Below are 72089 nucleotides of genomic sequence, written 5' to 3'. Positions count from 1 at the left end.
TAGGTAAGACTGTGCATTGATGGACACTTCATGATCATAGATATCTGCCGCTCCCTTTGTCCAAGCATGCAAAAACACAAACAGATAGAGATGATTTTTCACCCTCCCATCTTTGTTGTTTGCAATGAATAATAGATATTCACTACCATGGTTCATCCACCCACCCATCCATCCATCCATCCATCCATCCATCCATCTTTTCATTCAATTCTATTAAATTTTATTTACATAGCGTCAATTCACAACACACGTAATCTCCAGGCACTTTACAAAGTCAAATTAAATCAAATCATCCAGACAGACTGGTCAAAAGTTTTCTTTTCTAAGGAAACCCAGCAGGTTGCATCAAGTCTCTTCAAGCAGCATTCACTCCTCCAGAAAGAGCGTAGAGCCACAGTGGACAGTCGTCTGCATTGTTCATGGCTTTGCAGCAATCCCTCATGCTGAGCATGCATGGAGCAAAAGTGGAGAGGAAATCTCCCTTTTAACAGGGAGGAAAACCTCCAGCAGAAAAAGAACCAGGCTAAGTGTGAACGGTCATCTGCCTCGACCCACTGGGGGTTAAAATCCATCCATCCATCCCTCCCTCCATTAAATGTGTTAGTATTTTCAAACTGTGTGCCAGATACTAACACTATGCATCACCCTGAAATCACCATCCACATGGGGGATGCTTTTTCTCACCAGGTACAGTGAAGCTAGTCAGAGTTAATGTATAGACTCTACATATACAGCCAGACCTATGATGGATTGGATTAGATCAATGTAAATTCATGCTGTAAATTGAAAAAAAAAAAAAAAAAAAAAACATTTTGCCTCTGGGTGTGCAAAGCTATCTTTTCTTTCAACCTCACAATTATCTTCAACTTTATGATGGTCTGTCACAAAAAACCCTAATAAAATACACATAAGACACATACATATATATCACAGTGTGAAAGGGAAAGGATGAAGGGATGCGAATACTTTTGAAAATAGCTGTGTCTTTTGCCAGATCATGAGCTCTTACCTGGCCAGCTAAGTTGAAATATGAGTGGTTGGTGAGGTTGATGGGGGTGGTTTTGGTAGACCGGGCTCTGTAGTCCGCAGTTAGAGTTTCCCCCTGACCAAAAAATGCAAATATGTTTACACATGCAAGTCATTTGTTCAGATGCTAAGCTCAATTAAATAAAAAATTGTGACAGCCTGAATGTAATGTTTTGAAAGGGAGACTATCATAAATTCAGGATGGGACACAATCCATTTTACCCAATAGCTATCGATTCTGGAACACCCCCATCTCAATCTGTCTGCTTTCTGTCAAACACATTTTAGAGCCTTCTCTTCTCAAGGAACAAAGATTTGGAACAAAATGTATGTTGATCAGTCCAACAACAAACTCCCACAGAGGTCTATTTTTCAGTTATCTGCTTTTCATAAAGGGCTTTCATCTTTATTTATTCATTTGAACTAACCTTGGTGTTTTCTATTATTACATTGTTTTTATGGTTTTTAATCCTTTCTGTTTCTAAAAGTATTTCTTCCTCTTCTAAAATTGTTTCTGCAAATTCCATGATACTTGTAATGGAAAGCTCATCTTGTCTATGCATTTCATCTGTCCCTATTAAATAAAAAAAAAATCAGACATGAAACAAGGCAAAGGTTAGGATACGTAATATGATTACCTGTAGAGTGTAGGAGACAGAGACCTGAACCTCACCAGGATAGCCCTGGTCTCCGTCTGGACTCGTCAGACTGAGGATCACACCACCATCCACTTCTGTAGCAAGCCAGATTGCCTGAACATAAAAACCTGTATGAGAACTTAATTGAAGAAGCCTTTCAGGTGACAGGTAAAATGCCTTCACAACACAGTTGCCTCGGGTCTAGCTCTTAAGATCTCCATTGCCTGGATGAATGAGGATCTTCCGGTCCTTCCTCCCTGACGAAGGGATCAGAAAACATTTCTGACATGCTGTTGCTTCACTAATTTGTCCATCCAGTAAGGGTCTTAAGATTTCAAAGTCACTAGTTTATACAGAACGGTAATCAGAGAATCAGAGAATAACATCCAATATTAATCAAACAATAAAAACTTAAATTGAACTAAGTGATTCTTGGATAAAAATGATAAGTATTTTGGTTGTTTTATTAACTACATTCCTATCCTTATCCCACTGTCCCGTTTAAAATCTTGTGCAAACTTTGGGAATCATTTCTCTTTGCTGTTAGTTTCTCTGCTGCTGTTGTAATGGAGAGCAAGGATGTCGGATCCCTATGAAATACTGGAAAACAATGAAGAAACATGTTCTAACCAGCTCTTTGTCACCAGTAATAACATGACTATCAATATTTCTAAGACTCAAGATTCAAGGAGATTTATTTCATTATGTGTTCCCCTAATGTAATCTTTGGTGAGGCAGGCGCCAGCTGAGGATGCACATAATCACACATAACACGCAAACAAGACATAATCTTACAAAGTCAAATGTCACACAGCAGACTTAGGCTGTGGGCCAGAATCTGTAGGGGGGCTTTTCGTATGAACTGTCAGGGGGCAACTTTCTTCCACCGGGATAAGTTGCTACACATAGTAGTGATCTCAAAACACCAATGTTCCCACGTTTTCACTTGCACATTAATAAGTTATTGGTGATAAAAAATCTAAACTGTTGTGCTCCGGTCCAAGAGGTCACGTGATTCGATTTTTGCTGCTCAGCCAATCAGATCGCTGTATTGTCAGCTGAGCACGTTCAACCACTTCATCATGACTGCACCCGTAAAGGGTTGTAAACATTTGTTTCCAGACGAAGAAAGCCCAATAATAGCATTTTCTGGCGGCAGTTGGCAGAGATCTTGATGGCAAGGGAAAAGAAATAGCCCAGACCATCCATTATCTATTTTCTAACACGATTATCCCTGCTGGGTTCGTGAGAGGTGCCGGTGCCATCACAGTAAAGGACCTTTACTGTCCTTGCCACATGCTGTAGATTCAAAACACATGAAGATGGAGTGTTGTTTGAAAGGGGCTAAGGATTCCTGTCCAGATGTGGTTAACATATAGAGAAAGAAGTCATGTATATAAGAAAAACACAAATATTTACTTATTCTTACCTTATTGAAGCCACGCAGGCCTCCATGCAGTGCATTGGGTCCATTGTTGGTATCTAGTTGGTATTCTTTTCCTTCCACCACAAAGCGTCCTTTTGCAACCCTGTTAGCCACGCGACCCACCAAGGCACCCAGGTAACGTTTATCTGATACATAACCTGGCAAAACACAACAAAAAAATACTATTATACCCCTTTATCAAAGCAAAGTATACAGTGACTTTACTTTCTGTAGCTCTTTCAGACAGCTTTATTTCTACCAAATGACACGCATCAAGTCAATAAATGGAGTTGGACCAGAACTTATTATATGGGATGCAAAATTAGTCACAACTGACTATTCTGTTCAGGGCTTAAAGAAAGTGTTGTTGGGGCAGGAGAATATCTGAAAATTTAATAGGCACAAACTAATGCGATGTACCACTTTTAATGCAACATTTAAGAGTTACTGAGCGCCTAGTCAGACAAATTCCTTTGGAATGTCTCTCAAAGTCAGAATTCTGACTTGGAAATTTCTAGTTTCGTCACTAACCCTAGCACTAAACTCCAACATGGCTGCTGCACATACAAAACGGCTGCAGCAGTCATTTTCTGAGCCACTGAACTTTGGCTTTTCATTATTTTAAAGCCATAGGCATTAATGTAACGAGAAAGAAAAGTTTTTAATATTTCACTTTGTGGATTACTTTTTTCTTTTAATCCGAACATATTCCAATGCGAGCAAGGAATTTTGTGTATGTAAACATAGTTACTGCCCCTGACTTCCTGCATGATTAAATGGGACTCAACAGAGCAACATGTCCATGTTTGCATTCCCACAGAGAAATGTTTACCTGACTCTCGCCAGATGGATGTTGTTCCGCCGAGCTCCACAAGGCGTCAACAAATGTGTGGAGCCGTGTGGAGCTCGGCGGATCTACATCCATCTGGTGAGAGTCAGGTTAAGAAACGTTCGCTCCAGTTCAAAAGCAAAAACAGATCACTGGGCTTGTCTATAAAGCACACAGATTTCTTGAAGCTGCCTCACCTTATTAGTTCTGAGAACACAGAGTAAGCTGATATCTCAAGATACAAATCAGTGTTTTATAGACCAATAGCAGAATTTGTATAACGATATATGATCCATTGCATGCTCTGCTCTCTTTCTCTCTCTCGCTCTCTGACTGATTGTACTGTTTAACATTTATAACAACTGACACTTTTGAATGATTTTTCTGAACAAGGACTGGATTGTCCACTACTTGTAGGTTGTGCCCTAATTAAGGAAGCGATCAATCATATTTGTTGCTCTCAACTATAAAGAGTTATGCGCTCTAAGAAAATGTTGCTGCAGTATCGGAAATTGTGACGATATTGAGCATTTTCCTAGAGGAAACACTGGGCTGGCATCACCAACAGAATTTGTTTCCCCTGCATCGGAAGCACACATTCAGCCAAAGGAGCAAATTTTTTAAATTCCTTTCACATTGTTATAAACTTAGAATTTCAGCTCAATGAAGCACTTTAAGCACCAACAGGAAAAGGTAATGGTGCATCAGTGCACCCAGAGCAAAAAGTTTGTTTAGAGCCCTCCATTTTAGTTCCAACATCAACAACATTGCTCATTTTTAGCACTGACTTGTACAACATCTCCTGGTGAATGATAAAATGCAAAAACATCAGTTTCTGTTCTGGCTTAATTTCAGCCACTTTATATTGCAACTGCTGCAAAAGTCCAACACCTTTCCCCGTCAGGTTTGGACAGCCGTTGGTTGCAACACCTACCAGTTTGTCCCATTTTAGTCCCCAACGTGTCCATGGAAGCGTTTATCTCCCCGTTATAGTCCCTGTCACTGACCGCATAGCTGGTGGATCCTCTGTCATCTGAAAGTCTTTTGTTTATCATGTATAAAGATAAGTAACTGGCCTGTAAAACCAACCTCATAGCTCTCCTTCAAAGACAAGGTAAAAATTGTCAGCAGAAGTACCAAATTCCCCGCAAATGTTCGACCCGCCTTGTTATGATGCGTCTTGAGAGACACATTTACAAACGCCTCTTTCTTCTCAGGATAAAGTATCCCTGCAGACTCCACCAGTCTTTGATGAACTTCCTGTCAGAGAAGAACGCAACGTATCTTACAATTTGAATCACTGATCAGAGCTGGTCCTGACTGCTGCATCCCTAGAAGAGTGGAGGGTTGGAAAACAACCCTTGTTGCTTTCAGAGTTTAGTTTATAAATCTTCTGATGGTCGTGGCTTTTACATCAGTCAAGTTCTTGTATTTCTCTCCATGTTTTACTACCATGATGGAGGTTCAAATTGTAATCCATACTCAGCTTTATGTTCTCCACAAACTAAGCACAGCATGAGGATTGATTTCAGGAAAGAGATATTCAAAGAGATGTTGGTGAAATGTCCGGGTCTGCCCCCCCAGAGGTTGAGGTTTTGTTTTGGTCTATTGAGTTTATATTAGCTTTCTCAAAACAGGTTCACTCCACATACATGTCCTCAGAAAACTAAAATTGTCACATCGAGAAAAATATAGGACACAAAATATATATAATGTAATATAACATCTTACATTTTCAATTTATCCTAAACTAATCTGTTCAAATCAAAAACATTTCTGAAAAAAGGTTCTGTATATTTAAATTCATTTTAAATACTGAATATTTTCTGTCTTACCGTCCAGGTCATCGTAGCCTAGGACTACATCCTCCATCTGCCCATGTTTCCCTCTGCAGCACACAGACCTTATAATGGCACCGAGGGTCAGAACCTCGACCCGAAGCTGGGAGGACTGGAGGATCCACATGTCAACGCTGCCAAGGCCAGGAGCCTGTCCCCACTGCTGACAGCTTACCTGAGTCATCCTAAGTCTTACAGTCAATATGGGGGGAAGAAGAAAAAAAAGTGCCTCTCTTTAGAAAAAAATCTGTTTACTTTGAAAATCTCTTGGTTTGACTGGAAAAAAAACCACAAAAAAAAAACATGCAGTTCAAAGGTGTTTGTCCACTCTCAGGTGTCTTATTTCACACACCTTATAACATTTTATTGGAAAGTTGAGTTTAATTACATACACCACAACCAGGTCTGATTACTGCCAGACCTGTAGAATACAGAAACTCCTCAAATGGAACCTGTCTGACAACTCAAAAGTATTTTATATATTTATCTTTTTAATTAGAAATGTTATCTCACTGAGGTACAGGAAGTCATTTACAAGACAAACCTGTGTTGATAAAACAAAAAACAACAAAAAAGTTACAAACACCACAACGAACCATGGCTAAAAGATCTCAAAAAGCAACACATCATCCCCCGACCAAAAGAAATTCAGGAACAAATGAGGAGCAAAGCTGATATCTATCAGCATGGAATGGCTTTCAGACTCCAGAGAACCATGATGAAAACCGTTATCCATCAACGGAGAAAACATAGAACAGTAGGGTACCTTCTCAGGAGTGGCTTTCCTACCAGAATTCCTCCAAGAGGTCATAGACAAACTCATCCAGGAGATCCCAGAAGAACCCAGAACAACATCTAAAGCTCTGCAGGCCTGACCAGATAAGGTCAGAGGTCATGATTTGAGAGTTAGAAAAATAGTCTGGGAAAATGGCCTCCATGGGAGAGTTTAGAAGGCCAGAATCACTGCTGACCCAAAAGTACATAAAGGGCCATCTCATATTTATCAAACCATCGTGATGACTGGGAAAATATTCTGCGGAGCGAGGAGACAAAAGGGGATATTTTTTGGAAAGTGTGCATCTTATTATGCACAACAGTCAGGTGTCAAAGTAACACAGCAGTGCAGAAAGACAGCCTCTTAGCTACAGTCAATCACAGTAGAGGTGCTGTGATGGGCTTGGAGTGATTTTCTGCTTTAGGAGCTGAATAACTTGCTCTTACTGATGGCAGTGGCGGATACAGGCGGGGGCGCAGGGGGCACGCACACCCCCTTTTGGAGACCAAAATTATTTTTTTAGACCCCGAAATTTTAAACATTCTTGATAGAATATCCGAGCATTAATTTGAATTGCTCACAGGTCAGGTCTCGCGTTATTACAACGTGACGTGATTAGTCAGTGATACCACAATATGGCGTCAAAGCGATCACGAGGAGACGGTGAAACAGGAGACGATTTAAAGGGAAAATCCAGTCAACAAAGAAAAATCAGTGGATCATTACCTATACCTAAAACTAATACGTTCGTGGTGATTTAATGAATTTAGCGTTAATCAGTAAAGAAATAAAAACATAAATTGTCGTTGCGATCACTGATACTGGGGGCGGCCCTTATTGCCCAAATAATTGATGAACAATGCCTTTTCCAGCATGATGGAGCACCTTGCCATAAAGCAAAGGTGATTTCTAACTGGCTCAGGGAACAAAACATAGACATTTTGGGTCCATGGCCTGGAAACTCCCCTGATCTTAATCCTAATGAAAACTTGTAGTCAATCATCAAGAGACGGGTGGAAAAACGGAAACCTAGGAATTCTGACAAAATGCAAGCAAAAATGGACTGCTATCAGTCAGGATTTGGTCCAGAAGTTGATTAAGAGCATACCAGGGAGAATTGCAGAGGTCCTGAAGAAGAGGGGTCAACACTGCAAATATTGACTTCCTGCATTAACTCATTCTAACTGTCATTAAAAGCTTTTGTTACTCATAATATGATTGCAATTGTATGTCTGTACGTATGTGATGACATCTGACATACACACATGAAAACCAGAGGGCAGCAGATCATGTGAAAATATAATATTTGTGTCATTCTTAATACTTTTGGCCATGACTGTATAGGCCATAACTGAGTTTATGAATTTCAGAAAAAAACTTTTTTTTGTTGATTTTATGAAATATTAAAATTTTCTGAGACAGAATTTTTTCATTATTATTATTATTATTATTATTATTATTATTATTATCTGAACCATAAACATCAAAATTAAAAGAAAGAAAGTCTTGAAATATTTGCCTCTATATGTATCTATCTAAAATATGAGGTTCCCTTTGTGAAGCAAGGGGAAAAATACCTTTTTCGAGACCCATTTTCTGAGTGGTGATGGCACAGGGGTAGAACGCGCAGCCCATATACAGAGGCCTCAGTCCTTGATGTGACCTGCTGGGACATTCCAAATAACTACAAAATCACTCTCTCTACACACTGATAAGGAGCGGGGTGTGACTTGGCTGTTCTTTCCTGAAGTCCATGACGATATCTTTTGTTGATATATGTGGGATCAGATTGTTTCTGTACTGTCCATTGCTGCTTCCAGAGGAAAATTAATCTGAAAGAATTGCTCTTTTAAGTATGCATGGTAGATGTTTCAGCCAATACGGCAGATGTCAGAAATGAAACATTTTCCCGTAAACTGCAGGTTTGACCAAAAAGAAAAGCCAGGAAGCATTGCCCCCCGTGGTGTTCAGAAATAACCCCTTTGCATGTTTGGATGTGAACCTTCGGTCTAGATTGGATAATAGAAAATCAGCAATGACATCAAGCTCTATGAGCATATTTTCTGGTAATGTCTGCCGACGTCAATCAAGATAGCTGCAGATTTATTTTGGCATAAAACAACCTTATTTTTATATCTGTTGCAGTATTTTTTCAATATTTCTTCATATGAAATATTTGTATAAATCTAACCATTCCCTTTTGTCAAGTATAAACTATTTTAGGAACCAGTATGAAAACGGAATTTAAATAATAACTGAATACTTAAGTTATGAAAACATACTTTATAGTGTTCCTTCATATTTATAGGCTGTTTATATAAACTACCCATCTACTGGTTGTCTCCAGATCTGGTCTTGGTGTTCTGGGCAGAGCATCCATGTAGCTGTATGAGCGCCCAAGCGGGTCGCTTTGTTTCCCATTAAAACCGCAGTGGTTTCTGAACTTGAAGAAAAAAGGCCCGCATCGGCGTGGTGTCAGTGAACGCAGCAAAGCTGCGCGGACCGGGGGCGGGGGAACAAAGTTCGGGAGAACGCCTCACTGAACGCTTTCCTCATCGGAACCCAGAGCTGAAATAAAGCTAAGAGCTGACAGGCTGTCAGTGAAACATCGGTTCTCCCTTCGCTCTCTGGGAACAAACATTGTTGCATTTCTTTTCTCTGCAGCCATTCCTAGTCTCTTACCTACAAACACGTCACCAGGTCCAGGCGAGAAGAAAGTGCGTGAGACGTTCGCTAAATGCGGAAGTCATATGACTTAAGGGGCGTGGTCGAACCAAAGCACGCACTCTGTTCTTCAGTTGGACAAGACAAAAGCATAAAACCAAGAAAATAGCAAATAATCAGTGTAACCAAGTATCTATCGAGGGACAAAGCACCGCACTCAATAAATAACTAAATTGTTGAAAGAATATTTTAGTTTGTCGTTATTTAATAAAACTGGATACAGGACGTTGACTAACTAAATGTTTCTGTAATAATTTCAAAGTGCCACTAATTTCGCAAAAAAGTCAATAATTAAAAATTAAATCATTGTCAAAAGTATATACCACTGTTTTAGTGTTTACACTGCTATAAACATACATGTCAGTATGTTTGACAAGCCACATTGAAAGTCTCAAGATGTATTGCAGCACAGAATATGAAATACTGCAATAAATACTAAACAGTACGTAGTCTTGGAAAATAAATTAATTGCTATAGAATATTTATTTGCATTTCTTTAATCAGTTCATGTATAAATATTAATGTAACAAAATGCATTACCTGAATGCACAATGCCAACTGTCATCTTACAGCTAGATAAAAAAAATTCAAGTGTAATATACAGATGATGAAATCTGACTAAAGGCAATATAAATTTCCTTCATCTATGGATCCAGTTTGCAAAGGAAATGTAGGGTGCAACAACATTTTCTATTTGCATCTGACTCTGACTAAATATTCCCAAATCTGTCTAAAACAGCTGCTATTTTACAGAAAAACAATATGTATTTCCCACAAGTTCCAAAGGAACTAACAGCAAAACCAAAAACATTGACTTCTGTTGTCTCGGATCTAAAATATTTTTCTTACTTTTGTGAGAGAAAAAAATCAAGCCTGCAGGTGTGCAACTTTTTGCACAATCCTTTTAGTTTTGGAATATATTTAACTGGCATTGCTGCCAGTGCCTTACAAGGACATTTCTCAATAAACCTTTAAATATTTCAGAAACTTCACATATGCAGGAACTGCACAAGGAACAGAGGAAGTGAAAGTAAAAGGCTTGTTTCCTGAGTCCAAGGAACCACAGAAGATCATGAGCTCATGCACCAAAAATCCAAGTGGAAAGGATCAAACAGTTTCAAACAGAACCTGAGCCATGTCTCCACCATACTGATGTTCTAAAAATAAAAATGTGTCAAAAAACCTAAACTAAAACTAAATTTAATTCCAGTTTCAGCATAAATTCTTCTTGAGTTCATGACCATGAAGCAGAAATAAACGTTTGCTCTCCTGGCAGGATGTTTCTGACATTTTCATCTTTGAGCTAAAGACACCAGTCTGTTGAGAGATTACAAATGTTCAGAGGGACCAGAGGGAGAACATTGCAGTAATTTTCATTAAATTATAATTAATAATTAGAATATGCGCTTCAATGAGGCTTGTTTGTCAGATTAGAAGTACCTTTTGTAAATAAAATTAGACAAATCTTTAATCACACTTTTCATTAAGATCACATTTCTTAAGTAAAATGTTTTTAGTAGTATGATGTAAAATTCTAATCTTCATTACTGTGTTTACATTAGATGTAAGCGGAAAATCATAATAATTAATAGAAATGGTCTGTGTGAAATTAATTATTTAATGTGCCAATAGCGTACTACTACCATAAACAGGCCACAACATTTACATAGAAATGCTGAATACATAATCTGAACACAACAGAAGGCAATACTTCTCCTTCAGACAGGGCTTAAAGGACAGAGCAAACTACAGCAATTTTGGGATAAGGTGCAAAGCACCTAGCATTTGCTTTTCAGTGGTTTAAGAGCTGATTTATACAATATGTGCAGACAGCTATAAAATGAAATGGATATCTCTCAATTGTTGGGTTTCCATACAAGGACACAATTAACAATCTGATCTTTAACTGATTCCAAAGTTATTTACATTTAACCTTGGATGTCAGTTTCATGCAAAAAAAAAGAAAAAAAAGTTGAAGCCAAACTGGAAAAGCTGCTCACTCTCTGCCACAGTGCTGCACTGTGGGTACGAGACGTTTGTGCTGATGTGGTCGAACAGATCCAACTTTGCAAACCTTGTTATTCTGCTGTGTTGGTTTCAGAGAGAAGACACTTTATCTGAGCCTAGCAACCTTACCTAACAAGACATTCAATCCTTTTCTGACACTCCAGTCATGACTTCAACATGTGACCAAGACCTGTTCAGTAGAGGTTTGGGGCTTTCCCACCCAATCTATCTTGAATGTTTCTCCTTTGTAAAAATCCATCTGTCTGTAGAATGATGGACTTTATATTGAAAATGGGTTAATTGAACATCTTAAATGTATGGGCCGCAACAGCTGCTTCTCTAAGATCATTGCTGATGTCCTTCCTCATTGGCATTGTGATGACACAAACCTGTACCTTCCGGACTAGCAAACTGTAAAATGTCCTCCGGCAGTAGAGTTTTTTATTTTTTTACCATGAATAAAGCTTTCTAGGTATTTTGAACTACACTGGGGTTCAAAGTACCATCTGTGTCCCGACAGTTTCTGTGCTGAAAATAAAACCATACTCTTTGACTGCGTCTCTTTATCTTGACATGTGTCACTTCCTGGTGCTGTCATTGTACACAGCTGTCAAGTTCCTCCCATTATGTCGGGCCACAGGCTCCAGTGTTGTTAAAATAGCAGGATTTTTTCAAGCAGGGGGACTGAGCAGATAATCTTACATATATGCTAACAAGTTTAATATCTGCATGGAGATTTACTTTACACATCACAGGCATACTTTTTCAGCAAGACCTCACATGAACAAAGCACACTCAATTTTTATCTCCATAGCACTTTTCAAGCTTAAGGCAACCCAAAGTGCTTTACAAACACACCGTGTCTTATCTGAGGGACTAATTGCAGAATGTGTGCATGTGTTTCCATGTGCAATCCTGTGAAGTCCGTCCATTAGAGGCACGGCCGACTGGCTCAACCACCCACAGCTGAGGCTCGTCTGGAGGCAGCCTAAACGAGTGACTAAGCCAGAGAGAAGTCACTAGTAAACTAGCTGCAGAGGATTCCTCTTCACCACTAGTTCCAACCTGTTGCTTTCTCCTTAATTCTTTGCACTTCCGAATGCTTGCTCCAAGTTAGCCCTCCAATCCATGCTGATCCCCAGATTCTCTTGTTCCCCTCGCCACTTCTCAGATCGCCTCCTTGGATAAGGTCTGCTGGAGCACTCAGTCCTCCTGGGAAACATTCACCTACCCGTCTGCCCTCTGTGTGCATCTTCACCACTTCAAAGGAACAAATTGGGGGCGCCATCTTGGGGCCGCCCCAAGATGGCGTGGTCGACAGCTCAGATCAGTGTAATGTGTTGACCAGGCGCAGAATCAATTTTAATTTTTTTCCATGAAGCAGCAAGACCCTGAAAGGTGAACCGCGGTATAATGAGGGTTCACTGTATATATGGAGAGTTCATTTGCAAAAACAGATAACTCCGTTTTTAGCCAAATAAACTAAAATGTAAGTGTGTGTGTGTGTGTGTGTGTGTGTGTGTGTGTGTGTGTGTGTGTGTGTGTGGGGGGGGGTATTTTTGAGATGCCATTATTTTGTTATGTCACTCTTCCATCCATCCATCCATCCATCCATCCATCCATCCATCCATCCATCCATCCATCCATCCATCCATCCATCCATCCATCCATCTTCTTCAGCTTATCCGGGGTCGGGTCGCGGGGATAGCAGCTTCAGTAGGGAGGCCCAGATGTCCCTCTCCCCAGCCACTTGGGCCAGCTCCTCCGGGGGAATCCCAAGGCGTTCCCAGGCCAGCCAGGAGACATAGTCCCTCCAGCGTGTCCTGGGTCTTCCCCTGGGCCTCGTCCCGGTGGGACGTGCCCAGAACACCTCACCAGGGAGGAGTCCGGAAGGTATCCTAACCAGATGCCCGAGCCACTTCAACTGGCTCCTCTCAACGTGGAGAGCCCAGACACACTACGGAGAAAACTCATTTGGCCACTTGTATCCGGGATCTCCTTCTTTCGGTCACGACCCAAAGCTCGGGACCATAGATGAGGGTAGGAACGTAGATCGACCGGTAAATCGAGAGCTTTGCCTTGTGGCTCAGCTCTCTCTTCACCACTACGGATCGGTACAGCGCCTGCTTCACAGCAGACGCCGCACCAATCCGCCTGTCGATCTCCCGTTCCAGAGGAGGCACTCTACCCTTTTCCGGTTCAAGACCATGGTCTCGGATTTGGAGGCACTGATTTTCATCCCAGCTGCTTCGCACTCGGCTGCGAACCGCTCCAGTGAGAGCTGTAGATCACGCCCTGATGAAGCCAATAGGACCACATCATCCGTGAATAGCAGAGATGCAATCCTAAGGCCACCAAAACGGATCCCCTCAACACCTTGGCTGCACCTAGAAATTCTGTCCATAAAAGTTATGAACAGAATCGGTGACAAAGGGCAAGCTTGGCGGAGTTCAACTCTCACCGGAAACGAGTCCGACTTACTGCCGGCAATGCGGACCAGACTCTGACACCAGTCATACAGAGACCTGACAGCCCTTAATAAAAGGCCCGGTATTCCATACTCCCGGAGTACCCCCCATAGGATCCCTCAAGGGACACGGTCAAATGCCTTCTCCAGATCCACAAAGCACATGTAGACTGGTTGGGCAAACTCCCATGCCCCTTCCAGGATCCTGCTGAGGGTGTAGAGCTGATCCAGTGTTCCACGGCCAGGACGAAAACCACACTGCTCTTCCTAAATCCGAGATTCGACTATCCGATGGACCCTCCTTTCCAGAACCCCTGAATAGACCTTACCAGGGAGGCTTAAGAGAGTGAATCCTCTGTAGTTGGAACACACCCTCCGGTCCTATGCATATGCAGCCGGCGCTCACTAAGGCGGTGAACGGACAGATCTGGAAGGTGAAGGAGCAGAGCCGAAAAGCTGGATGTGCTGGTACGCAGACTGGCTTTGATGGTTGAACTCAAAGGGGTGATGGGATAAAATCTGGAAGTGAAGCGCGGAAAAGCCCAACAATTTGGAAAATTGGATTTCACCATTTGGAGCCAGCAAAAGACTTAAAGCTGACAGGAAAGTCAGTGCAGCTTGTCTCATAACAAATAACATATTTGGATTATGCCTTCCCTATCTAATCACTCCTGATTTGTTATGTCGACAGAGCTCAGAACTATTCCCTGCTCCCTCCTCCCCCGCTGACACCTGTGGATGCTTTCTGAACTGTTGGCCAGTGATAACATCAAGGACAATGGCCTATGGAGAACGTTCACGGCAATATAAACACTTTCACCCAAACAAACACACATAACTGATGCTCATATAAACTGATGAACTTACACGCGACCAGTCTCAAATGTTTACCTTCTGCTATATGTGTCTCGTCTTATTTGTGCTTTTTGTGCAAGAGGTTTTTGATATCTCAAACTGTATCCTGTTATAGGATAAAGTATGAGTTATGTTATTTCCCTCCCTCCTTTTTGTTGCATCTATCTTTTCACAGAGTAATGGCAGCGCCATGTGGGCACCATGTAAGGTGGTTCCTTGGCAGCAAGGCCTCAGTAAATCGTCTCCCCCTAAATGTTTGTGATGTTTGTTATGTTGTTTGTTATGTTTGCAATTGTACTGAAACAGCAATTTCCCCCTGGGATCATTAAAGTATTTCTGATTCTGATGTTGTTTGTAAATCATGTACTAAAATGCCAATTTTTTTTATTTATTTTTTTTAAGATAACCTTTGGGAACATTTCAATATCGAAGTGGGGAGGCAGACCAAAAGTGCCACACCTGATGCCATCCATGAGGTGCATAGATGCATGGCAGAGGCTAGGAATGCTGGAAGGTCTACTCACATGGTGATTTTCAAGAATCTGGCACCAGCACTCAGGAGAAGGTAGGTTTAAATAGTGCCACATACAGGTGCCAGTAATCATGGCAGTAATAGGTGCTTGTATATAGGGGATTGGGTGGAACCATCCAGAATGCTGAGAATGACTACAGCAGTCAGCAACTGGAAAATGACCACAGATGTAGCTGTGAACATGACAAAGCACTCATTGCCAGAACGTCTAGTCTTGTCCCCTTGCCTGCATGTGGTTTTCCCCAGTGTTTTTCTCATCACTTTGTCTGCTGATCTTGTGGATCTGGTCTTGCACTGCCCTCTCCAGTTTGCTTAACTTGATACATTGGCTGTATCTGGTCAGGTCAGTCTCTGCCTACAGCATCTGGCAGTGTTGTAGTACTCGAGTCAGAGACTCGAACTCGAGTCCGAGTGATTAGCTAAATTTAGAGACTCGTGACTTGACTTGGACTTGAGCACTGATGACTCGAACTTGGACTCGGACTCCTACATTCAGATCATTCTGACTCGGAAATTGAGAAAAAGACTCAACTTTTTTTATATCACTAGGCTATAATTTTAATATGTCATTAGAATATTATTTGGTGTATGATTTTAATATCTAAATGGCGTACTGCGCACGTGACGTCATCATCTTATGAGCAACGCCCCTTGCCGCTAAGGTTGGGCAAACAGTGTGAGAGCGCACGTAGCAACCAGCCATTACACATGCAACAGATACAACGATATGACCGACTTTTCCGCTGTTAAACTTTCACAAGAGGATGTCCAGGCGCACGTTTTACTGGTAGAACTGTGGAACAACGTACCAACTTTCAGCTCAAACAATGGCTTGAGTGTCGAGGGCTTAGAAAGACTGGAAAACGGGCCGAGTTGATAGAAAGGTAAGTCTATGTTTTTCTCCTGCTTGGCGTTCATGGTGTCATCGGCCGTTTTTTTTCTGTTTGTAGTCACCGTCCAGGAATCGGTATAAATTGTCTGGCCCGCCGAACGATTTAGTCCGGTCCGGTGGCCAAATGCATTATCATTATCCAACGGCTGTATCTCCTCGCTGCATCTACCGATCTGCACCAGATTTTTTGTGAGTCGGAGGGGCGGTGCGCGAACCCTGCCGGCCGGAGCCACGGCGGTGGCCAATAGGCCGGAGCGCGCTTGGCTGCGAGGGCCGATCGACGCCGCTTGCGGCTTTAACATCCTTCATATGCGGCCTATCAGCGTACCTCATGTCGCTGTTGCACGTTCCATAACAACAATGTTTAAAAACCATGGTTAGAAGACGTCTCAGACTCGGAAAAAGCAGTCGTTTTACCGAGTAAAACCAGGGTAACTACAGCGAAAGAGTGGAGGAAAACTATTTGCCCTGTACGTGATATGACGTCACGTTCTAAAAATAGCTCGCTTGCGGAACGCCATTATTAGTGCAATGGAATGTTACTGCTTCATGTCATACATCACACGTCACGGCATGTTCCTACAACGAACTTGGATCAATAGTGACTCAACTCGGACTTGACTCGGATGAGTAGTGGACTTGACTCGGACTCGACTCAGATTTCTTTTAATGACTTGGACTTGACTCGGACTTGAACACTGGAGACTCGAACCTGGACTCGGACTCGAGGCATAGTGACTTGACCACAACACTGGCATCTGGTCAGGTCTGTCTCTGTTCACATCATCTGGTCAGGTCTGTCTCTGCCTGCAGCATCTGGTCAGGTCTGTCTCAGTTCACATCATCTGGTCAGGTCTGTCTCTCCCTGCAGCATCTGGTCAGGTCTGTATCAGTTCACATCATCTGGTCACCTGCCTGTTCTTGTCAATATACATCTGCCCATCCCTGCCATCATCACCTGGTCAGCAGTCTTAGTCGTCTCATGTCATCTTCAGGCATCCCTGCCTGCCTGTCTCTTCTACCATCGCCTGTTATACAATAAAACTTTTAACACACTGCGCTATGTCGGCTTGAATATCGGGCTCTCAACACACAACCATTACAGTATCTATAGAAGAATGGCAGACACAATCTATTAATACCCAATTTAAATTAATCTAATTTAAATGGCTAATGAGAACTTAGTATGGAAGTACATTGCATTCACCAAACAAAACAATAGACACCTGATCTCAGTATTACGAGATCCTGATCTCGTTATGAGAAAAGATCTTGATTTTTTATAATTATGAATTCAGGATCTCATAGCTGTCTCATAACTGTAATTATAATCTCATAATTATGAGAAAATTGAGGAAAGTCATTGCTGACCTAGGCCTACACTACAGGAAAAGTAAATAATGACTACACTATTTGATTCAATACTCTTTTATTTCATCTTATATAAACGCAGGGTTCAGTTGAGCAAGGCAGAGCTGCTGTCTGAAACCCAACAACACTCCACACCGCAAATATTCAACATCCAACCTATAAAAATAATTTCACTGCGGTCAAATGTCCGCGGGACAAGACTGTCTGAGCAGATCAGACAATTTTAACTCCCCTCTCCACTGCAGGCAGAGAGAAGCTGTACCTAATTTTTGAAAGAAAATCTAGAATGACTGCATGTTGGAGTAGCTCTGTTGTTTTTATTCCACAATTCTTTTTTAAGAAACTTCAATTTCTCCTTTTTGTGACTTTTGGACAGTTTTCTTAACTGGTGTTGGATGCTCTGCTGCTTGACGTTTTTTTTTTTTTTTTTTTTTTCATTTTTGGGACATTTGTTGTTATGTGTAACCCTACCAACCAGTTAGTTTTGTACAACCGGGAGCAGCTGATTAAAATCTCAAAAGCTGAAATAATACTCCAACTATGTCCCCAAATCCCAGATGAGCTCAAAAGGAGGGGTCGAGGATGCAAAGCAGGAGCAAGGACAAAGAGAGAAATTTAAGCTATCTCTTCCATCGACCATTATGGTCTCTGGGAAGCAAGTTGGATGAACTCCAAGCCTTAACAAGGACCCAGACAGAATATCGGGATTGTGATATTATGTGTTTCACTGCAACATAGCTACAGGATCATATCCCCGATTCCAGCATCTTTCTGCTTGGCATCCTACAGAACATAATGACAAGAACTAGAGTTCCTTCAAATTGGAACTTTTAGCCCTTATATGGCCAATTACTGAAAACTTCAAAGATTACTTGATGGGGCCAAGTTTGTTGCAGTCAGATACAATAATCCAGAAACCCACTTACAAAGTGCCAAACTGGGGGCAACAGAGCAACGTTGGGTGGCACAGCTGGCTGCATTTGATTTTGAGGTAAAGTACAGGGATGGAAAAGAGAATGCTATTGCTGATGTTCTCTCCAGGTTTCCAGCAGACTGTCAAGAGGCCACTTAACCACCTGCTCCCCAAGGTGATCCAGGAGAGCCTTTGCCTCAGATGGACGTCTGAAAGGGGGCCCAATAACAGGATGTTGATCTCCAAATGCTGAGAAGCTTCATGGAACAAGGAACCATCCCTGATGTAGAAGCAAGCAAATCACTGCCTGGACCAGAACAGAAGTGGCCAAATCAGTGGATAAGGCTTCAACTCCACGTGGGGGTGCTGTGTAGAGAAGTAATGGACTCCAAGACACACAAAATCCACTTTAAAATCTTATGTCCTACAGAGAGATAAAAGGAGGGTTGGAAGCGGTACCACGAGGCAGCTGCTCATGCAGATGTGGGGAAGACTCTGTCCTGAATACGTCACTTCTTTTATTGGCCCAGTGTGGAGGGTGAAGTCCATGAATTCCAGCTGGGTTGCGCTGTTTGTAGTCTATGAAATAGGGATGGGCAGAGAGCCCCTTTGCGTGACCTTACAAAGTAATATCCCCTCGAGGTTGTAGCTTTGGATTAGGGAGGCCTACAAATAGATGTCAGCACATTCTGGTTATGATAGATCTTTTTACGCGTTATGCATGGATGGTTCCCACAAAAGATCAAACTGCTCAGACTGCAGTGCATGGCCTATGGGCTCACGTCATTCAGACATTTGCAATTTCTGCCCCGCTAGGCTACACTCACATAGGGGAGCTAGCTTTGAGTTAGCTTTGATTTAACGGTTATGCAGGTGTTATGGTATTACAAAAAGTAAAAACACTCCATATCATCTTACTGGAAATGGTGTTGTCATGGTGCAGCCTTGCCTGCTGCACCATGGACATTTCAGGGCACTCTCAGCCTCCCATACAGCTCCAGATCCCATGCTCCACTAATCACCTACACCTGTCAGCCACTAATCAGCCAGCTCTCAGCACACCTCTCAGCCTCCCCATTTAAGCTTCCTGCATTCAGTCCTCCCATGTCGGTTCGTTCTGTTTATCCTGTTCACTTCTGCCGCTCACCTCATCCAGTCTCGTCCAGCCCGAAGTCTCTTCATCTCTGCCTGCCTGCTGTGGTTCTGGTTCAGTTCTTCCTCCGGTCCTGCAAGTATTCACCAAGTCGTGCTGCTTTATGCTGCTGGTCAAGTCTGTTTCCAAGTCTCCACTCTGCCGTGCTGCTGGTCAAGCCTGGTTCCAAGTCTCCATTCTGCTGTGCTCTGGTTCTGTGCTGCTCGCCAGTTCCTGCCTTCACCATCCTCCTGCTTCAGCTCAGTACTGGCTCTTGGTTCCTGCCTCCACTATCCACAAGCTTCAATAAACTGTTCAAACCTACTCTGTTGTGGTTGTGTTCGGGTTCAGAAAACAAAACATGACAGAACGAACCGACCACATGAACCCGGCACCCACACAGAGCTCTCATCAGGAAACAAGCCCAGTGGACCCAGAACTGCACAATTTAAGCAGCTCCATGGATTCCTTATGCCAGGAACTGAGGAAGGGATTGGCCACGGTTGCTGCTGTCAGTCCACTGTCGCGTAGAATAGAGGCAGCTGTCTTGTTGCAAGACTTCTGGGAGGAGCGGGTCTCGGACTTGGCCCGGAGGCTTCCTGGACACTCCACTGTGGCTGGTCTCTTAAAGGACGTGGATTGGGACTATTGGGCGGGAGTCTCTCAACCCGGTCCACCGCTCAGAAGCCCCTCTACTTCGGCTGCCGCCGAGAGCCATCCTGCTGCTTCTTCTGTTGCTATTCCCCGTCGTCTCTGTCACCACCTCCACGACACTCAGCTGAATCCTCGGGTGAAGCCTTTAGCTGCTGCTCCCAGTGCTGCTGCCTCTGTCTCCTCCACATCAGTTGCTCCTGCTGCACCTGCATATCTGACCACTGCTGCTGCTAAGCCCGCCGTAACTTCAGCCTCAGCTCCTCTCGCTGTTGCGGCTTCTGCCCCTGCTGTCTCTGCCACAGCTCCCGTTGCCTCATCGTCGGCGGAAACATCAACCCCACCGCCCGGTCCCTCACGACGCAGAAGCCGAATCCGCCGGCACAAGACCTCCCTCCATGCCCAGCCAGACGCTGCCGCTGCTGCCGCACCAACTGGAGCTGATGTCACCTCTCTTCCCCTGGTGAGTCAGCCGGATACAGTTGCTGCTGCCACTCGGGAGAGTCCAGCTAGAGCACCCCGGATCCAGGAGACCCAGTTATGGGATTTCTTTTACGGGGATAGGCTAGGCCCGCAGCCAAAGACTCTGAACCTGCTCAGCCCACAGCAAAGAACTCTGTTTCAGCTCAGCTCGCAGCAAAATACTCTGTTTCTGCTCGGTCTGCAGAGACCCAGATCTTGCTCAGTCTGCAGCCGAAGGCCCTGATCCTGCTTCACGGGCTGCATCAGAGGAGCCTGCTGACGTGGGCGCAGAGCACACCAGCCCGGCGTCCGACGTGGGTGTAGAGCACGCCAGCCCGGCGTCTGACGTGGGTGCAGAGCACGCCAGCCCGGCGTCCGACGTGGGTCCGCCGCCTTCCTGCGACGCGGTGACCCAGGAGGGACCGGCGCCTTGTGAAGCCTGTAGCCAGGCACCTTCTGAAGTCTATAGTTTAGCACCGCTAGTTTTCCGTATCCAGGCGCCTTCCGAAGCCTGTAGCCAGGTGTCTCCTGTAGCCTGTAGCCAGATGTTTCCTGTAGCCTGTAGCCAGGTGTTTCCTGTAGCCTGTAGCCAGGCGCCTTCTGAACCTTGTAGCCAGGCGCTTTCTGAACCTTGTAGCCAGGCGCTTTCTGAACCTTGTAGCCAGGCGCTTTCTGAACCATGTAGCCCGGCGTTTCCTGAACCATGTAGCCTGGCGTTTCCTGAACCATGTAGCCCGGCGTTTCCTGAACCATGTAGCCTGGCGTTTCCTGAACCATGTAGCCTGGCGTTTCCTGAACCATGTAGCCCGGCGTTTCCTGAACCATGTAGCCTGGCGTTTCCTGAACCATGTAGCCTGGCGTTTCCTGAACCATGTAGCCCGGCGTTTCCTGAACCATGTAGCCCGGAGCCTCCTGAAGCCTGTAGCCCGGGGCCTCCTGAAGCCTGTAGCCCGGGGCCTCCTGAAGCCTGGAGCCCGGGGCCTCCTGAAGCCTGGAGCCCGGGGCCTCCTGAAGCCCACGTTGGCGCCCAACGTGGGGCGGAACAAGGGAGAGGAAAGAAAGGCTTTCCACAGCATCTACCTCCAGTGGCAAAACGGGGCCCATTGAGAAACAGAAAAGAGAAGGTAAGTTAAGCATACCTCTCTCTCTCTTTATTTATTTATTTATTTTAACATAAGATTTGCCACACAGAGGTTCTGCTTTGGAAAGAATGTATTGATTTTAAAGGCGAGACAAGCGAGGCATTGCTGCTTCTTTTTGTGACCACCAGCTGTAATTTTCCGCGGAAAATGGATTGTCATAAAATACGAAAAGATGAGGAACGTGGATTCCAACACAATTGGCAAACCGACAATCTTAATGAAGTGACTTGTTACTCCCAGCCGCTTTAATCGTACGTCTCGTTAGAAAACGCTAGTATGACGACGAATAGAAAATGGATCGGTCCATGACGGTTTAAGCTGAAGTTTTCTAATATATATAACTTTTTAGAATCAAAAAATCATCGTGAGGGTGATTTTAGAAACATGGGCTGGTCGGAGTCTTAAGAGGTGAAGCCTCTGAGTAAGCCGTTCTCTCTAGCTCGCACCCGTTTGTACGTGCGAGTATTTGAAAGATCGGGCCGAACTGAAGTTGTTTTGTGAAGCTGAGATCTCCGGTTTAGGCTTTGAGGTGAGAAAAAACCTCCGATTAAATTTGAAATAGTAGGCCTGTTTTGAAATGCATGCAGATTTTGTTGGGCGGGGCCCAGAAGTTGTAAGCGCTTGGAAAAAGAGAAATGAGGTTTCTCTTGGATTATCCGTGTGGCCTTAAAGAAGTTAACTGCAGTCTGGTTTAGGTAACGAGGTGAAAACCTCCTATCAAATTTGACGTAGAAATGCATGCAGATTTTTGCTTGGAGAAAGAGAAATGAGGTTTCTCTCGGATCATCTGTGTGGCCTTAACTGCAGTCTGGTTTTGAGTACTCTGGTTTAGGTAACGAGGTGAAAACCTCCTATTAAATTTGACATAGAAGGCCTGTTCTAAAGCACGTGCAGTATGAAACTTTTTTTTTTTTTACTCGTTTTTATCCTTGTATGATGGGTCCGTTAAAATTACAAGCAAAAATTCACTGTGCGCACACATATAAAATAAGAGAATTGGACATCTGGACCATCAGGAAAGCCACTAGTTTCCCAAACAAGTGAGATGAGAGAAATGATTCAGAAATGAGCGATCAGGAGAGAGTTTGAGATGGGTGTGCATGAGACGTCTATTTGTGAGCTGCTGTGTCATTTGGGTTCACTGGATTAATCATTGATTTTGAGTTTGAGTGGAAGGCTACTTAGAATGGATGTTTAATTGGACGTGTGATGTGATGTATGGGGTTATTTGAATGTGTGAAATGCATGTGATAAGGTATTAACATTGCATGTTTGGTTTTAAGCATTAACAGCTGCTTCAATCGTAATGCAGAGCGAACTCGCTGTGTGACAGCAGACACACACACACATGCATGCTTTTAGATAATCGCTGATAAGCAACTTTTAGAAACACAAAACTGTTTAACCTTAGTAATCAATAGAATAAATGCCGGCAAGATTATCTATAATATACAAAAGTTTGTGTACGTCTGTCTTAGTGTTGTCTAAATGTTGTGTACGTCTGTCTAAGTGTTGTTTAGGGGTATTTGGTGTAAATGTTTAATCTATGTTGTGAAGGTGGTTTACTGACAGTTGTCTGACGTTTGTCTGTGCTATCGCAGTATGTTTTAATAATAATGTTGATAAGCATTAGTAACGTAATAACATATTGGATCAACAAGAATTTATTAGTGTAAATAAGGGTCATAAGTTTTAGCTGTCCACAATGCCTGATGTCTCAGTATTCACAAAAGTCCGGACTGAAGTGAATGTTGGCGAATTGCCTTAAGATTATGCATTGGATTGTACAAAATTCTTAGGAATACTGGGGTGTCAGTCAGGCTGGAACTCAATTGTGAGGTTGATTAAAAGAAATCATCATCCATAAGCCTTCGTCAGTTTCAGGAGTATTAGTGGAGGAAACAAAAGAGGAAAACCATGAATGATGTTGTGTATTATGTGATAATGATGTCTTAAGATCTATGATCATTAGAATTTTGGTATACTTAAGGTAACATATTGAGTTAATGGTGTATTAAATGAAAGTGTGAATATTATTGAACTTTGTGGTTATGAAAAGACTTTGGAGTTGTGCCTCTCCACTCCTAAATACCAGGATTGACACAATGCCAGGAGCTGCAGAGCAGAGAGGAGAGGAGAGCAGCAGAAGGGGGGCTGAGACTCACAACTGCACATGGGCGACCCTAGAAAAAACAGGGCCCTAACATATTAGACGTCTATCGGATCCCAATGAGTAAATAAAACATAAAATTTACAGCATATGGGAAATCTGGATAATTAACAATAACTTAAACGGGGAAACTGAAAAGGACGCTTGTGATCAAAAGTTAGTTAGTTAAAAATAGTTCTCTTTTGGTTGGTTCACCATTGGGACTGATTATTAAAATACAAGTTTATTGTAAGCAACAGCTAAAAAAAATTGTAGCAATAACAGTGATTAATAAGGTCTAATTTGAATAGAATTAGAGTTGTCAAAGAATAGGTTGTGATAATTGTCATCCTTACTAAAAATAATAAAATAAAATAACTTAGAGTGAGAAGTAAGATGGTGATTTAATTACTTTGCCATTGGGAAACCTCTGTGAATTTATGTGATAACATCCAAAATTATAAAATGACTTCAGAAAATTGGTTAATTTCGGTACAGGGGAACTAATGAACAAAATAGAACATAAAAAAAAACTTATGGAATCAACTCATTAATCTCTAAATGGTGGATCTGATGAAAAGGGTTGCACAAACTGAGATGGCACTGAAGGAGGAATGCCTAATGAAGCAGCTGACTGGTGATGGTATAACCTGAGGCTTGTCAACACGGAGAACCAGAACAAAATCTTCCTCGGCAGGAATCCTGCATGGATTCCAGAGCACTGGCTCAGCGCCTGCTCAGACATGGAGCAGCGAAGGACGCTCAGGCCGTCAGGAAATACGGCTGAGCAAAGGAAGCGGTCTCCACATCCGTTGACAAAATGGTCATGGAAGAGAGCTGACAACACACTGATATTTGTGAAAACCCAGCGACTGAAGGTCCACCACAAGAATTAGCACAATGCAATCAATTCAATTAATTCTGAAAGTAAAGTAAAACAAATAAGGAGAATGGCAACTAGTTACTATAAAGTAACAAAATTACATAAGTGGCTAAAATTAAATTGTCCAGTGTAAATATTAACAGAAAATTCCCCTTCCTCAGTAAAGTTAACACTTTATTTTATTTCTTTGAAGGTAAACCAGCAGAGTGTTGAATAATAAAGACGATGGGTTCTCCTATGACAAAGTAATTAATTACCTCATGTACTGTTAATTCGGAAATAGGCACTTTTAAGAAGAGGATAGCAGGATTTGAGCATTACAGAACAAATTAAGTATTCAACACTAGAGTGTCACGTTATGATTAAATGACACGAGTTGATTGGAAAGGCAATAACGTATGTATTTGAAAACAGAATTATTCTGCAAGCATTGTTAAACACATAAACACTAGAAAAAGATTAGTCATAAAGTAAAAGAATTTGGTTTGAAGAAATTTCAGAAATAGTATTGAACCCTAAGAACTAAGTACTTTTATTTATTTCCTTTAAACTTTAGACAAAGGAAGGACATGTTATTATTACTAACTTCTCTTTGCCATTATACTAATATTCTTAAAGTGGTTTGGAACAAATTCTGCGAAGAAACACAAATCACAAGCCTCTGCTCAGTTCAGTGAGTATTTTATTTCAGTAATTAAAACCTTGGGTAAAAGTGAATCAATCTGTGACAGCAACCCGTTTTTTTGGTATAACTATAAAAATCCTAATGTAAAAAGATACATGGTGTATTTGTAAATGCTTCATTTGAAAATTGAGTTTCTCACCGGGTAAACAGACTCAGCCAAAATAAAAAAGAGTCAATGACCGGATTTAATAGAGTAATGACAGGACCAGGTTTTGATTGCATGCTTGGCACTAACAACTCAGTCCTGATTGAGAGCACTAACTGTTCTGTCTTCAGTCCTGTTTTTCAGAAATTGAGATTCTGTCCGGTTCTGGCCACTCTTTTTCTGATGGAAGACATCAAAAAAGACGAGAAGAACAGCTGTAAATTGAGCATGGAGAGACGGTATGATAAATTATAAAGTGAAAATCAGACTTATGTCAACCTCTGATTTAAGCAATCAAATTTTGAAGTAACTTATATAGATCTCTCTGGCAAAACGTTGTCAAAAGGTTAGTGTAATAGTTGTTCGCGTAAACATATTATTTAATGTCACATGGATGCTTGTGATCATACCGGTAGGACATAGAAAACTAATATTATAACTTAAATCTAGGTCTTACCTTTGAGGAAAGTAGGTTTCCAGGCAATAACTTAGGAAAAAAGGGAACTCAACTTTTATTAAAAAGAAATTGGAATAACTACTGTTATACGAACAACATGTGGAAGATTATTTAGCTATTTCTGGGAACAGTTCCGCAGACGTTGATCAACAGATAACTTTATCTTAACAGTTGACCTCTGTTGGTAAACACAGGGTGTCATGTTCTGGACTTTTGCTCCCTTTGCCTCGCTAGCGAGGACACACAGACCTTAGATGTTTTCCTAACTTCTGTACAGATATTTCCTAATCTCGGCAAAGAAAACTGAAAATAAGCTATGTTAAACTAGTCATTGAGTAGTAAATTGGGTTACATTGCTGAAACAAAATTTTAAGTATTTTAAATAAGGTTACTTTTTTTTCTCGAAACTGTAATATTATCATTATTAAAAGAGAAGCAAACATTAGCCTGAATTATCTTAAACTTGGAAGAGACCTGAAGTTTCAATGTGATGTTCCTATTAACTCTGCCATAATTCTACTTAAAAGGAAAATAAAAATGTAGGTACTTCTCTATAAAAAGGATGAGGAAGAAAAAGACGAGTTATACGCTATTTCATAAAGAATGTGTAAACAGGAAACGACAAGAGAGGGTAGAACATAACCTGAGTCCCGTCTGTCTCTGAGGAATTTTCCTTTCATTTTTTTTTCTTTTTCTTGCGCTCATGACTTTGGATCCAACTAACAACATTTGGCAATGGTATGCAACTCTTATTGCACAATTATCAAAATAGTTGGACGAGCGACAAACTACTATTTGAAAGTAATTAGTTTTACTAATTGCATGTATGCTGGCTTATAAAGTTTTTACGGTTGGAAAAGCAAATTATCTTACAAAGAATGTAAGTTCCACAGATTTACAACAGGCAAAATGAACAGGATAAGTATGCGCAGAACAAAACATATTTGATTAATCTTGGAATTGCAAAAAAGGATAATGACAAAAGGTTTATGTATAAGTTATATTTTAGTACTGTGAATGGAATTATAAACAATTCTAACTAAATTACCTGAGTTACTAAAATAGGAAAAACTGGTGATGAAGTTTCAAACCTTTTATGGAGAAATAGAGCATATATTACATATATGGAAAGTAATTGCACCCCACGGTCCTGCTGCAGTCTGTGTCTGCCCTGTCTCTGAATTTATTTCAATCTAGCATCCCTTCTAATTATCTCATAGCAGCCGACAGTTAGAGAAAACAGAGGCAGTTTATCCTACTATATGAGAAATGCTGCGTAAAACTATTCATTAAGTGACTATTTGATTAAGATTTATTTCTTGTTAGACCGGGCTGCCAACAGCTGGAGACATCTGGACGCTATCTGGCTGCTACTGTTACACAAAAACTTTAACACATACGAGGACCACTTAGGAATAAAGTGACAAAAAACATGAATTAAGCATTCAATGAAGCGGTTATTAGTGTCTAATTTAGGGTTGAGAAAAGAAGCGGCAGATGGAGAGGACGTGACCAATACAGACCATAAAAACTCAGACCTATGTAAAATCATGATAACTAAAACAGATTAGAATGAGAGGGTTTTTGAGAAAGCTGGAGTAAATGTACTAATTCTTGAATATTCTTGTCAACCACTCGCACATTAATGAGTCACTGGCTGAGAAGGACGGACTCACCAAGGAATGAAGGAGTTGATGTTTATAATCAAGCTTATCGCTCGGTTTAAATAGGGAATCGTTCTGTTCAGAATGTTCTAGGCTTTAAAGAGCCATTACGTGTTCACAATATCTGAAGTCCTACATCTGGAAACACTTTCATATTACAAATCCAGGAATGGTAATTTCTATGAGGGTTGTAGCCACATCAAATCTAGTCTGAATGATTAGCACAAAATCAGGTTCAAAGTAAAATTATTGTATTAAAGTCGAAGTAGGTTTAGAAGCTGATGATGCAGGATCAGTATAACAAACTATAAAAGGGAAAACCTTTTGTAAAGTGCAGGTAAGAATAGAGAGAAGACAGGGTCTTCTGTTGTCTTTCCATGACAGAAAACATGGAATTTTTAGATGTTTGGAGCACCGACAATAAATTACTACATACGGCATTTAAAAGGTAAATAGGCAACATGTATATTTTATTAGAGGAAAATAAAAATCAAGCGATTACAGTTACTCTGATGGACACCATGACCATAATATTGTGATTAAGGACATAAGGGGGGTGTTTAGAAGTTATTGGCATACTTGCTTAAGACTAGTGGGAGTACATTAATTAACACTAAATAAGAAGTTAAACTCAACGTGGAAGTAAATACTATTTAGTGGTTTAAACTAAACATTTTAAAGAATCTGAGCAGTCGGTTACATTTTGGGATTAGGATTGCAGTGCAGTACAGAGTAATGAATAATTGAAACTTTTTTTTCTAAATTCCTGAACAACAGAGAATAGAAACATATCACTTACTTTTACTTAGTTCTGGAAGGAAAAGGTGGCCTTACCTTCTAATACTTCTTCTTCTTTTCTTCTACTTTTGCTTCTTTATCTTGCATGAAAACCCTGGTCACTAAATTTTAATCGTAAAGATGGATATTTCTGTTAGAGATATCTTTCAGGAGCAGACGGAGAGCAGATTTGCACAGGAGAATGGCTGAATCTGGGTACTGGCGGAGTAAGCCCTGTGCACATATCCTTTCTAAATTGTGAATTTTGATGAATGATTTTGAGACAAATGAGGACATTGTTAAACCTTTTCTTTGATAAATATGTGTAAGGTCACTATTTTGCCGTTGATGTGGACTTTAAGTTCTAAATGTGCTCATGTATTTTTTATTTTTCTACTGTTCCTATGTCCTGGAGTGGAGCATGGTTCATGGAGGATGGGATGAATTGTCACCGAAGCGAACTTTCATGTATGGGCTGATAATATAATGAGAAAAGGTGATGTTATTAGAAAACAATTCGAACAATTTTTCAGTAAGACCATTGCTTTAGCTGCTACAGGTTGCATGTTCTGCTGTGGCTGAACATTCTACATTATTTTCAACCATTCTGTTCTCTATTTTCTCAATATTTTGTTTTTAATTGAGTCGGCACAGCTGTTGTTTTTGTTTTGATTTAGGCTTTCAGGTGAGCGATCTTGGAAGGTATTTAAGTTTGGAAGTTCAAGTCGAATACACACAAAAAGATCATGTTGCAGGATAAGTTAAGGTGCAATTACGTATACACAGAGTGTTGTAATGTTATTAGTGAATTCTTACAACTTATACTCAGTACGAGTTGAGATAAAACTGAAATGAAATCAAATGGACACTAAACATCAATGTTAAAGAAAATGTACATTAGCCCCATTGACATTTTAAGGATATCATCATGAGACTAGTGAAGACTGAGCTGGGAAATCATTGTGATATACGATACTGGTTGGTTTTTCCTGTCTCCTTAGGGCGACCCAGGGATGTAGAAGGGCGGGGTCCCTCTTTGTGTGCTGGACTAAGGGACTCAGAGGCATGATGTTTGCAACAGAGGGGGCCCTGCACCAGGACTGTGAGAAAGCAGTGCAATTTAATCAAAGGATCCTGGAGAGGACTTTGCCAAACTACGAAGCTGCCAATCCCACCAAATGTTATAATTTCTGAGTTTATCTATGCTATGCTAAATCCCTGAAGTTTTTGATTTATAAGGTGCATCATGGGGATGGTTTTAAGTGGATGTTTTTGGGCAGTAGCCATAGCAACTGAATGATGCTATTATACTATTCAAATTTTTTTTTTTAATTTTGCTTAATATGTTTGTCTTCTTTCCTGTTATTTTTAAGATGTTTATGTTTTTTACGACATTGTGAGTACCATGGCTGGGTTTCTGAGCCATGCTGGTCGGTCAGGTGGTCGGCTGGCGGACGCCCGTGGGGGAGGGGTCCATGCAACAGTTTTTACCCTGAATGAACACATAAATACCAGCGACAGGGATTTTTCGGTTGCATATGGTCAGAAATAACTGGCATATGGAAAAACAATGGACATTTTGTACATTCGTATATAGTTCAGTGCATGTTTTTATTTTATTCTACATTTACGACCATACATTACCAATTTTTCTTTGTTCTTTTTTCTGTTTGATACTCAAAGCAAGTATTTTTACCCTTTTATATTCCTCTATTACTCCACATTTACATTATTCCATTTTTCTTATAGTTCCCAGTGTGATTTTCCCTTGATATGGCTCACGTAAGTGAGCCAAGGGGGGATGTATGGACGAATTCATCTTTTATTATTGCCAAGATTGAATCCAGGTTGTCTTAATAACTGAATTCACTGCCCAAAGAATGATTAGTTCTAGAATATTTGTACTGAATCACAACAAGGTAAAGTAAGGCCAAAGGAACTTTAGTTAAACTACTCTTGGCTCTTACTCTGTTTCTGTCTTTTTCCAAAGTTCTGTTATAAGACTTCCTAGAAATGGAAGAGCACACACACCATTTCACACACACACCCCTCCAACTAGGGAGGGAGGGCTTTTGGTCCAGAGCAGCGCCTGTACACAGTAAGATATCATGTTCCTATTTACGTCATACTGTATCCCTATAAAGGCTGAAAGTTACCCCATATTGTTGGGATTGTTGGGACTGCTGTGAAATGAAGATGATTGTAAGTCCAGAATAAACGAATCCCCCTGCTGGTCATTGAAGAGAAGCTGTGGTGTCTGGTCTCGTCTGTCTGTTTTTTAAGGTTATATCCTCTCCCACACTTTCTTTACCATGTAGCCCGGCGTTTCCTGAACCATGTAGCCTGGCGTTTCCTGAACCATGTAGCCCGGCGTTTCCTGAACCATGTAGCCCGGGGCCTCCTGAAGCCTGGAGCCCGGGGCCTCCTGAAGCCTGGAGCCCGGGGCCTCCTGAAGCCTGTAGCCCTGTGGTCTCTGTACCTTGTAGCCCTGTGGTCTCGGTACCTTGTAGCCCTGTGGTCTGTAGCCCCGTAGCTTGTAGCCCTGTGACCTCCGTAGCCTGTAGCCCTGTGACCTCCGTAGCCTGTAGCCCTGTGACCTCCATAGCCTGTAGCCCTGTGACCTCCGTAGCCTCTAGTCCTGTGACCTCCGTAGCCTCTAGTCCTGTGACTTCCGTAGCCTCTAGTCTTGCGACCTCCGTAGCCTGTGGCCTTGCGCTGCCCTTAGTAGGTAGCCGCCTGTCCTCCAGGGTACTTTTCCACCGCTGGCCACATCAGACTCTGCTACTTCGCCGCCGGGGTCGCCCACCGCGACGCCCATGTCTAACTTTGCCTCATCGGGGTCGACCACCGCAACGCCTGAATCTGACTCTGCCTCGTCGGGGTCGCCCTCCGCGATGCCCGCTTTTAGTTCTGCCTCGTCGGGGTTGCCCTCCGCGACGCCCGAATCTGACTCTGCCTCGTCGGGGTCGCCCTCCGCGATGCCCGAATCTGACTTTGCCTCGTCGGGGTCGTCCGCCGCGACGCCCGTTTTTGACTTGGCTGTCCCGCCGTCGGGGCCGCCCTCCTCGAGGTTTCGATCGGGCGCTATTGCTCCGCCGCCTGCCACGTCCTGGCCGTCCTCCACGACCACTCTTTATGGCCTAGCCGCTGCCGGTCTCTTCACAGCCGTCACTGCCTGCGCCCTTAAGGCCCAGTGCCTTTTGTTTATTTGTTCTGGTTCAGCCTTAGTTTGAGTTTCTTAGCATCCCTTAGCTTCAGAGCTAATAATGTTTTTTTATTTTCTTAGAGTTCTTTAGTTTTGTTCTGCTTTTGGTTTTCCAGCTCTGCTTTAGTTTCTAGTTTTTGCTTTAATTCTCTAGTTCCTGCTTTAGTTCACTAGCTCCTGTCTCGTCTCTAGTCCCTTCTTTTATGGGTTTCTGCGCTTTCCCAGTGCTCATTTAGGTCCGGCGCTCATAAGGTTCTTGAGCTCCCTTGTTATTAGTTCTTTTTATGCTCCTTGTTTCTTTCTGGTTCTCGTGTTTCTTAGTTTTGTTTGGTTTTAGCCTTCTGTGGTTTCTGTTTTTGACTACCCCTAGTTTCCCTGTTGTGCTAGTTCTCCTGAATCCTCCTAGTTTCTCTATTTCCCTGGTGTTTAGATTTTTCTGTTTTTCTGGCATGTTAGTACGTCCTCTAGTTCCCCCGGTGTCTCCTAGGTTTTTGCCTGCCAGCGTAGTTTAGAAGTTTTCTTGTTTGCCTATGTTTTTCTCTTTATTTGTGGTTCGCCCTGGTTGGGTAGTTTTAGTTTTGATTCTGGCCCTCCATCCTAGCCTCCCACCACCCACCCAGGGTGGGTCGTTTTTTGTTGTTTCTTTTGGCCGTCTGGAGCCGGCCTTAAGGGGGGGGGGGGGATTTCATGGTGCAGCCTTGCCTGCTGCACTCTCAGCCTCCCATACAGCTCCAGATCCCATGCTCCACTAATCACCTACACCTGTCAGCCACTAATCAGCCAGCTCTCAGCATACCTGTCAGCCTCCTTGTTTAAGCTCCCTGCATTCAGTCCTCCAATGTCGGTTCGTTCTGTTTATCCTGTTCACTTCTGCCGCTCACCTCATCCAGTCTCGTCCAGCCCAAAGTCTCTTCATCTCTGCCTGCCTGTTGTGGTTCTGGTTCAGTTCTTCCTCCGGTCCTGCAAGTATTCACCAAGTCGTGCTGCTTTATGCTGCTGGTCAAGTCTGTTTCCAAGTCTCCACTCTGCCGTGCTGCTGGTCAAGCCTGGTTCCAAGTCTCCATTCTGCTGTGCTCTGGTTCTGTGCTGCTTGCCAGTTCCTGCCTTCACCATCCTCCTGCTTCAGCTCAGTACTGGCTCTTGGTTCCTGCCTCCACTATCCACAAGCTTCAATAAACTGTTCAAATCTACTCTGTTGTGGTTGTGTTCGGGTTCAGAAAACAAAACATGACAGGTGTGGTCAACTTGAGGCAGAGAAACAGCAGAGGAGGCAAGAATTTCTCAAAGAGCTGTTACAAGCATACAATAACACTGTTCATAGAGCCCCAGACTATGTTCCATCATACCTAATGTTTGGGAGGCATCTGAGAATGCCAGTGGATGTGAACCTGGAATGTTGAACAGGAACCCCTCTGCCATAACCTGTGGAGGGGGAGGGGGGGTAGCGTCTACCATCAAAACTTATCTTTTGCTTACAAAACAGCTAGAAAGAACATGAGTGCAGCAGGTACCTAAAACAAGAGGGTGTGTGATAAAAGGGCACAAGCCCTGCCGTTAGCACCAGGGGAGAGGGTGTGGTCAAAGGACAGGGGCAAGCTGCATCCAAGCTGGAGTTCCTGTTTGCGGTATGGCGTATTGTGTCACTTCCTGTTTTCACGGTGTGGGCCAGAATGGGCGACATAGAATCTTACCTGAAACTGCTGGCTAAGGATAAGCATAAATACAGTAAGATTGTTATTCACGATGGCGGTAATGACATCCGGTCACGCCGATCGGAGGTCACTAAAGTTGGTGTTGCTTCGGTGTGTAAGTTTGCTAAAACAATGTAATTTTCTCTGGTCCCCTGTCTGATCTGACCAGTGATGAGATGTTTAGTCGCATGTTATCATTCAACTGCTGGTTATCTAGGTAGTGTCCTGAAAACGACGTGGGCTACATTAATAATTGGCGAACTTTCTGGGGAAAACCTGGTCTGATACGGAGAGACGGCATCCATTCCACTTTGGATGGTGCAGCTCTTCTTTCTAGGAATCTGGACAGATTTATTAGTTCTCCCAAATGCTGACAACCCTGGGTCCAGAGCTGTAATGTACGGCCGAAGGCATCGTTTCGTACGATTTTCCCTTGCCCTATTGAGACGGTGTCTTTCCCACGGCCAAAACTTAACAGATCAAAAACTGATCTAAAAGGAACAAATCCTAAAAATCTAATAAGAATTAATACGGCTCACCTTGAACCAAAAAATAAAACAATTAAATGTGGTCTATTAAATATACGGTCTCTCCCTCCAAAGACTTTGTTAGTTAATGTTCAATTGATTTCTGATAATCAGATTGATTTATTTTGTCTCATAGAAACCTGGCTACAAGAGGACTACGTTAGTATAAATGAGTCAACTCCCTCCAATTATTCAAATTTCCACATTCCCAGATCTGTGGGAAGAGGAGGAGGAGCGGCAACCATCTTTCAGTCTGATTTATTAATTAGTCCCAGGCCAATTAATAACTACAGTTCTTTTGAACATTTAACCCTCAGTTTCCCTCATCCAAACTGCAAAGCAATAAAACCTCTTCTGTTTGTTGTTTTGTATCGTCCACCAGGCCCTTACTCTCAGTTTTTGGATCAGTTGTCAGACTTCTTATCTGATTTGGTGATAAACACTGACAATGTTATTATAGTGGGTGATTTTAACATTCATGTTGACACAGAATGTGATAACCTTAGTGTAGCCTTTAAAACTATCCTAGATTCACACCTGCTGGTCTGATACTTGGGCTCTTTCTCGCCCGACATCAGACGGAAGAGCTCTTGCCGCGATGCAGGAGGCCCCAAAGTTTGGTTTAGGGCAGATGCCAGCGGTGGAACCTGGCATTGCCTCCCTCATTGTTCCTCCAGAGGAGGCGAGCTAGCGCCCGCTGTCCACGGCCACAGTGTCGCATCACAGACGATCTGCTCTGCCGAGCCTACGATTCGGGGGCTAGGATGGGGCATATTGGGAACTCCCTCTCCCATTTGTTGCTAGGTCTGGCATCTTCCCTGGAGGCACGGTCGCTTGACCAGTCCACTCAGGGCATGCTGGATGCGTCTCTCCAGGCTTTTGCCCTGATTTCAAGGGAGCTGGTCCATGCTCGGCACCAGGTGTGGCTGGCTCAGGTGCCACCGCCTTGCCGGTGTTTCCAGGGGAGCTTTTTGGCTCTGCTGCAGTGGAGGCTCTGGAACGCACAGCCCAGGTTTCTCGCACCAGGCAGCAGCTCGCAGGGCTCCACAGGCGTGACCGTCGGCCTGTGAATACTTGGGCGGCTTCCGGCTCAGGATCGCGGTCATCTAGTTTGCCCGTTGCCCCAACCTTGCCCCGAGGTCCTGCTTCCAGGGTGACTCGAGCCCAGACAGTCCGGGCAGGGGCCTGGGCTTCGCACCCCTTTCGGCCTGCGGAACCAGCTCACCCCCCCTCTAGGCCCCCAAGGGGCCGAGGGACCCGTAGGTGAGGCACTGGGACCGGCGGTTGGATATTTCACCCCAGGTCAGCTTCTGTACTGGAATCTGCACCCCAGATTCTTGGGTACTCTCCACTCTGACCAGGGGATACCGTCTCCAGTTCCACCGCCGGCCCCCGTCTCATGGAGGAGTTCGGATGACCACCATCTGCAACCCTCTGAAAGCACAGGCACTGTCCAGCGAGCTACGTACCTTGCTGGTCAAGGGTGCGGTAGTGCTTGTGGACCCCCTACTGGATCCAGGGGGCTTTTACTTGGTGTATTTTCTGGTCCCCAAAAAGAATGGGAATCTTCGTCCGGTGCTGGACCTCAGGGGGCTCAACACCTATCTGAAGGACATGCCCTTCCGCATGCTTACAGCCAAGGGGGTTCTGCAGGCAATCTCCCCAGGCGACTGGTTCACGTCAATCGACCTGAGGGATGCGTACTTCCATGTCCCTGTGGCACAGGTTCACTGGCGGTTTCTCCGCTTTGCATTCCAGGGGTGCCATTATCAGTTCAGGGTACTCCCTTTTGGGCTCTCCCTGTCTCCCCAAGTGTTCACCAGGGTGGTGGCAGCAGCTCTGCCCCCCCTGCAAGCACAGGGAATTCGTATCATGCCCTATCTGGACGATTGGCTAATTTGTGCCGCAACCCGCAGTCAGGCGATCAGGGACACCCAGATGGTGCTCTCCCATGTACACCCGCTGGGTTTGAAGGTAAATTTGGAGAAGAGCAGCCTCACCCCCTCCCAAGTGACAGTGTTCCTGGGCATTCTCCTGAACTCTGTCTCCATGACCGCCCGTCCTTCTCCCCAGCGGGTGACCAGTATTTTAACTATGTTGCCTGCCTTCCATCGTGGTGTGGCACCATGTTTCTTAGATTATCTGAGCCTCCTGGGCACGCTTACCGCTGCTTCCAGTGTGGTTCCACTGGGGCTTCTCTCCCTGCGCCCTCTGCAGATGTGGCTGAACAGCCTGGCTCTGGACCCCACCCGTCAGGCACACAGACACAGAAGAATTCGTGTTGCGCCGCAACCGTGCTGCGGTCTCTGTCCCTGTGGAGGGACAAATCCTACATTGTGGGAGGAGTTCTGTTCGGGCCCCTTCCGTGCCGGAGGGAGGCTGTATATATGGACGCTTCCACTCTGGGTTGGGGTGCGACCTGGCGGGACCACGTGGCGCAGGGAGTGTGGTCCACACGGGTGCAGAGGGAACACATCAATGCCCTTGAACTCCGGGCTGTGGCCCTCGCACTCCGGACTTTTCTTCCGGGACTACGGGGGAAGCATGTGTTGGTCTGGTCGGACAACACCACAGTGGTTTACCACATCAACCACCAGGGCAGGTCCAGGTCCCCGAGACTGCTGTCCCTAACACACCAGCTCCTGGTGTGGGCGTCGTCTCGCCTCACCAGCCTCAGGGCGGCCTATATTCCAGGCTGGCGGAACAGGCCTGCAGACTTCCTCTCCCGCATGATGCCTCTTCTGGGGGAGTGGCGGCTCCACCCAGAGGTGGTGGATCACATCTGGGGGACATTCGGCAGAGCAGGCGTGGACCTCTTTGCCTCCAGAGACACGGCCCACTGTCCCCTCTGGTTCTCCCTGTCAGACAGTTACCGTCCTCTGGGGTGCGATGCGCTGGCCCACGATTGGCCCAGAACTCTCCTTTATGCCTTTCCCCCATTGGGTCTGATTCCCCAGACCCTCCTGCGGGTTCTCCAGGAGGGGCACAGGCTCCTGCTGGTAGCCCCATTCTGGCCAGCGAGGACTTGGTTTCATCTGCTGCGCAGGCTTTGTTACAGCTTGCCGATGTGCCTCCCATCCAGGAGGGACCTCCTATCCCAACTGGGGGGGTCAGAGTCTCCACCCCGCCCCGGGCCGCCTGCGCCTTTGGCTTTGGACTCTGCAGGGTCCGACCCGGCGTTCTCCTGATTCGGGGGCGATGTGGGCCACAAAATAGCCTGTGCATGGGCGCCATCCACCCGGGCTGCTTACACTGCAAGATGGGCAGCTTTTGCCACCTGGTGTGTCAATAAGGGGCTGGACCCCATACACTGTCCCATTCGATCCTTGCTGGCCTTCCTTTAGGAGTTACTTAACCGGGGGTGGTCCCCTTCCACCCTGAAGGTCTATGTGGCTGCCATTTCCCACTGGCACACTGGGTTCAATGGCTGCTCCGTTGGAAGGTGTAGGGACATAGTGCTGTTCCTCAGCGGCACTAGACGTTTACATCCTCCGAAGCGCCGGGTGGCTCCTACCTGGGATCTTAATTTAGTACTGGAAGCTCTTCATTCCCCACCCTTTGAGCTGATTGCAGCAGTGGATCTGGAACGGCTCTCAATGAAGACTGCCTTCCTGCTGGCCATGGCTTCCGGCAGACGAGTGGGGAACTGCATGCGCTGTCTATAGCTGAGCCTTGTTGTCGGTGGAACCCGGATGGCTCCGGGGTGACCCTGTGGACCAATTCTTCCTTCGTCCCGAAGGCCCCCACATTGGCAGGCACGGTCTTGCCGCTTCGGTTATCCCGCTTCGAGTCCGGGACCCCTTCCGAAGCTCTGTGCCCAGTCAGAGCGCTGGAGGCCTATGTCCGCGCCACAGCGACCATGCGACTGACTGATAGCCTCTTCGTATGCTATGTTGTGCTATACTGGCCCGCGGCGAGGTCGTGCCCTGTCCAAGCAACGGTTGGCACGTTGGGTTGTGGGGGCGATATCTGTGGCATACTCTCTGCAGGGTCAGCCCCTGCCTCAGGGAGTGCGGTACCACTCCACAAGGAGCCTGTCAACCTCATGGGCTGCCATTATGGGGGTGCCGCTGGAGTCCATCTGCGAGGCGGCCTCATGGTCTGTGCCAACCACTTTCACGAGGTTCTATAGAATTAACATGGCTATGCCTCATCCTCTCCAGGGCATCCTGCAGCAACCACCTGGTGCGTCCCGCTAAGGTAGGTGCTGCTGCCGGTTTCCAGGTGGGTTGTTCCTTTCTTTCTGCATCCCTCGGGACCTTGTTGGCATACGTCATTCAGTGCTTGAAGCACCGCCTCTGGTGGTCAGTAGGGATGAAATAGAACGATAGTTACGTATGTAACTACGGTTCTATGAATCCCGGATGACCGCCAGAGCGTTTGGTCCCTCGGTATTGCTGGCTCACGAGAAGATCGAGGGACTGAACTACCGGTGTCACGTGCCTATATAGGCTTCCGCTGATCACTGGTAGGTCGCAGGTGACTTTGTTGATACTAATTCTCGACCTGCGCAAGCGGAAGAGTGATCATTCAGTGCTTGAAGCACCGCCTCTGGCGGTCATCCGGGATTCATAGAACCGTAGTTACATACGTAACTAACGTTCCTTCTCCTCCTCTCACTCAGCTCACCACCCACTCCCCCAGCTATCAGTCACACCTGTTGGTCACTAATTAGTCAGAACTCACCCCACCCGCCAGCTTCCCTACAAAAGTCCCTACCTCAAGTTAAGTCTCTGTCTGCTGCTGGATGTTTCCTGTCTCATCTCTGAGTCTCAAGTTAAGTCTCTGCCTGTTGCTGGACTATCTGCCACCTCTCTCCCTCAAGCCTCTGCTAAGCTGTTGGATTTACCTGCCTCATTTGTGCTTTAGCTACACGATTATTCTGCCACCTGTCTGCTTCAAGCCTCTGCCTTCTGTTGGATTTACCTGCCTTGTCGCCTGGATCTCCTGCTGCCTCTGTTCTCCAGTAGTCCTGCTCCCAAGAGCTCGCTCTGGTCTGTGAGCTCCTGCTCTCGTCTACACCCCTGTTCCAGTTCAGTCCTGCCTCTCTGGTTTCATCCTCCACAAACTATCCTTCTTCAATAAAACTCACAATAAACTAAGCTCTGAGTGTGTGGTGTGTTCGGGTCATCAGAACAAATTCTGACAGTGGTTTGTACCTGTTATACTTTATCGGTTTGTTCAGACTACAAACTTGAACTAATGATGTTTCAGTGAAACAGTTTAACTAGAACAGTCGAAGGCAATCCTAAACAAATGTGTTTTTAATCTTGATTTAAAGGAACTCAGGCTTTCTGCACTTTTACAGTTTTCTGGAAGTTTGTTCCAGATTAGTGGAGCATAGGAATTAAATGCTGCTTCTCCGTGTTTGGTTCTGGTTCTGGTTCTAGGTATGCAGAGCAGGCTGGAGCCAGAAGACCTGAGTGGTCTGGAGGGTTGATACACTGATAACAAGTCTGTGATGTATTTAGGTGCTAAGCCATTCTGGGATTTATAGACTAACAGAAGTATTTTAAAGTCTATTCTCTGAGATACAGGGAGCCAGTGTAATGACTTTAGAACTGGGGTGATGTCCTCTACTTTCTTAGTCCTAGTGAGGACGCGGGCAGCAGCGTTCTGGATCAGCTGCAGCTGTCTGATCCACTTTTTAGGCAGGCCTGTGAAAACACCGTTGCAGTAATCAGTTCGACTAAAGATGAATGCATGGATTAGTTTTTCCAGATCCTTCTGAGACATTAGTCCTTTAATCCTGGAAATGTTCCTCAGGTGATAGATGCTTTTGGAGGTTCAGGTCTGAGTCCATCACTACACCCAGATTTCAGGCCTGATCAGTGGTTTCTAGCTGAAGCGACTGAAGCTGTGTGCTAACTTTTGATCTCTCCTCTATTGGTCCAGTTATTATTACTTCAGTTTTGTTTTTATTGAATTGAAGAAAATTTTGGCACATCATTGATTTCTTCCAGGCATTTACTCAGTGCCTGAACTGGTTCATAGTCACCTGGTGACATGGTGATGTAGAGCTGTGTGTCGACTGCATAGTTTTTTTTTTGTTTTTTTTTTAACATTTCTTTATTGTGGTTTTGTTCTTTTATACAAACAACAACCCCAAACCCCAGGCACAAACTGGAATAATATAGAAAGTCCCCCTGAAAGCATGAGCTCCATAAAAGTGTCCACCTAATAACAGTCCACCTTTATACCCAATAAAGGTACAAAGTCTCATGAAGATAGAAAGTCCTTGTTGTGTAGTCCAAAAACAATGCAAATGTATGCTCGAGTACTTTACGTAAAATGTCTAGCTGATTCATGTCTCAGCCTCAATGCAATATACACAAACAAAAAACAATCCGTAAAGTACTGATAAGGTTGTGGATTCTTGAAAGGGAACATGACAATGCATACATACATAAAAAGAAATACAATGAAAAATAAAATAAAATAAAAAAAACAAAAACAAAGCTGTAATAATAATAATAGTAATAATAGAACAGAATACAGTAAAATAAGGGAAAAAGGGGGGGGGGGCTCATTTCAAATTCCAACAGTATCCCAGCCTTCTACTTTAATATTATTATTTTCAAGAAAGTCACAAAATATGTACCAAATCTTCCAAAACTTTTCTAGCTTGCTTTTTGTGGTATAACTAATTCTTTCCAAAGCAAAATAAAAGCACATTCCTTTCAACCACTGCGCCAAAACACAAGACACTTCTGTTTTCCATTCTTTGGCCAAACAGCGCTTAGCCTCCAAAAAACAAATATTCAGCAGACGTTGTACATTATTAGAGGGGGTAAAGTCTTCTGGGTAGATGTGCAGTAGGCATAGTTTTGGTTTAAGGGGCACCTCTTCCTCAATGATCTGACTAGCAACCTCTGTCAACGACTGCATAGTTATGGTAGCTGATGTTGTTGTTTTTTATTATCTGAGCAAGAGGGAGCATGTAGATATTGAAGAGGAGGGGACCCAGAATGGACCCTTGGGGAACCCCACATGTGATTTTTGTCATCTTTGATGTAAAGTTACCTACTGATACAAAAGATTCTCTGTTCTTTAAGTAGGATTTAAATCAATTGAGAGCTGTACCAGAGAGGCCGACCCAGTTCTCCAGGCATTCTAACAGAATGGAGTGATCGACAGTATTGAATGCTGCACCTTGTAATTGTCTTTAGATGCTTTTGGTGGTTCAGGTCTAAGTCCATCACTACACCCCGATTTCGGGCCTGATCAGCGGTTTCAAGCTGAAGCAACTGAAGCTGTATGCTAACCTTTGATCCCTCCTCTGTTTGTCCGAAAATTATTAGTTTATTACCCTTGGGGAACCCTACATGTGATTTTTGTCATCTCTGATGTAAAGTAGGATTTAAACCAGTGGAGAGCTGTACCAGAGAGGCCGACCCAGTTCTCCAGGCGTTCTAACAGGATGGAGTGATCCTGGACAGTATCAAATGCTGCACTGAGGTCCAATAGAACCAGCACTGTGGTTCTTCCACATTCTGCATTTATATGGATATCATTAAACACCTTGATAAGGGCGGTCTCTGTACTGTGGTGAACACGGAAACCTGACTAGAAAACATCAAAGAGGTTGGTCATATTTAAGAAGGTGTTTAATTGTTGAAACCCAGCTGTTTAGTAGTAGTAGTTTGTCCAAATTATCAACAGTGGTTTTATAATTGCTGATTTTAAGGCCTTGGGGAAAACACCTGACAGAAGGGACGTGTTTATTATCTGAGTCAAATCAGACGCTGTGACAGGCAAAACTTTTTTAAAGAAAGCTGTGGGTAGAACATCAAGGCAGCAGGAGGAGGAACTAATCTGCTGAACGATCTCCTCTAAGTTTTTTAGTTTATTTGACTGAATTGGGACATTTTGTCAAGATAAGTTCTAGTTGGATACAGCTTTGATTTTGGAGTTGATATGGATGTACAGACTTATCTTCTAATCTTTAGGATTTTCACAGTAAAGAAGTTAGCAAATTCATTACAGGCTCTGGTGGAGTGGCCAGAAGAAATGGCCTCTTCAATCTAAATCTGACCAAGGAGAAGGTTCCAGACCTCCTGCATTATTCTGGTAGCGAAGTCCTCAATCACTATAGACCTGTTGACCTGACATTCCACATCATGAAGGTTCTAGAGGGACTCCTACTGGCCCACCTGAGTAAGCAAACGAGCGACTATCCGGACCCCCTGTAGTTTGCTTATCGCCATGGAGTAGGAGTTGAAGATGCTATCATACACCTGCTTCAACTTTGTCCCACTGTAATTTAGACTGTAATTTACTTTGTCAGAAACTCCAGAACACTCAGGTGGAGGCCTCAACAATCACCTGGATCAGAGACTACCTGACAAACAGACCACAGTTTGTGAGACTGAAGGGTTGTGTGGGGACTGTTCTCTCACCATTCCTTTTTACACTTTACACCTTACCTACAATACCAGACCAACTCCTGTCATCTGCAGAAATACTCAGATTACTGCATTTGTTGGATACATCATAGATGGACAGGAAACTGTTCCTGCCTGTTGCCTACTGACAGCCCATTGACAGATAGGCACCAGCCCCCCTCGCGACCCCAAAAGGGAAAATCATGTTGGAAAATTGATGGATGGAAGGAGAAGAAGTAGAGGTGGTAAAGGAGTATAAATACCTTGGTGTTTGTCTGGACAACAGTTTGGACTGGAGATACAACTGAAGCTGTCTACAAGAATAGACAGAGCTGACTGTGCTCCCTGAGTAAGCCGCTTGCCTCACTGCCGGGTGGTTAGTGTTTGTTGTGCTAGGTTTTACTGTAACACTCGGTTAACCAGACAATTGCAGGTTGTGTCACTAGTTTGCTGTTTTGCCGTGACACTCTGTTTAAACCTGACAATGCTGGTTGTGTTACTTGTTTCCTGTTTTTCCGTGACACTTTGTTAACCAGACAATTGCAGGTTGTGTCACTATTTTGATGTTTTGCTTTTGGTTTATTTTAGGGTTGCTGCTATTTCCAGCATCAACACTTCACTTCGTGTGACATTAAGTCATTTGGGGATTTTATTTTGTTATTAGATCACTTCCTGTCCTTTTTGAAAGTGTACTTATTATTTCCAGCCAACTAAACAATAAATTGTTATTTTTTTACCTAACCTTTCCATGTTGGCTCTAAATGTTACTTCCCCCTTCCCCCTAGACGAGTTGGGTCGTAACACTTAGGTAAACATCTTCTAGAAGATATTCAGCATTGTCTCATCCTGAATTAATTTTCTCTTCCCAGCCACCACCTCTTACATGAAAGGACTCTGTTGCACTTCGAGGACTATGCAGTCCAAGAGATCCAAAGGTCAGACCAGGCTGTGTGGCACACACCAATTGCACTAGTCAGTTACCGGATACACAAACAGCAGACCGTACATTACTTTGGATCCAAGGTAATTTTTTTTACTTGGCCAGTAAGACTAAGACGTTCAAATGTACGTCCTCCCCAATGCAGACTGTGGAGTATTGCTGCACATAGTTTTCTGCCTCTCTGACCTACAGATTCATGCTGTGACTCCACCTTCCTGGGAACTGTCATGAAAATGGGATAATGCTGTTCATTCTGGGATTCGGAGTTCCTACCAGTCTCTTTGGTTCTCTGTATACAGTTCAGTACTTGTTCCCTCTGATGATTGGGCCCAACGATGTAGTAAGGGGGAAACCTGGAGTGATTGTGGAGAAAAGTGAGCTCTGTACAACCTTCGTAAGGGGTTCTAATTTAAAGTAGAATGTCTTGGTTATGCATCCCTGTGCACACCAAAGCAGTAATGCTGGTCAGAACTGGAGCAAAGATCACAACATCAGTAGTCTTTAGTTTTTGATTTTGTATTTTCCACATGCAGTCATTTTCCACTGTGGTGAATAACCCAGTACTCACACTGACTACAGTGCGGGTTGCAGTTCTGATCCAGTTCCGGTTTGTCACAAGCCCCCACTCACACTGCTCCCGGGGATACAGCAGCCAGCTGCAGGTCCGGTTGTGGAAATGGAAGAACAGAAGTTCACATGGTCCTTTCTGTTACTGTACCTCATCCATGATAAAAAAAAACAGCCATGATTTTGCTTTTTCTAAGACAATACTCGCTATCCGTGCGCATAAATATCCTATTTCATCCTCCAAAAGCACCTCTGCTTCCTCGTGTTTCTGTGTTGATGGTTTGTTTACACTAGTTAAGCTTGCTAAGTTGGTGCTGTGATTGTCCCATCCACTGAGCTATATAATACACTGGAGTGCTGATTTTGCAAAAAAACTGAAGTTACTGGCCGCCATCTTGCTACTCCCTACTCTCACATAATCCCATAGGATTTGGTTGCAACAACAAGAAGTTTTCTGGCTGTGTGAAAACGTTTCACAGGTAATTCTACAGTCAGTGGATGTACTAACACTATCAACTACTAGGAAATTAGGTGCTGAAATATTTTACATGTTATTCATATTAAATATATATATATATATATATATATATATATATATATATATATATATATATATATATATATATATGTATATATAAGTATGTGTATATGTATATATGTATATATATGTATATATGTATATATATGTATACACATATGTAAATATATGTTTTTGTATATTGTTATTTATATATTTATAAATGTTAAATATATATATTTAAAGGAATAAAATGCAAAATATTTCAGCACATGACTTTCTCAGTACTTGATAGTTTTAGAACATAACATAAAAGTATATGGCATTTGACATTTTAAAAGTCTTAAGCATCCCCTAAACATGAGAAACTCCTCGTTATTCGATGCTGTAGCGCACATATTCCCTATTCACTGGGGGGAAATAGGGAGTACCAATATGGCGGCTGGTGGCTTCAAAGCGACTCGTTCAAACAGCGGGCGATTAGCACTCCAGTGTGTAATATAGCTCAGTGATCCCATCTTGCATCAAACGTTTCCTGTTTGGCTCATGAAATTCAGGAGCTTCATCCGGGGACCACTGCGGCGTCCGTTCAAACTTCCTTCTTGCAGAATTTTTTGCAGCGCTGCACGGCCCTGGTAACCATACGCGCAACCGCATGTAACTGATGTAAGTAGACACATTGATTTTCAATTATTTGGGTTCCTTGTGGCGCTGCAGCCGTATCTGCACTATATTTATTAGACTTACCACAGAGTGCTTAAAAATATTACCATGAGTTCCAGTTTGTTGGCCTCCAAGCTACTGCCCTCAGATGATTTTTCTCCTGACTTTCACCATCTCACAGGATAAACTGTCATTTAAATCGTAATTTTATGAGCCCCTTAGAGCTGGAGACTCAGTAACCGCTACTTTTGTCATGGGTGTGCATAGTGTTTTGCACAGTTGGAAAGGATCAGCATTGCAAATTCACCACTCCTGGTCAACTTTTACTTGATATTTCTCAATCTAAGTATCATGAGCAATATCCCTCAAAATAATCAAAAAGGAGAAGTTGTAAAATATGTTGATGCATGCTTTGTAAGATTTTTTTTAAAAGTAAAGCCATTCAAGTACTCCATCATGTATACATTTGGGTTTATTTTATTTCACACGCTCACACATTTATTTATTTTACTTCTTTTACTATTTACATGTTTATTTGATATTCATATAGTGGAATAGCATTTCACATACTTCACTACGACATATCATAAAATAAATTTTTGAATTTTACTGATAAATGGACAAAACCGAAGACAAACAGAAACAATCATCTGTTCTTGAAGTTCTCTAAATGATTTCATCCATTCAGCTATTACTTCCTCTCATCTCATACAAGGTTCCACCATGTCAGAAAAAGACTCAGCATGTGGAGCAGAATATATTTTAAGAACCTAACAGAAGATTCCTAGAAAAACGGGAAGCATAAATGTGCATAACAGTTGGTCCTTGTCTCCCACCTATACAGCTTACGTCATGCCAGCACTAGAATATATTACTTATTACAAAATAAGCGACACTTTAAAGTCCACTTTGATATTTAGTTATATCTGTGCTGTCTGTATGATTTAACATCAAATCTACACACATTCATTGCGCAGACAAAACCCGTTGTTGCTGCTGGCTTAGCTGGTGTCACTGAGGGTGGTCAGTATGGAGCTGGCCTGCGTCGCCAGTTTGCTGCTACTGTGGTCCGCCAGTTTGTTCAGACTTTCCTTAATATTTACAGAGTTGAGCTCATCTCTCATCACACCTACAGCACAAAATGATACATAAAAAAAAGGTCAGGACCAACTGTAAGAGCTGATTAAAAAAAAGCCTCCAGACACTATAAAAGTACATAAGCATATTTTGCAAACAGGTTAGTGTCATACTGCAGCATCATTTCTTTTTGATGTAGTGTTTTGTTGAGTGGTTCTAAGTCTTTACTTGCATGAACCACTTTATTTATTTGCTACAGTTCCATTAAACAGAAACAGGTTAAGATCATATGAGCTATCAAATGGCTTGTCAACACTGTCCCAGTCCAAAATAGATTTCTCCTATCTGAGAACAACTCTGACTTAAATAACCATTTCATTAGAAGGTTATTTACATAGTCTTCAAATATGAATTATTATCATTGAAATGATTTATGTGAACAAGTTTATATCTTTTATTAAACTTATTGGCAACAGACTATGGTGTAAAAAAGACTCCTATGGAAATATTCATTTAATACCAACATGAAAGCACTTCAGTTAGGATGGATGGATGGATGGATGGATGGATGGATGGATGGATGGATGGATGGATGGATGGATGGATGGATGGATGGATGATCATATTAGCGACATTTTAAAAGTCTTAAGCATGAATATAAACTCTGGCCTCTGTCAGCAGAATCTTCAGCTTCTACTTGTGTGGAAGATCTGGTGATAGTAGAAGGGCCTCTGTACATCTTTCAGAATTATATGTTGGCCTGATGCTGAGACATGAATTAACTTTGCTTATTTTTTAGCAATATACTTAATAATAATACAATACTTTTTCTGTAGAACCACTATTTTACGTAAAAGAAAACCTGCATGGTCTCTGTGTGTCAGCAGATATTTTCAAAATCTTTTCAAACCTTAAATTGGAAGAGGAAGGGTGCAGGAACTTGACTGTAAAACTCTTCAGTAGGCTAAACTGGTTCATTTTTGTTTGGAGACCAATTTCCATTTAATTAAGCAGAGCATCCGTTGTGTTCTTATCTGGAGACAGTTTGAAATTTGACTTTGAAAAAAGTGAAAGTGTAGTAAAAGCAAAAAACATACCGGAATTAGCCAAGGTGCAGATGAGACCCAAAGCACTGAACTTGACTTCAACTGCCCCCACAGGATCGTCCAACATATTCTTCAGAGTAGGTAAGAGCTTTGCCTCGCTAAATGGATCCCTCATAGATTCTGGTATTCACAAACCCAGACAGAAACACATGAGTAAAAGCATTGTTCCTAGCTAATGAGATGGTCAGAAACCACAAGGATTAAGCCTGATGGAATTCCAGCATCGGTGTCTATAGTGATCAAAGTTTTACATCGTTATTTGCATCTACAAAAAATACAATGTGTTATGGACGAGGCAAAGGCTTAGCTATTTGGCCACAATAAGTGTGTTCAGAACAGTCAAGGTAAGGGTTTGAACCTAAAAACATTGCCTACCTGTCAAGCATGGTGGTAGTTTCATCATGCTGTGGGACTGTTTTGCTGCCAGTGGTACTGGTTCATTGCACAGAGTGAGTGGAATAATAAAGATAAAGACTGCCTCCAAACTCTCTGATTTCACCCCAAAGTCAGCAACAAGAAGTTTGAAACTTAGGAGCAACAGTGCGATCCTATGGGGCAATGATCCCAAACACATCAGAACTGGGCTTGGAATGGATAAAGTAGGCCAACATTAAGCCTTTTGAATGGCCCAGCCAAAGGCTCCATCTCTACGCTATTAACATGTTTGTGGAATCGGCAGCAAAGCCAGGTCCATGCCAAGAAACCAACCAATTTAAATGTTCTACTAAAATGAGTGTTGACATATCTAGCCACGAATGTACCAGCCCATTGTTGATGGCTACAGAAAACATGTAGCTGAGGTGTAGTTTGCAAACAGATGTTTTACCACAGAAGATTTTTGGATATTTCTTAGCCTGTAAAGTAAACTTTTTACCCTTGGTGAATTAGAAAATGTTAATTCCACATTCTCCAGTTGTAATCACATTAAGATGTGCTGGAAACTTTGGGGGGTATTTATTTACATAAACTCAGAAATAGCTTTACCAATGTCAATAGCAGACGCTATCGCAAGGGCAACCAGGGCTTCATTCTGCATGATGACATGCTCGCTTGTTGCCATAGTGATGAGGTGTCGAACCCCATCTGCTCTAGCCACAGCACGGACAACTTCCTGTTAGAAAATGGAAAAGAGCCCATCATTCAGAATCAAGAGTTAATCTTAGACTAGCTCAGTGTTGTCAACGAATAAAGTCCAGCCAGATCAGATGTCCCTGCCAGCATAAGGAAGCTCACCGGACTGCGACTATGTCGGATTAGGGCTGCCAACAGGCGACTAGCTTCTCCTCGGACTCCTGCGTGGTCTTTGGCTCCACACCACTCCATGATTCGTGCCAGCAGAACAGCATCTCTGCCCAGCTTTAAGGCTGCCCCCTCTGAAACACATAGCAAAGGATTGGTTGATGTATAGTGGGACATTAGAAATTATTCTAAAAATAGAAACTTAAAAAAAAGTTACATTTAAAATTGGGCTGTTTTCCTATATAGTTATTTTCTTTGAAACTTCCTGCCTCAAGAACTCAAGAGAACATAAAAGCTAAAATGTTTCATGCTACTTCCCTTTAACTAAAGAAGTCACAGCTCAAAACCAGTACCTTGCAATGACATCACACCAGTCCAAATTATAGTTTGACTACCTATTGCATGATTACCTGAACATAAGAGGAAATTAATTTGGTGGGAGTAAGAATCAGCTTATCAATTTGCAAATTCTGCTCAGAGCTGAATCCCAGTTTTCTCCTGAGAATTCTGATTTCACACAGAAGAAATACCAAGAGTCAAGACCTTAAAATGAACACCAGGATTTATTTACAAATATTTACAAATATAGCTGGGTTTAAATGTATTACGAAAAAGGATTTTCAAAGGGTCAGATTATGATAAATAAAATCAGAGGTGATGAAACATGGAATAAAGGTTTATATTAGCATGGAGAAAATAAAAATACCAACAACAGCAGAGGACTGACGTGTAATAAAACTTTTAATTAACAAAAGCCTGTGTGATATTCTAACACTACTAAACCTGGTGGAGAACCACAGGTGCACCTAAAAAATATGAATATTGCGTAAAAGTATATTTCTGAATGTGAAACAGTTATTTTATAGAGATTCATTACACAGAGTAAAATAGTTCAATGTATTGCTTCAGAACATCAGAATATCACATTAGACCAATCAAATAAAGATGTTTTCAGCATGTATGTCAAGCTTCTGAAAAGTCTGTCCATTTCTATGCAGTCAATCTTGGTTGGGCCTCCTCCTGCATGCATTACTGCCTCAATGCACTGTGGCATAAAGACCATCAGCCTGCATAGGTGTCCAGGCCATCTGCCTTGTTGGGTCTGCTGTCTCTCATCCTCCTCTGGACAAAAGCCCAAAGATTTTCTATGGGGTTCAGGTCAGGGGAGTTTCCTGGCCAATCAAGAGCAGGATCACCATGGTCACTGAACCAGTTGTTGGCACCCTTAGCAGTGTGGGCCAGTGCCAAGTCTTTTTGGAAAATAAAATTAGCACCTCCATACAGCTTGTCTGCTGAGGGAAGCATGAAGCGCTCTAGACTCTCCTGGTAGACAGCTGCATTGATGGTGGACTTCTGAAAACCCAATGGACCAGAACCAGCAGATGTCATGGCACCCCAAACCATCACTGACTGTCGAAACTTCATTCTGGACTTCAAGCACCGTGGATTCTGGAAAATTTGCAGGTAACAGTAACAAAACAGTCAAATACTCATGACATTAGAATTTGAGGTTGGGACTGTTTGTTCCTTCTATTGCTAGTTTAACATCTGGTAAGAGCTGCTTTTCCAAAGGTTGCTCTCCATCTTTCTTTCTAATCTTGCTCTGGTGCTTTCTCTGTCTTCCTGAAATGCTTTTGTCTTTATTTTGTCTTCAGAGCTGAAATCTGTCCTATTCTGACTAACTCTGCTCTCATATCTACCCAGAAACAGAGGCCGAACTCTGCAGCCAATAGCCTCTGGCTTGTATTCTATTGATGGAAAATTCGACAACCTATTATTTACGACTCTTTGTGTAACACAGCTTGGTGAACGCCCCTCAAGGGTCCAAACACACATAACCAGTTATTTTAGCACCGCTAGAAACATTAACACACAACTCTCCAACGTGAGGAACAGTTCATGAATCCTTTCAGATAACAGATTTAAAAAAAATATTTTTTCTTGTCTTAGTCCTTAGTTCTTGACACTAAAGTAAAAATAAAAACCTTGAGTGTGAGGTAATATAACTACAATATTGTATAACATCTTTGCAAACCATCTTCCATGAGATATAATTTCTACTCTACAGTCCTGAGGCAGTGAAGGCTTTTCAACACCTGATTCATCTGTTTACTAGGCTCTCGTCCTACTCCATCTTGACCTGGCTAATCCTTTTGTGGTGGAAGTCGATGCCTCTGATGTTGCTCATGGTACAGATCTTTCCCAACGGGGTCCCAGTGGTCTACTCTACCCATGCTGCTACCTCTTGAGGTAGCAGCTTGCATGGGTACCTCCCCCACATTGCAGAAAAAGGAGTTGGGGACTGCGAGCTGCTGGCCATAAAGTGTACCATGGAAGAGTAGCATCACTGGCTCCTTGGAATGGCTGAACCATTCCTCATCTGGGCCAACCATCAGAATCTTATACACATCCAGACAGCCAAGCAACTCAATCCTAGGCAGGGTTGTTTAGCTCTGTTTTTTGAGTCCTATAACATCAACCTCGCCTGTCATCGTGGTTCCAAGAATGTTAAGGAGGACGACCTCTCCTGGCAGTTTTCCCATTCCACTCCTTCCCTGGACCCATCTTACCCTCTCACCTTATTCCGGCACCTCTTTGCTGGCCTTTGGAGGACTCTATCCATGCTGCCTTGACTGCAGAATCCACTCCCCTTGAAACTTTGGCTAATCACCTCTATGTTGCCCCGCAGTGCCATCAGGAGGCCTTGGTCGGGACTCAGCTCATTCAGGGTTACCTTTGGTCTCTTAATCTTTGTGATTATTACCCTCCTGGCCCAGTCTGTGAGTTCTGGTGGGCGGTCTTCTCTTGGAAGGTTTGTTGTGGTACCAGATGTTTTCCATTTGAGGATGATGGATCTAATGGTGCTCAAGGGAAACATCAAAGATCCCAGTCTTTCTTTCTAACCCCACCCTGACTTGTTACTTAGTCCCTGACTTGTTTGGAGAGCTCATTGGTCCTCATAGTGTGAATCCTCCTGTTCAGGAGCAGCAGCTTCTGGGGACTTTCAGAAAAGTTGTTTAAAATGACACATTATATGACACTTAGACTGCCCACAGTTGGACTTCATTTCTCTAATTATGGGAGATTTGAAGGTAATTGGTTGCACCTACACTTTTTGGAAGCTTCATAGCAAATGGGGTGTATATATTTGCACATCCCAATTTATCTGTTGTTTATTTTCTTTTTAAATATGTTATGTATTTTTTCTCATTTCACTTCACCAACTTGTAGAGCAGAATTAAAAACATTTAAATCACAGGCACGACTGTCACACAATGTGTAAAAAGCCAGGGGAGGTGGGGGTGAAAACTTTTAGAAGGGACACTAGAGGAAGGTAATCCTCTTGGCTAAAACTGTGACTACTTCCAGAAAATCAAGGTTCTGTTTAAAAAAATGTTGCACCGTGTACAACTATGTTTGCACCAGTTTGCTCACCTTGCCCATCCACCATCATGCGTAGCGTGCCCAGCAGTTTGAACTGAACCGGTGGCATGTCTGTGCGCAGCAGAGTCTTTATCCTCTCAGTGACTCCATCCTCCAGCATCCTCACTTTGTTGGTTGCTAAAAGACAGAAAAGGAGTGTGCAGCTGTCTGAGTAAAAGCTGTATGTTTATGTTAAACCCTCATCTAGGCCCTGAAACCAGCTGTTCAGTGCCTGTATTCACAAAGATTCTCAGTCCTCTCAGAGAGCTCCTATCGTAAAATAAAAATTCCTGCCAAGGAATTTTAGCTGAGAGCAACTCTGAGTCAGGAGATCACAGACTTTTTTATCTTAGTGAGGAGGTGTGGTTGACCCCGCTGCTAGGTGTGATGCTGTCTTTTAAGAGCTGTGATTGGTTGATACAAGACAATTAAAAATGTAAAATGTACTCCTAGGGATCAAAGGAGAGAAATTAACTAATTAGACTGGATTAAAAATTGTGTCATGATGATGAAATTTAACTTAAATAATTGTCACACAGAAACAAAACATTTAAACACATTTTATTTACATCATCACTTTGATTTGCTTATGTTTACTCACCATATTGATCATTTTACTACTTCATCTATTTGATATTAAAGCACACTCACGTGTCAGCATTTAACTGCGATTGCCTGTTTGTGTAAAACGGTTGGATTTGGCAACACAACCAACATAAGATGGAGACAAAAGGTGGAAGAAACCAAGAGGAGGAGCACCTCTGTCTGTACAGTTCTAAGAGGACAATAGTGTTGAAAGGTAAATTGGTCCCTGGATCATCGTGCAGACAGGCAGACTTTGAAGCACATTGGTGCAGAACAAATTAATTTCTCCCTATGGGGATGATAAAGTTTATCTTATCTACATATTAATAATTGTATGATTGTTGAAGAAGGTTAAGTGTTCATTTCCTCCAGTGTTCAGGTGGTGGATCAGCCAATAAGCTCTCTCTGTTTCCACCACCTTCCCGTCAGATTTTTCTACTTTTAGTCTTACGATTCTTTGTGAATACGGGCACAGATGTTTTAGGTAACCTTTGACTGTTTGTGTGAGAGAGATATTAAAGCGGTCACAACATGAAGCAGTCGAGAAACTCATCCAGAGTTCTTGTATTAAACCAGTCAAAGATGATCAGCTGCTTTTTCTTTCTTTTCGCTCATAAAGTGAGCGTTCTTTGTTTTATTGGTCTTACTCCTAAACTGTTTTCAGTTAAGCATTTGATGAAAGGATGACAACAGAACTTCAGCAGTAACTAGAAGCATTACCATAAATGATCAGTTTTAATATTTGTAAATGAACCAGAGGCCGAACATTGTTTCATGCCATGAGCATGCACAGTATGTGTTTGTCATTTACAGATGAAATCAAAATGTTTAGATGAGCACAATGATAGCAGATAGGCATTGACTACAATATAAATGACATACATAAATGTTAAGCTTCAACCATAATTTTACTGTTTTGCTTTGAAGAGTACCAGGGATGGCCAGGTTCCTTAGAGCGCTCAGCCCAGCATGTTGAACAGAGACGTCCCCTTCATCTACATGCTTCTCCAACAATGTCAGGATGTGTGGAACCACACCAAGGTCCAGCATCTTCACACAGTTGCTGTCTGACATGAACATAGCAGGAAAAATCCAATTCAAAAATTGGTCACAATAATCCTACATCTTCCACAAACATCTAAGTCTAACAATAATTTACCCACCTACAATAAGACAATATGTAAATTCCAACTATTTTGCTGTAATGCTCTCAAACATGGTTTGGTTTGTTTCAGTAAACAATGGCACGTATTGTGCTTTCAAACCAGAGCTGTACATCTGCATTTCACAACGCCCTGTAAAAGGAGATCCTTATATAACCCATGGGTTAAATTTGTTTCCTGCATTTAACCCATCCCAAGGGGTTGGGTTAAATGCAGGAAATAAGCTTTTTATCTGGCCAAATAGAGGCCATGCTTTTTAACCCATATTTAGGGGATGGGTAACAAATTTCATTGGAATGTGTGTTGCAATGACAGTAAAGGTGATTATTATTATATCTATTTTTAATGGGTAAAAGCATGAGCTTCTAGAATCGGGTATTACCTGCTTCTCATATCAGCAAAAGATCCATCTGCTAAACTGGTGCCTTGGCAAAAGTGCCACACAGAGACATAACTAATGAGAACAGAAAGAATCGTTTTCCCCGTTATCCATGAATAACCAGTTATCATTGGGCCACAAGGCCAGGGGGACAGTGTGCCCTGTTAGCTGTAGTGCTGGGGTCAGTGGGGGTCCTGACATTCCATATGGGGAGAAAGTGTTGCTTTTAGAGATTCCTTAGCCTACTTCATCTTGACAGACAGGTTTTATTTAAGTCATTTCTTGATATTGCAGGTCAGACAGTTACCTCATGATTTAACAAGGGGGCAGTTACCTTTTCACAGAGGGTCAGTTGGATTTCCCTTAATAAAATTCATCATTTGATAACAGTTTTTTATTTACTTGGATTATCTTTGGCTGACATTGACATTCATTTGCTGATCTAAAAAGGGTGACCAAAACATAAGCACCCCAAAAATACTTTTTGGTTTACTGAACTGTACATACATCTTGACTAATATTTGGTTAAACATCCCTTGACAAGGTGCTCCTTAAGCACATATGTAATGTAACATTTACAAGCCTCAGACATCATTCTGGCTAGCTAGTTGTCCACTGTACCTGACAGAATGAGGTCCTGTCCAGTTCAGAAGCACAGTTTTATCGATTCCAAACTGTTTTTTATGTGTGGTTGAGAGCATTGTCCTGCTGGAACTCCCACTTGTTTAAGGTAGGAGACCATTCAAGTTGAAGAATTAGAAAGCATCAGTAAACTTACAGGAAAACAAACCCATTCCATGATGCAGATGCCATCATGCTTGAGCTATGAAATGTTCCCAAGTTTAAAAGGCATCACCTTGATACCTCTAAACATACTTTTTGTAAATGTGGTCAAACAGATCAATTCTTGTTCCCTCTGATCATAAAACCTCTTACTTAAAACACATATGGGCAAATCCGACTTTGAAGGTATTCAGTTTTGGACTTCTTAATGGTTGGAACCGTCAATCCATGCTAATGGTAATTCTAGGAGCTCCCTGTTGATGACTGGCTAGAGTCTTTGTGGTTTCTGGACTCTTCCTGGTAATTTTAACCAAATTTCTTTCATCTCAGGGTGTCACTTTGGGTCAAATGGATGAAGCTTGTACACAACTGGGTGTTCCAGTAAGATAATAATCACGCCCAAACTGGGTTTAAATGAGATACAGCAAGCTAACATCAAGCTTCAGGAATGGCTCTGACCTCAAGTCTGTTGAACATTTGCGGATTATGTGTAAAAGATGGAAATCCAACCAGTGCAAACGAGCTCTCTTAATTCTGACAAGAAGAGAGCCCAAATATCCAGCCAGAGATTAACAAGAAGCTTAGTATGGCTCTAAAAATGTGTGAGTGCACCTTGCTCATAGACTTTCAACCAATATTAAATGAGACATATGCATTTAGACAAGCATGTAAATGGAATTCTTATTCCTTATTCTTATTGTTTTCTTATTCAAGAAAAATTGAAGAAAAAACATTTCTGGTCTGTCTTCTTACTGTTCTTAATGCTGTAACTGGGACCAAATCATATTTAGTAACTTGATGCAAAAAGAGCGCAGATTCCTCACAAATGGTCAACTTGATAAGAGTTTGCATCGGTATATATTATTAAGGCTTTCTGCATTGTGAACCAGACTATGACAGGGCACAGATAAAGGATGCAAATCATAAGGGACTGTGACATGTTAGTGGATTAGAGCCTGTTTTTAGCTGTTAATTACCACCTTCTTTTTACAAGGCCAGCCCAAATGTCTCTGTATGCTTTTGGCTGAGTATGTGCTGAAATTAGTGATCTGAGAGCCATTGATTTGGAAACTAAATCAATGGCAGATCAGATCGAGAATAGGAAACAAATTTTACCATACTCAAATATTGTAGCCGTTAAGGGCCATCCATCCTACAAGAAACTCACCATTTCTGGCAAAGTTGGCAATGGCAAGGGCTCCTGACAGCTGGAGCTGGGTGTTGGAGCTCTGCAGCCAGGACAAAATGTCCTGGTAGACCTCACCTGATCCCTCTCCAAAGCACTTCTGCATAGATTCATCTGGAACACCCCACAAAAAACAACCAAAAACTGTTCAACATTTTGTGATCTTGCATCACTCATGTATGAATTAGTTCAATAAGTAGCACAGATCTTCCCAGTCTGTGACACAATCCTTACCAATAAGGTTTAAGCATGTTAATAACTTAGACAAATTATCCATCAACTATATTTTAAATAAAACACACATTATTTCCAGATGCTGTCCTACCTGCTTGTCTGTCTCCTATAAAATATCTTTGGTAATACAGTAGCTCAGTCAAAAAGTAGTCCGTGATCAGTATAGTTTTTGCTTTTATTCATCATCACATTGGCCAGATATCGTCCACCAGATTTAGGTATATCAGAGCACAGCTCACAACCTAAATCATCAAATTACTTTGTAGATATTGTGCATAACTGCATCGTTTTAGGTGAGCCAGGTAAAGCTATGACACCTAATCCCCTCGCTACTCACCTCCTAAAAGCAGGGATACTATCAGGTTGGAGGCGATCTTTATGCTGCAGAGGTCATGAGGGTCTGAGTGTCCTTGTAGATCTCGAATCATCAGTGATAAAGCCTCTGGTACTCCTGACTCTGTAAACTGCAGCTTCAGTGCATCTGGTGACAAAAAAGACCAACAGCTTGGTATTGTGTATAATCCTTGAAACCATATGTAATGTCTTAATATCAGCGTGTGTTTGTGCTGTGTGGCCCCACAAACCTTGTAGTCTTCATTTGATTCAGAGTTCTTTTTTTTTTTTATGACAGTTCCGAAACTTTTATTATTTTGGAACAGTGTAAACATATCTGCCTTATCAATTTAATCTCATTATATTAAATATAAATCAGTTTACTCATATACCAGAGATTAAGAAGAAATGTTGTCTCATAGCACTTGTCATAACAAAGAGATTGAGTAACACCGTCAAAAGTCAAATTGCTGGTTTTAGTTAGGCCTTAGGAGCGGCAGCTAGGAGAAGCAGGTAAAGTCATCTGTTAATGCAAACTAGCTTCACTATTATCAGGTCACTTTTGCTCCAAATGGGGTTGGAGATGTTGTTGGACTTTGTGTATTGTTGTGTTGTTAATCAGTATGGAATGAAGAAGTATTTGTGAGAACTGCACTAGTGATGGAAGCATTGAAACAAAATATTTCATAATTCAAGAGTAACTAAATGGGGACAGAGGATTGGTCTGTAGCAGTTTGTAGCTATTAATAGTGCTGTCTCAAAGTGCAGAGAAACATATCAGCATGCACTTACAACATCTCATTAAGGTATCTCACAATCTTATTTTGTGTATAGATGTTGCCTTGTTGATACTAGAAGGGAGGACTTGGTGGACATGCACCAGATTTATTCTATGTCTTATTTTCCAAGCAGCTTGTTTTTACGGGGCACATTTCACTGTGGTTACGGTTTCTAATGCACTCACATCTGTGAATCCCCAGAATGATTAGGGGCTAAACTTGGTTAAAGTAGGGCATTTCAGGACAGAGAACTTGAATCGTCTACCCCTGGATTAATTGCTAGAAATAAGACCCATTCAATGCCCACCTTATCATGTAGGTCTCATCAGCACTTCACAGGAAACCAGTGTGGACTAGCACACAGTTTAGCCTAAAGGATCTAATTACTGTGGACAATATCTAGGGTTCATCTGTCTTTATGTGAATATGAGAATAAGGAGTCATACAGAATTACCCAGTAGGATATTTTTGGTTTTTGATTAAGAAAAAACGTTTCTGCGTCTGGATTTGGTTGATGGGTTGTTGTTAGGTCTGTCACCTTACTGTCTCTTTTGTTTTCCTGCAGGACAAAGGTTCAACACCTCAGAGGGATTTTCTGCCCATTTGCTTTTTATTGTCAGATTACAGCCATGTTAGAAATATCCATCTATCCATCCATCCATCCATCCATCCATCCATCCATCCATCCATCCATCCATTCAATTCAATTCAATTTTATTTATATAGCGCCAAATCATGAAACATGTCATCTCAAGGCACTTTACAAAGTCAAGTTCAATCATATTATACAGATTGGGTCAGATTATACAGATTGGTCAAAAATGTCCTATATAAGGAAACCAGTTGATTGCATCAAAGTCCCGACAAGCAGCAGTCACTCCTGGGGAACCGTAGAGCCACAGGGAGAGTCATCTGCATTGTACATGGCTTTGCTGCAATCCCTCATACTGAGCAAGCATGAAGCAACAGTGGGAAGAAAAACCACCCATTAACGGGAAGGAAAAACCTCCGGCAGAACCGGGCTCAGTATGAACGGTCATCTGCCTCGACCGACTGGTCGAGGCAGATGACCGAGGCATCCATCCATCCATTTTCTGACCCACTTAATCCCTCATGGGGTCGCGGGGGGTGCTGTTGCCTATCTCCAGCGTTCACTGGGCAAGAGGCAGGGTTCACCCTGTTGCTTTGCAGCAAGAAGATTCTGGGTTCAAATCCAACCCTGGGTCTCTCTGGATGGAGTTTGCATGTTCTCCCTGTGCATGCGTGGGTTCTCTCCGGGTACTCCGGCTTCCTCCCACTAGTCACTTTTAAAATGTACATGCCCTAACTTTTATGTTGCCCCCACGCCCCTCATGTCTTACCACTTTCACCCAGTGAGCCCAGTATTTCCAAGATGACATGCCGCCGCTCAGCGTCAGGAGCCCGTTTCAGCTGAAGAATCAGTGTGTCTGCCACATCCTGCTCCACCAGGGCCTCTCGTGCACAGTCTGTGGACATAAGGCTCTATGACTACTGACAGACGGGCAAGTACAATTATCCTAACAATATAATACATGTTTTAGCAAGGAGAAACCAGAATAAAACTCTGGGTGTTGGAAGATATGGCTGAATTTACAGGTACATATAAAAAAAATTATATTACGTAATATTGCCCAACATCTCAAAAAGTGAAACTCATATATTATTTAAAAAGCATTGTACATAGAGTGATCTAGTCCAACCCTGTGTTTCTTGTGAAGTTGATAATTATGAAAAATCAAAACAAAAAAATAAAGTAGGTCTTCTGGTTCTTTTTTGTTTCTTTTGTTTCTCAGACTTCTTCAGTCTCAGGAGATAAACTCAGTCCTTTAATCACTACCTTTGCCTAGTGGATCAACAAGTTTAACAGTAGCAATCAAAACTGGTTGCACACATGCAAAAGAGGACTATCAGGTTAAAAACAGATAGTTGGTGTTCTTATTGTTCCCAGAGGGCTGAGTCATACTCGTAATAACTGCATTGTAAGAGGGGGACAATTGGACCCGAAGGCCACCACCCCTGTTTAATCACAGTTGGTTTCTCTTCACAAAAATGGCTTCCTTTGCTCATCTCTTAAATCAAAGTATATCCATGCTCAGGATGAGAACATTGTCATCCCTAACAGAGTAACCGCTGGCCTGCAGATGAGTCCTAACAACCAAATGGCCTGATTATGTCTCTCTTTTGTGCGGGAGCATCGGTGACCATTAATGGTCAAGCACAGATAGGCCACTTTCTGAAATTACTGACAAAAAAATATGGCACTATTTGAATTTTGTTTTAGATGGAGGACAGACATTGTTGTTGGATGAACAACAGTGTCTGCTCACAGTTTCCGCTCTAATTCATCCCAAAGGTGCTCTGTCAAGGCTGTGTGCAGGCCAATCAAGTTCCTCCACACCCAATTTGCTCACCTATGTGTTCATTCATTTTGGAACTGAAGGGGAATCCCAAATTGTTCCCACAGAGCTAGGAGTATGAAACTGTCCTAAATGCACTTAAACAAAGAGACCAAGAAAAACCCTACGAGAGAACCCCTACCATAATCTTCCCTCCACTAAACTTTACCCTTGATACTGTGCAGTCAGGCAGGTACTGTTGTTCTGGTAGCCACCAAAGCTGAACTCCTCCAATTGTATTGGCAGATAGAAGCAACGTTCATCACTCTAGAGGACACATCTGTTTTAGAGCCCAGTGGCAGTGTACTTTACATCACTCCTATCCTTTGCATTACACTGTGTGATGAAAGGCTTAGCTGCAGCTGCCACATGCAGTCTGGAGGGCAGTAACTACTGGCTCTACAGACACTTGCTGACCTCTGTACACTGTGCTCCTCCTCATCCTCCGACCCCGCTCTGATCTTATGTGGCCACCACTCCATGGATGAGCTGCTATTGTTCCCAATCACTTCCACTGTGTTAGAATCCCACCAACAGCTGGCCGTTCAGTATTTAGTAGAGATGAAATGTCATTGTTGATATTGTTGCACAGGTAGCGTCCTATCATGGCACTGAGGTGGAATTCACTGAGCCCCTGAGAGTGACTCATTTTATCACTATTTGTAGTAGCAGTTTATATAACTAGGTGAGGGATTTTATACATCCGTGGACATGGAGGTGCCTGAAATGATTTGGAGAGGTGAGTGAATATTTTTGGTAATACAGTTTATTACAGATGTAAAGGCTGAGAGACAAAAATAAAGGACAAAATACCAGCACGATGTCATGTTGTATAAATCAAAGTACTTAAATAAAAATAAAAAAACTCCACAGAACTGAACTGAACAGGAGCTAGAAAAACCTTAAATTACACAAGTAACCAAAGAACCCAAAAAAGAAACAAACTAAAACCAAGTATTTCATTGTTGGAAAAATATCATGGTTAAGATCTCGTATACTTAGTTATATAGCATTAAAGTTTGTCACTCTGTGTATAAGCCTTAGGTTCAGCTGTTAAGCTTACAGGACATGATGACATTTGAAGCAAACAGTTATCTCATGAACAGGAAGGAGGAGAATACATGGACATGGACTCTAGCAAAGGAGAGCCTTGGGAAACTGCTGGGTGGACAATAAATACAGAATCATTCTCTGTATTACTTAATTTTACTTAGCTCCATCTTGGAGAGGGTGCATATTCTGTAAATTTTTTTGAATTCCTGGAGCTAGATAAAATCTAGATAAAAAGATAAAATCTAGATAAAATACCTGGATATATCAGCAAGAGGAGTCTGTCACTTCTCTTTTAATAAGGTTAATATTAGAATTACACCAGCATTTGTACTTACAGTGAAGATGAAGACTGACACCATGAACATGTGATGAAGATCAGATTAGGTCTTAGAGGAGAACCGAAGAACAGACTGACTGAGAGAAACTACAGAATCAATGAGAAAAACAAAACAAAGCACATGATCACAGTAGAACCACAAAAATGACTGAACCTCTGGTGAAATCACTAACTTAAATATTGACTCAAAATATCCAAACACAAAGACAACATCCTAACAATACGAGCCACGCTGATGACAGGATGGCTTTACAGCAAAACTCACAGCCAGGTGTGTCCCACACATCTCTGGATCCATTAACAACCTTGTTCCCTATCATGGAGCAGCAGATCCATAAAACCAGGACCAGCTGTCTGACCAGCTGATGTCACTTTTTACAAAGAGCTTTTTGTTAAGTGAAACTGAAAACGTGAAAAATAATTAATGGGTCGGCTTGAAAATACACTATATGACCAAAAGTATTCACTCACCCCTCCATATGATCGACTTCAGGTGATTCAGTCATTCGGATAGCGTTGAGTCAACCACTCAATGCAACCTGCTGGGTTTCCTTAAATAGAAAACCTTTTGACCAATCTGTCTGGATGATTTGATTGAATTGACATCGTACGGTGCTTTAAGATGACATGTGTTGTAAATTGGTGCTATATAAATGAAACCGAATTGAATTCAATAGAATCTCCATGTCCACAAGTGTATAAAGTCCAGCACCTGCCCACACAGATTAACATCAGTGATAGAATGAGTTGCTTTCAGGAGCTCAGTGAATTCCACCTCGGTGCCATGATAGGACGCTACCTGTGCAACAGTATCAATCATGACATTTCCTCAATCCTCCTAGATATTGAACAGTCAGCTGTTGGTGGGATTCTAACACAGTGGAAGTGATTGGGAGCAACAGCAGCTCATCCATGGAGTGGTGGCCACATAAGATCAGAGCGGGGTCAGAGGATGAGGAGGAGCACAGTGCACAGAGGTCAGAGACTTTCTGTTGAGCCAATAGTTACTCACCTCCAGATTTCATCTCACTGCGTAAGGTTTGCAGTTGCTGGTATGAGTAAAACATTTTTAGAAACAGAATTTGACCATGCCATTAATGGAGGAATGTACGGCAGAATAAAAACTCAGTTTGCTGCATTCACTGACTTCACTTTGTAAATTGCAAAGGAAATGAAAGGGAAGAGATGGGGAACGAGCAATGATAACACAAACTGTACCTCGATTTTTGAGTAAATGAGCAAATACAGGCTCAAATGATGGGGGCTTTAATTCAAACTGTTCCTAGGTAGTGGATATGTACTTCAATAATAAAAAAAAACCTCTGGAAGATAGTCACCCAAATCAGCCAGGTTACAGAGAGCCAGCAGGCAGACGTTGACGAGCGGGTCATTGTCAGGGTACTCCTTCATTATGGACACTAATCTGGGGATTACTCCACTCTGGACTAACTGGTCCTGTTGTTGTGCTGAGGAGAGAGTCAGACAAGAAAGGTGCTCAAGCATTGTGTACCAGGTTTGGACTTCTTTATTTACTTATTTTTTACATTGGAATTGAAACTATTAACCATATTGATTTAATATTGTGTCACAGACTTGGTTCCAAACCCTTTCCTCTGAATCCCCAATATTTCTCGGATTTTATTGTACCTTGTATTATATTCTATGTGATGAAACTCCTCATCTCCTCTTGTAGAAAACTTTTGTAGCATTGTTAAGAACATGCTATACAAACAGTTATCTAATGTTCTAATTCTAAAATCACAGGATTGAAACGTGTATGTGTTGCTCTCTAAACCCAGAACCCCAATAAGTCTGTGCTGCCTGAACTACTCACTGTTGTCAAAGCAGATCCGTCCAATGGCCCTGCCAGTATTCAGCAGCATTTCCTGGTCACCACTGTTCAGATGAGGAACCAGAGCCTTCACCAGGCCTGCCTCGATGCACGGTTCTCTCACAGAAGCTGCAGCATACAGATGGAGAACAAGGCAGAACTGTTTCAACTCGGCTGACACTGCTCTTAAGAAGAACTTTATTCTTACAAAGATGGGAAACTAGTTCTGCCAAAGCACAGGAGCATTCATTTTCAGATATTGTACCGTTCTCTCTCAACCTCTGCAGTTACACTTAAGAAAAATCCTAATTTCTTGAAAATGCATTTCTGCTTTCAGAAGTTTGCAGATATACTCTCTGCTGCTTGAACAATGCTTGACAGAACTTCACCTTCTCTGCATGTGAATGCAGCCCTCACTCTGTCTTTTCCCATGCTCCCAGAATCCTTTGCTTTGGTTTGACCTGCTGCAGTAACCCCACCCAGTTAACAGGAAGAATGTGTGAGTATGATGCTACTTTCTCCTTCAGGGTGTCCCTGTTCTGCTCACATCAGTCTGTGGAGTGGTGGTCTAGTGGTTAGTGCACTGGACTTGTGTCCCGAAGGTTCAACTCCCACATACTGCAACTCTGGCTCCCTCAGCAAGACCCTTAACCCACAAAACTGGACAAGTGTCTCTGTGCCTTCTTTGATTGACATCTACAACTCCCGTTGTCTCAGTAGGGCCAGAAACATCCTGAGGGATACCACTCACCCCGGCTTCCATCTCTTTAACATACTGCCCTCAGGCAGGTGCTTCAGGTCAATACAGACTAGAACAAACGGATTCAGGGATAGCTTCTTCCCCACAGCCGTCACCATACTCAACCTTCATCCAGATTTGCACTAATGTATTGTATGTGTATTTATGTGTGCACTTTTATGGAATGGAGCTGCTCTCCAAATCTCATTGTACTGTGTGCAATGACAATAAAGGCTTTCAATTCAATTCAATTGAATTCAGTTCAACCCCAGGCGCTGCACAGTGGCAGCCCCCCCCCCCCCTCCCCCCCAAGGGTGATAGGTTAAATGCAGAGAACAGATTTCGTTGTAATGACAATAAAGGTGAATATTATAGAAGAATCAGCCTATCTGACCGGAAGTCTTTTTTTATAGGTGTCTTATAACACTGTTTCATGGACACCCTGCACCCAATCAGAATCGAGTATTCACTCAGACCATGGTATAAGTTTTATTAATGTATAGTAGAGAAGAAGAAAACAAGTGAAAAGGATGGTAAAAGTGTACCTTCTCGTGCCATTTCTGCCACCACTAGAGCCACCTGGCAGCTCAGACTGCTTCTGCTCTGTAAGGCCTGAGCCAGTGTGGGTAGAATCCCACTTCTGACAACCTCAACAGCTGCATCCGTCTCTGTGGACACACAAAGCCATTTTCAAATCTACAACATGATATTATTTTAATAGATAAGGCATTTTAAAGATGCTATATAATAAGGATGTGCGTGCCATAACAACACAAATTAAATCCTTTCTGCTTTGTACCCTTTTAACATTGTGTAAGGTGAGGCCATGTGCCTGTTGAGATAAGGAAATGGTTGCTGCTGGGAGGTAATTTAAGTATCGAAGCAACAAAATCCCAGATGGTCTTCTGGCTGTGATGTGTTCTGCATGCAGATGTGTCACAATAACTCACTCTTCTCAAGCAGAGCGGTCAGCACTGTGTCCAGATGAGGCTTTAGCTCTTCTTCGATCAGCTCTGTGCTCACACTGATGGCCTTTAATGCTTCATTTAGAGAGTCTGCAACATAAGCACAAAAGCATCAGCAATGATTTGAAACTATAAAAACCTAAATCTGTGTCTTTAATGTACAATACTTGGTTCAATTAATACTATTGTTTTTTATGTACCATCAGTCCCTCAGAGTGTGACACATACAAAGTAAATAACTCATAAAAACCTTTTACTGGTACCCACAAAATGTGTTTTTTCTGGTTCTGCCAACAAAAAATTCTGGAAACTGTCATTTTACTTAAAGATTGAGCAAGAAACTGTGACCCAGTTTGTTGAATGAGAGGAAAGCCTCACTGTTCTTTGCATAGTACAACTTAGATCTATGAATACACAGAAACCTGAGCAGAGGTCCACTGAACATTGTCCTCGGGATAAAATGAGAAATGCTAAGATGGTAAATGCAATTGTATAATGTTGTCAGTAGGTTTTCTTGAAGACTTTAGGCAAGGCGAGGAAAGGAAAGGTGAGTCGATTCGTATACACTAACACTTAAATGTTTGGTACTTGACTGCTAGTGTATTCTGGGTAATTCAAAGTGCTTTACAGGAAAACAATGAAACAGAGATTAAAGGAACACACCACAAAAAAATGTATCTTAAAAAATACAGGAAAAAGATGAAATATAGATGAAAAACACAAAGTATCACATAAAGACATGGGACATGTAAAAGATGCAAATGTTAAAATGACCACATTTAGGCTTATAAAAATGACGACAGAAGATAGAAATGATAAAGTAATCTTTTCTATTCATGGGAAAGCTGCTGCAAACAAAAACAGTTAATTTAAAGGAGCTGTTTTAGGTTTTCAGACAGTTTGTTCCAGTGCTGAGGAGCAGAGAAACTAAATGCTGCCTTAACCGTTATAGTTCTAGTCCTGGAAACACTGAGGAGGCAGGTATCTGAAGACCTGAGGGGTCTGCATGGTTCAGTCAAGAATCAACTATAAAATGTATGTCAGCCCAAACCCATTCAGTGCTTTACAGACCATCTACAAGGTTTTAAACTAAATCCATCCATCCATCCATCCATCCATCCATCCATCCATCCATCCGTCCATTCAACCAATCGTCTTCCACTTACCCAAGATTGGGTCACAGGACAGAAATCTAGACATCCCCTAGCTCTTCCTGGGGGATGCTAACGTGTTCCTAGATCAAACGGGATATTTAGTCCCTACAGCAAGTTATGGATTTTGTCTGTGGTCTGATTCCAGTGGGACACGCCCAGTAAGTAAAAACCCCAAAGAGAGGCGCCCAGGAGTATCCTGATCAGATGTGTAAAATTCTGTGTTTCGTACAAACTACAAAACTGTTTGTACAAATTGTTCCCCAAAGATCATTTTTCCATCCATCCATCCATTTTCTGGCCCACTTAATCCCTCATGGGGGTTGCTGGTGCCTATCTCCAGCGTTCACTGGGCAAGAGGCAGGGTACACCCTGGACAGGTCACCAGTCTGTCACAGGGCTACACATAGACGGACAGGACAAACAACCATTCACACACACCTAATTTAGAGAAGCCAATTAACCTAACCTAACTGTTTTTGGACTGTGGGAGGAAGCCGGAGTACCCAGAGAGAACTCACACATGCACAGGGAGAACATGCAAACTCCATGTTGGACTCAAACCTATGACCTTCTTGCTGCAAGCCAACAGCGCTACCCACTGCGCCACTGTGCAAATAGTTATCAGAAGCTAGAGCTAAAGTCAGTTTTGACAGGCAATAATGACCATTAGTAGACAGGCAGAGAGACAGGTGCCGGCTGCCTTCCCAGGCCCAACCCATTTTGACCCTCCCATTTTTAAATGCACTTGAGAACAATACGACATTTGAGCAGGCGGAGGCAGGCGCGGGGTCTTTTTCACACCCCTCTTCTCCGATTGCCATCCAGAGTTTGGGGCCTGGAGGAAGAGGGGGCTGCCTGGTCAGGCTTGGAGCTAGGGATGGCGTTGGGTCCTGGGGGTCGGCTGGAGCTGGGGTCTCAGGGTTTGTGGGGTGGGCTCTGGTTGGCTATCCCATTCGGTTCATGTTAGCCCCATCTCTGGGTGGATGGGCCGGTCTGGGCTGGGATCAGGGTGGGGGATTAGGGCCAGAGCATGGACCGCATAGGTCAGGGTTTGATGGTGGTCCCCCCCAATCCCAATGATGGGGTTCACCTCCCGGGTCTGGGGGCTGGAAACCCCTCTGGGGTGCCGATACCTGGACCCGGAGGTATAGAATGTGAGAATGTGTGTGACAAGTGCTGGTGTGTACTGCGCCCCTTTTATTGGGGGGGGGGGGGGGGTGTATGCATGTGGGGGCACTAGGGTGGGAATGTGTGAATGTGACTGTGTACCTGGTTTTCTGTTTGTCATCATGCTAGTTTGTCTCCTATGACATCTCAGGTCTCCACTGGGTGGGGAGCCCAACCCACTTTCCTGCTCCCCTCAATTGGCTGGCACCACGACCTGCTGGTGCATTGGTGGTCCTCCGAGTCTGGGCTGGGTGCTCGGGTGTGTGCTGGCTCACTCCTGGTGGCTGCTTCGCAGGACCTGGATCCCGTGGCTCTGGTGGGGTCTCAGGTCTCTGGGCCTCAGATCTCGGGTGCCATTGCTGGATCCTCTCCGGCGCAGCTGGCAGCTGGCGGAGCCCATGTTGCTGCAGCTCCCGAGGGCTTCATCACTGTGGCTGTTGGGGGGTTCCCTGCAGCTCCATTCTGCTCTTCACTGGGATGGGGAGGCAGCTATCCCTGTGTTTGTCACTCTTGGGCACCTTTGCTCTGGGGGCTCTTTTGGGCATCGGGGGTTCTGGTCTGCCTCTGCGTTCTGGGAGGCAGGTCTTTGGCTCCTCACGGCCACTTTTGAGCATTTTTCTTATGCATAAATATTACATACACAAGCGCACTCTTGCAAAAACCCACAGGTGCTTGGATCCAGGTACTTACAGATTCACTTCTATAGAGAAAACCCCTATTATTACCTTAGCTGTGACTTCATAAATGTCATATTAAATAATACTGTATATTCTTCAGTGATGGTATTAAGATGTTGGTTATTTGTACCTATAATGCTTTATCATTTTGTTTTAGCTTTCTGTTTATATATCTCTTTGCAAGTGTAGAAACAGACTCTGAGGATATTATCTTGTTCTCTGCTTTTCCGCTCCTCTATTTTTTTTCACCTTTTGTCCCTTTTAGCATTTCGTCTCATCTTTTTCTCTTTTACCTTTCCGTTTCTGTGTCCATTGAACATGAAATAGTCCCAGAACAAAATCTAATAAAGCTTCTTGCATATATAAATCAAGCAGAGCACTAATGCGAAAGCAGTAATGCTCCACTTGTGAAAGTAAATCTGTTAGGCTCACTTTGGCATTAAGGCAACAATTCTTAATGCTACACTGCCAGAGAGGCTGCATATTTTTTTTTCTATCTATCTATCTATCTATCTATCTATCTATCTATCTCTCTCTCTCTCTCTCTCTCTCTCTCTCTCTCTCTCTCTCTCTCTATATATATATATATATATATATATATATATATATATATATATATATATATATTCAGTCTGATGTTATTTATGCTGTTATGAACCACTCTACTCTAAAGCCTCTTCTGAAGAGAGGAGACATTGATGCCTCCAGGTTTGATAATTAGGCTAGTTTCAAACCTTCAGTTTTTAAGTAAAGTTTTAGAGGAGCTGGTCCTTAATCAACTAAACTTCCATGTAAATGTATACAGCATTCCAGAAAAATATCAGTCTGGTTTACAGTCCAATCATATTACACAAACTGCAGAATTTAAGAATAAATCCTTCAGCACTGATATTACTGGACTGTAGAGCAGCGTTTCATAACTTTGATCACACCGTCCTACTAGATTATAACAGGCTCAGACAGCCTGGACTTTCTGAAAGTGTCTTGAAGTGGTTCTCAGGAACATAAAATTCTTTGTGAATATAGGAATCAGCATGATGTGATCTAAACTGTGGTGTTCCAAGAGACTCAATTTTAGGTCCTTTCCTTCGACTCACAGTAAATCAGAGAGAGTCTCTACATATATATATATATATATATATATATATATATATATATATATATATATATATATATATATATATATATATATATATATATATACAACTGTATGTTTATCTATGCGTAGCACCTTGTCACCAAAACAATTCTTTGTACGTATAACATAATACTTGTTGGTGAAAAAGCTCATTATGATTCTGTTTGGTTTGGGGCAGGATAGAAGGATGCTGAGCTTGTTCCTGAACTGAACCTCTTGTAGAATGTGTTCAGCTCATCATTCTGTCCACACTTCCATCTCTCCAATCCTCCTTCTGCTTGAAGCCTGCATTTGATCTTCTTTATCCATCACCACACATTGCTGATATTGTTCTGCTGGACATTCTTCCTGTACACCTCCTTGCTGTTGCTTATCACAACTTTAAGTTGCTTCTGTATACCCTTCAGTGTTTCTCTGCCTCCATTCCAGGGGGCTTTTTCTTGTTGTTTAGCAGTTCCTTCAGGTCACTGGTGATCCAGGGGAAGTATCTCACTGTTCTGGTGGGGATGGTGTTATTCACACAGAAGTTTAAATAGTTGATCGTTCCGTCAGCACAACTGGGATTATTTGATTTATTTTTAGTGATTACTATTATTTTTGTCTTCAATACAGAAAACCTGATATCTGATCTGCAGCATTTTAATTGCTCCCTTCAGAAACAGAAATGTGTTATTTTTTAGCTAAAATCATGAGGAACATTCAAGATACTCTATACACCAACTGCTCACACCACAAAATACATCAAAGACTTTAGAGCATCATTCCTAATGAATAAATATGACTGAAAGGTATCCAGGAGAACAAAGACAATATTGATCTGAAAGACTGGAACATAAGGAACACAACATGGCAGAGGTCGGCTCAATCCATCTATCAACACCTTGAGTTCCAAATGTGATTCTTCCCAAATAATTACTAATAAAATTAAGGTAGGTCCTGGAGAATTAGCTGGGATTGTTGAAACAATCGTTCAACAATCACCGTTCATGCTCCGATGCAGTAGTTGTACTTATTCTCCTATTGTAATCACTTTGCGATATGAGGAGATACACTTCACTCTTTTCAAAAACTGAAAAGAAAAACAAAAATAAATGGAATGTTTTTGTCTCAACTGCAGCACTCAGAATTTGTACTCTTTGCAGAAATTGGGAAAACATTTGAGGCAGTATCCACAGCTCCTGAAGCGAATCATGACAATGGCTCCCAACGTCATGCCACTGAAAGGATGCCTGTACCAGGGGAGAACCAAGGTGTAAAAGGAGGAAATAGCGTGGAAGGATTTGTTCTCACAGCTGATCAATGTGCAGATCTGTCTATTGAGTTAAACGCTTCATTTTCTCATGAGCAACTTCCATGAGAGTGAGAGCCATGACATCACCATGCACTGCAGAGTGAGGGGCCTAAATGAGATTTGAGGCAGGTAGCCTGAGTAGCACAACAGCACTTGGTTATATAACCTAAAGGTGGAAGAAAGGTCTTGGGAATCTCATTATCAGACCGGACAGATATAATGCCTGAGAGTTACTCTATTTTGGCTTCACTGCACAGTCCCATGGAAGCCAGGATCAAGGGTACACTAACAAACATTCCCTTTGGAAACAAACAAAAGCAAAGGGCTTATCTACCAAAGCAAATGCGGAATGATGTTTGCTCGCTTAAATTTAAACTGCACTGGACTTAAGAGAACTGCTACAATCGCTAGCAGCAAAATCTTGATATTTATGATCAGAAGAAACACTAACTTGCTAGGGGTTGCCAAAAGATGAAACAATCTTCATCAGTACCTTTGCCTGGGGACAGAAAGGAATACCATCATACCAGATAGACTTTGCTTTAGCTCCTTTGTTTTCACAAAACAGTCCAGGCCTTGTCAACAGGAGCAAAACTCTGTGATTCAGATCATTTGGAAGGCATGTAACAGCTAATTCATTGCAGCTGCAAGTTTTCTATGACCTCTAAATGACTGCACTAGTTAGGGGTAAAACAACAAGAAAGAATGATGTTTTTTTAAAACTATACAATATAAACATGTGTGTAACTATGGTGTCTGGGTAGAATGAAGCCCAATCCGCTTAGATTAGCCTAGCTAGGGTTGTCATTCCTAAAATCACAGAATAAAGGTTGTGTGCAAGTCACCAAAGCTTACAACACATTGCATTAGATGCACATATACATACACAGTGAGAATGACTTACAGACAGAAATTACTACAGCTAATCCCTACAGAGCCTAAAATAACTTGAGTAGAGGGGAGGGGCAGTATTTGCCTGATTCACTACTACGTCAGGACCTAAACCCCATGTCCGTTTGTTTTTGTGTGACCAAGTCCATGTGTGTGTGTGTGTGTGTGTGTGTGTGTGTGTGTGTGTGTGTGTGTGTGTGTGTGTGTGTGTGTGTGTGTGTGTGTGTGTGGAAAAGGGAGAGAGCCTGTGAAGCAATAACCTAATCAGTCCCACTGGGATCTTCCAGGGAGCCCTCCTGGTATGTGAGGCAGCTTCTTCTTGTGTGAAACATGTGAGCATGTATATAATAACACATCCTTAGGCACTTACTATGCAGGTGGAAGGACACAATAGCACAAAGCTGTATAGTCTAATCCAATTCATGTTAAGAGGTACTTAGCCTTTCGGAACGCCTCTCATTCCTCAAAGACTACACGCTTATTATGCTGATAATATTGAAAAACTGTTTACATATTTTTTGACTAGCTGAAATGTGTTGGTATGCTGCACAGACTCGGTGTCTGGGTACAATTTCTCACATCAGCTGTTAGGATGAAACCAGCCAGAAACAGGTGAAATACAGATCGCTGCAGTCTCAGCATGAAGCTGTTTATAGCATCTATCTATCTATCTATCTATCTATCTATCTATCTATCTATCTATCTATCTATCTATCTATCTATCTATCTATCTATCTATCTATCTATCTATCTATCTATCTATCGCAACATATACAGGACGATGGCATGAAGCTACTCACCCACGTCTGTCATGGCTGCTGCTCGGCGGACTCTCTGCAGGCTCCCTGCCTCTGTTGCTGGTATTCTCCCTCTCTCTCTCTCTCTCTCTCTCTCTCTCTGTACGTATGCATGGATGTCGCTTGGGGTTGTGGCTAGGAGGAGAGCATCACTTGCATATTAAGATCAGGCTTACACTGAGTTTGCCCCACTGTGTTTTCTCTTATTTATTTTTTTCTGTTTCCCGCACAGATTTCCTCAGTCCCATAATAGCCCCATATTCTTTGATTTTTAGTATATTCCTATCTAATTATTTCTGCATTTGCAGCCCTCATGGTCTCTTCCTCTCCTCTTACTTTTGCAGTTTTCTTAAATGAAGCTACATACATACATACATACATACATACATACATACATACATACATACATAC

General features: G+C 42.6%; 2 protein-coding genes and 1 long non-coding RNA gene across 6 annotated transcripts in view; 1 reads left to right on the top strand and 2 right to left on the bottom strand.

Annotated features, from left to right (window-relative positions):
• Positions 1-9309, bottom strand: part of galm (galactose mutarotase) — a 21353-nt gene extending 12044 nt beyond the window's left edge. Inside the window, exons 1-7 of one of the 3 annotated variants that reach the window (XM_036130678.1) lie at positions 9215-9251; positions 8110-8195; positions 5755-5948; positions 3094-3248; positions 1665-1778; positions 1010-1102; positions 1-54 (exon numbers count right to left, since the gene is read on the bottom strand). The exon at positions 1-54 is cut by the window's left edge and continues 28 nt beyond it. In XM_036130678.1, coding sequence (XP_035986571.1) covers positions 1-54; positions 1010-1102; positions 1665-1778; positions 3094-3248; positions 5755-5941 — 603 coding nt within the window. In that variant the 5' untranslated portion in view covers positions 5942-5948; positions 8110-8195; positions 9215-9251. Of the gene's footprint in view, positions 55-1009; positions 1103-1664; positions 1779-3093; positions 3249-5754; positions 5949-8109; positions 8196-9214 lie in introns of all 3 variants that reach the window. The other 2 variants (XM_036130679.1, XM_036130677.1) reach the window with 2 other exon arrangements.
• A 35432-nt stretch (positions 9310-44741) lies between these two features.
• On the top strand, positions 44742-50334 carry LOC118560033. Its single transcript, XR_004929021.1, has 2 exons — positions 44742-44937; positions 49641-50334. It is a non-coding gene; the product is annotated as an uncharacterized LOC118560033 (long non-coding RNA).
• Positions 45396-71758, bottom strand: si:dkey-191g9.5 (rap1 GTPase-GDP dissociation stimulator 1). 2 transcript variants are annotated; one of them, XM_036130665.1, is made up of 14 exons: positions 71682-71758; positions 64549-64653; positions 64144-64266; positions 62863-62988; positions 62366-62494; positions 58583-58708; positions 56447-56590; positions 55858-55989; positions 53297-53431; positions 51792-51917; positions 48351-48490; positions 48102-48228; positions 47109-47237; positions 45396-46063 (listed from the first exon to the last, which is right to left on the bottom strand). In XM_036130665.1, exons 1-14 carry the CDS (start codon positions 71692-71694, stop codon positions 45936-45938), a joined length of 1683 nt encoding a protein of 560 aa, XP_035986558.1. In that variant the 5' UTR covers positions 71695-71758; the 3' UTR covers positions 45396-45935. The 2 variants fall into 2 exon arrangements, with proteins under 2 accessions (XP_035986558.1, XP_035986557.1); XM_036130664.1 differs by lacking the exon at positions 71682-71758 and adding an exon at positions 65730-66013.
• Between the last annotated feature and the right edge of the window lie 331 nt (positions 71759-72089).

Source organism: Fundulus heteroclitus, unplaced genomic scaffold (genome assembly GCF_011125445.2).
Source record: "Fundulus heteroclitus isolate FHET01 unplaced genomic scaffold, MU-UCD_Fhet_4.1 scaffold_37, whole genome shotgun sequence".
In the NCBI taxonomy this organism is placed as follows: Eukaryota; Metazoa; Chordata; class Actinopteri; order Cyprinodontiformes; family Fundulidae; genus Fundulus; species Fundulus heteroclitus.
This window is presented reverse-complemented; position numbering and strand designations above follow the sequence as displayed.

What these genes read in the sequence shown, in the direction of transcription:
- si:dkey-191g9.5 (XM_036130664.1), bottom strand. Translation starts at nt 65,763, where the DNA reads ATGTCTAGATTTCTGTCCTGTGACCCAATCTTGG. An exon ending in ACGGATCTGCTTTGACAACA is followed by an intron (nt 62,495 to 62,862) that starts GTGAGTAGTTCA and finishes CTCTCTCCTCAG; the next exon opens with CACAACAACAGGACCAGTTA. An exon ending in CTGTAACCTGGCTGATTTGG is followed by an intron (nt 58,709 to 62,365) that starts GTGACTATCTTC and finishes TTATGTCCACAG; the next exon opens with ACTGTGCACGAGAGGCCCTG.